This window comes from Orcinus orca, chromosome X (genome assembly GCF_937001465.1).
Source record: "Orcinus orca chromosome X, mOrcOrc1.1, whole genome shotgun sequence".
In the NCBI taxonomy this organism is placed as follows: Eukaryota; Metazoa; Chordata; class Mammalia; order Artiodactyla; family Delphinidae; genus Orcinus; species Orcinus orca.
Window position 1 is genome coordinate 31,536,187 of NC_064580.1, and position 58,239 is coordinate 31,594,425.

General features: G+C 37.7%; 1 protein-coding gene across 1 annotated transcript; it reads right to left on the bottom strand.

Moving 5' to 3' along the window:
* Positions 1 to 5,236: 5,236 nt before the first annotated feature.
* On the bottom strand, positions 5,237 to 34,373 carry TMEM47 (transmembrane protein 47). Its single transcript, XM_004285507.3, has 3 exons — positions 34,148 to 34,373; positions 18,659 to 18,799; positions 5,237 to 8,630 (listed from the first exon to the last, which is right to left on the bottom strand). The coding sequence occupies exons 1-3, from the start codon at positions 34,371 to 34,373 to the stop codon at positions 8,452 to 8,454; spliced, it is 546 nt and encodes a 181-aa protein (XP_004285555.1). The 3' UTR covers positions 5,237 to 8,451.
* Positions 34,374 to 58,239: the final 23,866 nt, after the last annotated feature.

The following is a 58,239-nucleotide window of genomic DNA, read 5'->3' on the forward strand; positions in this document are numbered from 1 at the left end:
AGCCACCATTTTAGCCAAAGGATGATCCAAAAATAACTGGAACTGTTAGGTTGACTTGCTTAAGCAGCCATACAGATCAGGTGTCCAGAAGAGTTGGATGAGTAGACTCTTCTACCAAATACAATTAATGTGTACACTCCAGCATGCTTGATTCTAATTGGTCCTGATTCACCTGAGCCAAAAAAGCACCAGAGCGGAGGCAATAGAAACCTTGGTTGGTAGTATTGTGTGTGTGAGATATTACTCTGAAATGCTCAAGAGAAGCCGTAAGTGCAAAGAAACAGGCAAAATCAGCAGGACCAGCATTCTTGGAGAATGCATGTGAATGGTGCTGTCTGGAGTTGTGCAGCACGACAGCTCTTATGGGCTAAGGTAGATTGCCGGTGCATTTGTGATGTAAGATGGGGGAGAAATTACCATGAGTGGCTTCAGAGATTCCAGGACAGTTTTCATGCCATCTAATAATTATTGATCTTTCCCCCTTAGCATATGACTTTGATCCTGGGAAAAATATACACACAGAAGGGAGTGTTTACACTAAAATATTTTCACTTCGTTATATTTTACTGTGAATGAGAGAACTGGGAGCAATTCTGATGGGGAAATAGGAGTGTTAGGCACGCTGGGGTGGGATAGGAAGTATGTCAAGAAATCTTCATGTACTTCCCAATTCTTTTTTGGAGATTTAGCACAACCTGAATATTAAATCCTCTAACAAAGGGTGCTTTGTCTAACAAAAGGTTCTATTGGCTCCAACTAAAACTAGTTTAATCAAAACAGGAAATTATTGGAAGGACACAGGAGTATTTCAGGGAACACAAGGCAGCTTGACCTTACTAAGAACTGGGACCACCCACTGTTATTCTCTCTGCGTCTTACAGGGTCCCTCTTGACTGCTTCTCTCTGCATATCTATTTCATTCCTTTATTCTCTGCAGTTTTTCTTTGCCTCCCTGCACGTACCCCCAAACTCCATAGTTTATGCATTTTATTACTAGCTACATGCAGAGACCAATTCCAAATCAATAGGCAAGGGAAACAGAGGGGACTAGCTTAAGACAGGAACCATCTCTGCTGTATGTAATCACCTCTGACCAGGGGTGCAGGGTCATGTGGTGCAAATATGGCTGCCTGCCAAGTCCTCTACTGTTCTCAGAAAAATCATTATGGGTGAAGCCTAGACTCCAAAGCTAATCAATTACATCAACCTGTCAGGTTTCTACTCTCATAACTGCACGGTCTTATACCACATAGTTATGACTAAATGATAAAACTTGGAAGATCCAACTGTTAGATCTCCTTGTCCTGTATATATTTTTCTCCAATCTTTATGCTCACTTTAACTTTGTATTACATAGATTGTAAATAATTCTAAAAATGCTCTGGTTCCAAAATAAAAAACATATATGCAAACCATTCTAAATATAAAAATGCACAAAATTTGTACATATTTATACTCGTAAATCAATACGAGCCTAACTTTAGGAAAAGAGCATGTCACATGTGTTTTCCCCGTCCAGAGAGCATAGTAGTCCAACAAGCCTAACTGAAGTCAAACAGTGCTTTTGATTTGAATGGGCATAAGAAGTCTTAATTGTTGCCTCAACTTTTAGAGCATTTGTGATTCAAACATGTCATGCAGTTAGCAGCAGCAGGAGGATGTTGATGTGTTTAGGCTCATACTTGAACTTCCTAAAGTTCAAATACCTGCCCAAATATGTACTAATATTTATTGACTTTCTGATACAAATGGGGAAAAATAATTTTATCCATGCCTGAAAAGAATGCGGGAAAGAAACTCAGAGCATTCCATGTCTTTAAAGTTGTCTGGAAGGATGTGCTAAATATTGAGGTTTGCAAAGAAATATTCCAAGAATGGATTTTCCAGAATTCTGCTTCATTAAGAAGCATTTAAAAATATCAAGGTCTTCAGAAAATATAACTGGAAATTTTATATGAAACATTATGCCTCCATATAGTTTTCTGTATTATATCAAATTTATGCCAAATTTGTTCCAACAGTGAACAGCACCCATAGCTTGGAGTTGAATGAGAAACATACTTTTCATTCCTACTGTATAGCACAGGGAACTATATTCAATATCCTGTGATAAACCATGATGGAAAAGAATATGAAAAAGAATGTATATATGTATAACTGAATCACTTTGCTGTATAGTAGAAATTAACACATTATAAATCAACTATACTTCAGTAAATTTTTTAAAAAATATACTTTACATGATCATTAGTGTTAAATGTTTTATTACAATATCTCATTTTGCTTCTTTCAGACACACCATGGCTCAAATAAATGACACAACCATAATGGCTAGATAATGTTTAAGAAGAATCACCTAAAAGTTAAAAATGGTAAAACTTGTTCTTGATGTCAGGAATTGCCACATTACCACTGAGCAGTGAAATGGCCACAAAGGGGAACTTACTCTCCAAAAATGCTTTGATCCACAAGTTTCCCAGAGAGAGGCTGCCAAGCATGATAGCATTATCTGTATTTTCAGTTAACACACAGTATCAGAGGCCAGCGAAGCAGTGTTTCTCCTCCATTTAACCCTTAATAATTTAATTCCCCATTCATAATCATCTTTTGTTGTTGTTGGATTTTTTTTTAACATCTTTGTTGGACTATAATTGCTTTACAATGTTGTGTTAGTTTCTGCTTTATAACAAAGTGAATCAGCTATATGTATACATATATCCCCATATCCCCTCCCTCTTGCGTCTCCCTCCCTCCCACCCTCCCTATCCCACCCCTCTAGGTGGTCACAGAGCACTGAGCTGATCTCCCTGTGCTATGCGGCTGCTTCCCACTAGCTATCTATTTTACATTTGGTAGTGTATATATGTCGATGCCACTCTCTCACTTCGTCCCAGCTTATCTTTCCTTAATAATCTTAAGAGAAATGTCTTCTGTTCAGTTTTAAAACAATTTCTTTGAACTCTTCCTTGTGAACTACATTTTTATCAAAAAACTAAATAGGTTGTAAGATATTAATTTCTTATTTTACCTTTCTGATGATAAAGTCAAAGCAACCAAGGGGCCATCTTCAGTACCATCATGTATATGCAGTGTTTGAAGTTAAAGTCTATGCCTGTCTCTCTTCTGTGTATAAGAAATGCCTTCCGGTCACACAGAACATCCTCACCCATGCCAAAATTAGTATATAAATTATATACATAGTTTAGATACTATTTTCTTCATTAATCCACGTCACACGCAGAAATTGAAGTATTCAAGGTTTTTGCTGGTTTGATGACATGATTTTCCGGTATTTGTTCCAAGCTTCTTTTATAATCATTATTTCTATGAAGTCATTCAACTTGGAAATAATTGCTTGCCAAAACTGAGTTTTTCTGGTGAACCACTCAACACAGCTTTAGTTTTACAAAGAACACCATTCTTTGTATGCTGTTAATCTTGGCTTACAAACACCACATATTATCCTTCCCACTTGAACAGTTCAGCTCCTGTTCTCTTAGTTATACTTTGGAACCATTAGACTTACGGCTGGAATATAAATGTGTGAGTCACCTAGCTGGTGAGTCTTTGAAAACAGATTTTCCAAGTATGGATATATGGACCGTCTGCTCGTGGCAACATCTAGTAGTTATTAAAAATGTGAGGACTTCCCAGTCTGCAAACCTGCCTTATATCAGAAAAATTGTTGGCATTTTATTTCATAGAGTTTTGTTACTTAGTCTGATTTTAACTTTGACATTAAGTATCTATGACATTGTGTTCCCAATACTTGACACAGAAGTTATTCAAGTTAAATTATTCAAATAAATTAGTGCTTCCTGTGAAAATACTAAGCGCTTAATTCTCATTTTTATTTGCTCCTTTAATCTTATCTCATTTAAGGTTGCACTTCTGAAAAGCTATTAACAGAAGGTCGTAACATGAAAATTTGACCAATAAATTAAAAATCCAGGTATTCAGTGGATTATTCTACAGAATACAAAATAATTTCGCTATCAGTTAATTTTTCTAACCAAAATGACTTAAAGACCACCAAAATGGAACATTGTGTTGACAAAGCATGGGCCTGACTTAATAAAACAAATCACAAACATGGCCACTATGGCAAAGCAAATTAAAATTGTTTTCCTGTTTCCTGTTCACAATGAAATATCTGAAGGCAATGGATTTTCCCTTGTCTAATCCTAGTGAAGTTATCTCTCCATGTCTTCCAAATTCAGAGAAACTGGGTCATGGATAATTACCAGGCAGGACATGACTGTAAAGGTGTTTCGCCTGTGAGAATTCTGTATGAAAATGAAAGTACCTTATACTGAAAATATAATACATCAAATGAATGATGCTGATCCATCGAATTAGAATAAGGTCATTGAAAAGGAAAATTTCTACGATAGAAAATTTGTGAAAATGTTAGAATTCATAACTTAAATGTGCATACTTTTGAACATCTGATATTAAATACCTCATAGATTTATGAATGATTTACAATATTTTTTCAGCAGAAAAATATACTGTGAGCCTGTCAAGATTTGAGCGTTCATGAGAAATGAAAGGCATGACAAAAAATATATATTTTATATTCAAACTGATTTTATCAACACAAGAAAATTTGCTCAATTATATATGGCTCTATTTCTACCTTCCAGAAAATTTTCTGACAATCATACAAGTGAATTTTTTGCTCTAATATATATTTCTTTCCAAGTATACTTAACATTTATCTAATACACAAAGGGTGATGGGAAATTTGGACTTTATGAATTTCTACACATACACATATGCACATTGAAAATTCAGTGTCTAATTAAAAAATAGAAATAATGCAGGAAAGCCTGTTTTAACATACCTTGCAACTACTGAAAACTAAACAAAAACCAAAATAGAGTATCAAACCCTTCACTACTCCTCTTTCTACTTGTGTGATTAGACAATAGGAAAAAGGAGAGCCTACACTATATCTCCTCTCTGTGCCTTTTAAGATAGAAAGTTAAAAAAGACACTTAATATTCTTTCTTTTATTGTTCATATAACTCAGCTGCAGAAGATAGAAAGGATTTGGGAGATAATTTGAAACAAAATATAGTTAAAAAATTTTTTACACAAAATGAACATGTCATATCAAGCTATGTTTTCTAAATAACATATACTTTATAAAAGAGAAAATGAACTGAAGACATGTAATTTAGAAACCTGTTAAAGAGTCCACACAGTAGAGAAGACACAAAGTCAAACCACATCAGTGAAGCCACTTTTATTTTTATTTTTTCCACATAGATAACTTCATGTCAGCTACAAAAATCATGAAATTAAGAACTGATCGTGAAACTGCAAACTCAAAACCACTGGAGTGATAAACAGGTTCCCCCCAGAGGACTGTTAAAAAAACAATAACCAGAATAGCATGAATTCATATTTAAGTATTAAACATGTCATATATTTTAAAATAATAAATATATAACAGCAGTAGAGAAACTAATAGCATAAACAGCATGGAGTATATTTTATTTTTTAAGACAGATGAAATTTCTAGGCACAGTTTTAGGCATTAAAGAGGACACAGAGGCATAGGTTAGTGTGTGCTGCTCTGTACAAAAATACAGTCTGAATAAATTACATTGCTAGCCATACAATTAGACGTCACTTACCAGTCAGTTCATTGCATGTTTAATAATATACAGGTACATGCTAATCCATATATATCATTTATATTTCAAACACATAGGTCTCTCTATTTATGTCTTTAAAATTTACATGTTGAACTTACAAAAAGCTAAATTGTTGTGCAAGAAATCCAAATAACTAGCCCTGCTGAGTACTTTATGCTATATGTATGTATGTATATCTCTCTCTCTCTCTCTAAGATAAACAATGGGATTGTAGTTAATAGTTTGGCTTGTAAGAAAACATTAAACAAACCTAAAGCTGCAAAGACATAATGTTATTGTGAGTGAAAAATTCACTTGTGTTGATTCTGATAGACAAAACAGTATTTTGGATGAACAATGACAACTTTCATGTTATATTGAACTTGTTAGTAATGAAACACTTTCAAATATTAGTGATGGTAGAAATATAGCATAGGGCTCTTCACTGGGAAGGGGAAAAAAGTTATATAAGAAATCTACTTCTCAGTAAACAGCAAATATGTGTGCCTTAGCTTATACTATATTCTGTCACTTTCCAGCTTTTCATATTGACAGAGAATGAAAACTTTGTAAGACTCAAGATATGATATTGTTCTAACAGCACACTGCATCCTCTACTAGGACTAAGAAAAGTGCCTCATTGATGTCAGCACCAAAGTACTGTTTGTCCATTATTCAGGAATAAAGAGATTCTCTCCCAGTAAAGAGTGTTTAGTAGCTGAAATCCCTTTCCAACAAATACCGTTATTTCTCATGCTGCTCTGATAATATGCAATTAACAGCAAGATAGTCTGGCCCAGATTTTACTATTTCTCAAGAAAATTGCTTCAAAAGATTCTATAATAGTAATATCTTTCTGGAAAATTTCCACTCATAGTTTCTTATGATTCTATACAGAATTATATACTTTTATAAAGGTTTCTCTCTAGGATGCATTTAATCATTTTTGTCTGTCATCGCTAAAATAAGAATAAGCCTGGTTTTTCAAATTTACTTTGTGATTCCATAGAAAAGTCACAAGATAAGAGGGTTTTTTTAAGCCTTTGAATAATAAAATAGTTTTGTTTTTTTCCTGTTGTTTTGGCAACAGTTCTTAAGACAAGCTGAAAGCAGAACTCTGCTTTGGGAGGTAAAGCAAATTATTAAATACTATTGATGTGGTCCTGCTCTTAACAGATTTTGCAATATAACAGAACACAGGTACATTTTAAATGATTTCTCCAATGCTTCTTTCTGCAAGAGGGCCAAATAGTGTCTTTGTTAACAAAAATAATTATTTATAATTTTTATATTAGAACTGTATATTTGATATAAAAATATGTTTACAATTAAACTAACCAAATTTGTATATTAAACAGGATTAACACAAGTTTGCAGTGTAAGACTCGTTGCAAGCTTATTCCCTATTATTGATAGTTCCTTCCATTTGACCAGTCAATAAATGATTCCCTTACTATAAATCCATCATAATTGTGTGCACAAATCAGTTAGCCCATTAGTTAACTTCAGAGGACCAGGTGATAACCAGATGAATTCTACTCCTCTATTGACATTTAGACATTTATATAAATCTATCACTATTCCTTTATTTTTTAATGAAGACATTTAAAATACTTGGAAAAAAAGCAGCCTTCTATTTTAATGAATTTTAAACAAAATGATCATCCTAATTGCTACTCTCTTTTGAACTACAGGGCTTACAGAAGAATCATTAATTTTCAGATTAACACCATTTCAGTTTTTCTTCTTATACAATTCTATTAACACTTTCCAGTGAAACAGTAGAGAACATAGAGCAAAAGCTTTAGGGTATATGCACTTTTGTATGGTAAATAAGTGTGAATACCGATCTAAGCCTCTTAAAAATGTGTACAAGGTTACTGTTCAAATCACTTCACTAGAGCAAACATTTATTTTATGTGCAAAAGGCAAATGCATGTGTAGGGCTAGGGAATAACTTATTACCATTTATACTAATGGTTCACCTTCTATAAAAATATTTAAGCTTGTTACATATGCACAACTGTTTGCTGTAATGTTTGGTAAGTGATTTAAAGGGTACTTAGGACAAAAGCAACTCATGCATATTTCTTTCTAGTTGCCCCAAGGAAAGTAGAGACTCAATTTTTCCTCATTCTAGATATGGCTGAGGCAAAATTTCTAACCACATAATGAAAAGCACATGTCTCCAAGTCTTGACTTCCTTCCCAGGGAGATGCTGATTGCCAAAGCATAACCTCCCTTTAAAACAAGTATTCTTGAAGGTGGAATATGTATCATTAACCAGTTACATTCAGAACCCCCATTAGATGCTGAAGGGAAGTTCACTTTTCAAGAGTTCACTCAAGCAAATAACCAACGGCCAATGTAGTCACTGGGTGGGATAAGCAGGCGATAAGGACTCTAACAGAGGAATCCTTGTCAGCACAATGGAGCTTCTAAACGTTGCTTATGCCAGCTGCTCCCCTGCAGGCAATAGAAGATTCAGGCATTTCTCATTCCAACTAGTTTCTCACAATGGTTGCTGTCATATAGACCCTTCACTTGTCAAGAAATGTGACATGAACATATTGGAAGTTTGCAGCATTTGCCTATGTCTAATCAGCTCTCTTAATTTGTGCAGGTCCCTAAAATGGATGTAAAAGCTGGTTATGATGTTGACAGCCAAAAGGCAAAAGATATTAAATCAACTGAGCAAACTGCTTGATGCTCCACAAGTGTTTTAGAAAATAGTGACTTAGAAAAGATGCAGATGTAATCCTTTTGTTGGATGGTTGATTTTTTTTAAAATTTTAGACTATTGGTTCTAGTAGTAGTCTTCGTAGTTCTTAGGGTTCAGGCAATAAAGGATGGCACCCCCAAACGAAAATATAGTTGCACCCCAGGCCAAGCCATAACCCCAATTGAACTCATGGTAAATTTTCAAGCTCACAGTTTCAATGAACTTGATTGGGTAAAGGACCAGGCTGCAAACCTGTAAAACAACTAAAAAAAAAGCAAATCAAAATTAGGAAAATGTTATTTACAGGAAATAAAATGATATACACATATACATATGTATGAGAATTACACTTTAATCAAATAAACAAAAAAGCCAAAAAATTTGAAGCATTGCTTATTCTAGATGGTACACTTTAAAATATTGACAACTTTTTCTGTTTAACACTATTTCACAGTACAGTAAGAATTACTCTATTAATAATTAGCAAATCACTATAATAGTATTTGATGAAATAATTAGTGTAATATAATTTATATGAACATACAAAATAATGGTTCTCACTTTACAAACACATATATAATTATCACTATTATGGCAAGTAGTACTAGTTTAGCTAAACTGTTTCACTATACAACACCTGTAAATAGCTTCCCAAGAATAGTGACCCCAAATAGCAGCTAAAAACCCTTGTTATTTATTTATACTCTTGAGAAATTGGGGACTTTGAATTCATCTGTACTGATGAAACCGGTGTACCTGTGATTCAAGATGTGCTTTTGTTGCTGTCACTTCTCAATATCATCTAACTCAGCCCAATATTCCAAGTCCTACCTTGATGTCCTTACTCTGATCAAAAACTATTTTTATTCTTTTCTTTTCATCCAGTCCATACCTCTCGTCTTTTAAAATGGGTTCAAAAGTCATCTTTGTCAAGAAGCCACACCAACTTACACCCTTATTAGATATAACAGGTATAAATATATTATATATTTATTCCTCACCTACTTTCAAAAAAGAATTAAGTCTATGAAGGCATGGGAGGTAATCGTACTAGAAAACCTAAGTTAATGATGTCTACCACAATAGGGCACAAAACTTAGCTCTTACTTCTTAGTTAAATCTTAGTTCTTAGGCAGGGCTAAAGGGGAAATGTGATGAGTCATACTTAATAAAATAAAAGAAACCAGTTAATCGGGAAGGGGGAGGTGCTTTTTAAAAAAATATCTAAAATGCAGTCGGTATTTATCCAGTGGATATTTATATGGGAGACACTGGATTATATATGAGGTGATGTCTTCCATTCAAAATCATAACTTTCTATTGGATCAACTATTATATAATTTCTTTTTCTTTTTTTTTTGGCCACGCCGCACGGTTTGTGGGATCCCCGACCAGGGATTGAACCCATGCCCCCTGCAGTGGAAGCACAGAGTCCTAACCACTGGACCACCAGGGAATTCCCTTCTATTTTATTTAAATCAATTTAATGAGAATTTATGGGATGCATCTGCCTTATTCTCTACTATATGATGGCTTCCACCCTCAAGAGACAATCTTCACCCTGAAAAATCTGAGATATAGTAATATGTGACAGGGATTGGCAAACTACCAAATCTGGCCTGCTTTTTGTTTTTGAAAAAAAGTTATACTGGAACACAGCCAGGCTCATTCATTTATCTACTGTTCACACTACCATGGCACAGTTGAGTAGCTGCAACAGAAACCATGTGGCTCACAAAGCCAGAAGTATTTACTATCTGGCCTTTTATAAAAAAAAAAAAGTTTACCAACCCCTGATATATAACGTAAATTTTGGGTTAAAATAATTATTATTTAACTCATCTTAAAAATACCATAAATTCCAAAAATGTGAATGATTAAGGTGTAGGAGACAAGAGTAAACTTTGACACAGTAAAAATGATACAGCTTATTACATTTTTTGAAAACAGCAAGAGGATGGATAGTGTGTTTAATTAAACTGGAATTTCCTGCTTTAAAATCTACTCTCATCTATTCTCAGTACCTGTAAAATATCATTAATACCAATATGACTAATGTTCCTAGAAAGTCTACATTAACAGTCATCTATCTCTGGCATAAGACTGATGAACTACAGAAAACTCATGAGGGGGCATGATTCCTCAAAATTATTACTTTCGATAACGCTCAGACTAGGGGTGAAATGACCTTTCTGGAAGCAGATATAAGAATTCCAAACATTTTTGCCATGTAGCTCAACACTGCTCTGGGCCAGCACTAGCCTACCATACTTCCACATTACTACTGACAGTGGATGGATAAGTAGGTCCATATAACAGGAGAATCTCTCAACATTCAAAACAGAAATCACACGTTGTTTATAGTTTAAAAATCTCAGAAAAAGTTTTAAGTCGTTGTTAGAACAATTAACAGCATATTATATAATCCACACTTCTATTTCCAGCCAGTAAGTGCTAAATGTGTATTAATTTAAAAACTGGCTGGCTCTGTGCCTTTGTGATGGAAAGGGTGCTTTCATGTTTTAAATGTCTTAAAACTAACAAGAAGTCAATTACTATCAACCATGAACTACAGAAAAAAAAATCCAAAGTTACTAAGTAAATTAAAAAGAAAAGCATTTTTCTCCTTTGGTTTCTATACTCTGGCCACTAGTCAAATCATGACTGATCTTGCCAGGATATGATTGAAATATGAATGTGAATTAGAAACAGTAAAATTCATTTACTCATTCAACAAATACTTGAATGTTTCTAAAGTGACACAGTTTAAGGCACTGGTAACACGAGTTGCTACCCTCATGGCTAGGCACACCATTATCAGTAAATAAATATAGAATACGGCAGGTATTGCTAAGAGACGTGAAAATACAAGAAAGCAAGAAAACAAGACAGAGGGATGCAGGCTGCTCTTTTAGATGAGAGCTGAAGAAGGCCTCTCTGGGGAGGAGTCATTAAAGCACAGACCTGAATGAAGTGAGGGGTGTAGGTCAATGTAGTGGGAAGTGAGCGATCTTGGGTAGAGGGCACAGGCAGTGCAAAACTGATGCAGGAGCACACTGGGTACAGTGGAACATCAGTAAGGATGCTGTGGATGCAGTACAGCGGTACAGAGAGCAAGGAAGGGAACAGCATGAGATGAGATAGAAAAGACAGCCAGAGGCTCATTCAGGAATGGCCTTGTGAACCATGGTCAGGGGTCTGGATTTCATTCTAAATGTGATGAGCAACTGCAAGAGGAATGTGAACAGAGAAGTAAAAACTGATCTGAATTATATTCTAAAAGGATTATACTGCTTCTTTTGTGAATCAGCCAGTTCCTGGAGTGAGGTGTTCACCTATCCTGCTTTTAATATTCATTTCAATGTGTTTTATTTAGCAAATATTTGGTCTTCATGGTATAATATAATGATATAGTTTCCCTCTAGTGGGAAAAGTAGAAACACGACTCCATTAGGCTCCATTGGCTTCCTTCTCTCTCTTGAGCAGCTTTCTTAGAGATGGAACTTTATTGTGTTGTTTGCCAGATGAAAATAACCCTAAAATGCTTTATGCTTCTGAATTATTTTAATCCCTTTGGAATCACTGAGAAAAATGCATGTAATAGCAAAATTGAGAAAAAAATATAATCTTGCATTTGTAAATAATTTTCTTCATTTAATATAATATATAGATGCAGGTTAAAATGTTTCCTTGCCTTTCACAGATGCTGCAAAGGAAACTAACAAACACACCTAGAGTCCAGAACTCAAGAAAATAACACCATACTATGTTTCTACTTTACCACCAATCGATGAAACATAACAGGCATTGGCTGTGGTATTTTCTATGCTCTATCTCAGAGGCATAAGTAAAGTTGTATAGCGTTTTAGAATTTGAAGGGAACTTGAGGTTCATTTTATTCCCCCTCCCTACTTTTTGGAAAAGAGGCAACAAAACTACCAGCCATGAAATTGTGCAGACAGAAACATGACAAGAACTTAGAGGTTCTTGTGTTATTTCTAGTTTTCTTTAAGGGGATATTTTTCAATGTTTTCAATATTGAAATATTCAAAATATTCAATATTCAAATAGTCAATATTTTCTAACATGGGGATATTTCAATATTTCAACAAACATTTATTGGATGCCCACTGCATTCTAGGTGAAAGAGGTAAGACAGATAGGACACGGCCCTTGTCCTCTGATATTTCATACTCTATCGTGGAGACAGACACACAGATACAAACAAATGTGTTCAACAGTAGTAGTAGAGGCATGTTCACTTATAATCCGTTCATCATGTTTATTGAGCTCTAATGATATTCCAAGTACCACTTCTGCCTGCAGAAAGAAGGGAGGGCTTCAGAGACGAAGCACTATTTGAACTGGTTCTTGAAGGATGGACAGTACTCGGTCAGAAGAGAAACATGAAAATACCTCTAGGAAGAAGCAGCAGTTTCCATAAAGCTTGGAGATATAAAAGGCTGTGCCCATAGAAAACTCACATGGGTAGAATGAAGGGCACAGTCACATGGAGATGTTTGGTTTAGACTATAAAAGACTTATTAGCATGTCATAAAAATACAGACTGGTTTCTATAGGGAGACATTTCAGAGGTTATTTGAATTGTAGATGCTGTTGGTACGCTTTCCATATACTCTCATCCTCATAATTTCAGTATATGTCAGCCTGACTTTCGATTGTCAGCACCTGCACTTCTTTGCCTGACTTTTCCTCTGGCCACAAAAGCTACTTTGCCTGACTCCGAGGCAGGTACAGTGTTCTGGGAAATTACCATTGCTGTTTCCCCATCATCACCAACAGCCCTTACCAATGACTATCAGCATTTGCTTTATAAATACTCCAATTCCCTAGTCCTTCCAGTGAGGTAACTCTGAGGGGTGTGTTCTGCACTGGTTTCCAAAATTTTTCCAGGAAGATTAAGCTCCAGGTGCTTACAGTGACCACTGGTTTGATAATGTACTCTTTATTGGCTGCCTTCTCTTCCCTGTCTCACTTTCTTTCCATATCCCTTCTTTTACCTCCCAGATTAAGTACTTGCACTTGATTCCTTGCTTCAGATTCTGCCTCTGGGGAAACCAAAGGAACAAGTGACAAGACCAGATTTGTATTTCAGAACTACATCTCATGTGTTTGTATGCAAGACAGCCTAAAAGGGAGGAGACTGGAGGAGGACAGGCCCCTAGGAGGTTAGTCAGTGCATGGATTCCTGTGCACAGTGATGACTAAGGTAACATCAGTGGGAAAGGTCAGGGAAAGTAAAGACTATAAAAGAAAAACTGAGTAACTGGATTCCAGGAAAGGGAAAGGAAGGAGTCACATAGACAGTTTAACTCAGACGTTACCACAGAAAAATAAATTAGGGGGAAGTTCAAATTTGGGAACTGAGATGTTGCACTTGAGGAAGAGTTATATCCTCAACTAACTCAGTAATGGTGGTGTATAAAAAGAAACTACAGACTTAGAAGATAATTTAAAGACAGAATTGATAGGACTATCCAGCCAAGTCCCCTAAATATCAAATTTACATAAAGGAAACAATATTTGTAGAATAAAAAACATTTGCCCATGAAAGGTTAACATGAAGCTATCAATTTCTCTCCTTTTTAATTTAATCTATAACTACTTAAAATTAAGCAGTACATATGAAATGAATTTTGATGGTGATACTGTAAACTGTTCTAACCAAAGGGTAGTTTGATATGGATAAAGATCTGTGAATAGAACTCCTTTTTAGTTTGAAATATAAGCTGGACACTGATTTTTCTGTCAAAATCTAGACTTGAAATACCTCCAGCCATCTCCTTGTGCCTGACAGGATGGAGAGGAGGGCTGCAATACACAAGCCTCTAATCAGAGATGGAAAGCAGCTGCAGGACCCCCCTCCCAAAATATCCCCATTCTGCATAAATAATCATTTAGAGGAGGCTTTCTGCAGATATAACAGAAAGGAACATCCTCAATAATACAATTAGTGGGGATTCTGTCATTTAAAATCTGAATTATGAAAGACTCAGATTTTTCTGCAACTTGTCTTAAAGGCCATGGGGGAGAAAAAGGAAACAATCATCCTAAGTCCCAGTGGGGCATAAAAAGATCTGCAAAACCATACAATAAGAGAAAAGGACCCAGAAAAAGGCAACCCCTCTAATTTCACCAAGTCTTTAGTGAGAACTAGATGTCAGGTATCAGAATCTCCTCATGCATTATCTGTCATTGTCAGTTACACAATAAAAAACATGCTATAGTCAACTGTACTGGACATGTGCACAGTTTTCATGATGTACTATGTTTCAGTCATGCTGTACTGATCAGTTTGTGGTCTTTGTGACACCTTGAGTTGCTGCCATCCTTCAGGTGTTGCTCCCAAGAGATGGAGTAACTGGAGTTACAGGATGGACTCCAACTGCAGTACACAGTTGGCAGCTGAATTAAAAATTCAAGGCTGGGGCTTCCCTGGTGGCGCAGTGTTTGGGAGTCCGCCTGCTGATGCAGGGGACACGGGTTGGTGCCCCGGTCCAGGAAGATCCCACATGCCGCGGAGCGGCTGAGCCCGTGAGCCATGGCCACTGGGCCTGAGCGCCCGGAGCCTATGCTCTGCAACGGGAGAGTCCACAACAGTGAGAGTCCCGCGTACCGCAAAAAAAAAAAAAAAAAAAAAAATTCAAGGCTGATTCGGCTTTTATTTTTCTATGTGTTATATGTACCCAAGTACAGATAACTCCTGAAACCTCACTTGGGCTCTCAAATTAGAGAGCTGCCCTGAATTGAAACCCTGGCTCTGCAACTTACTAGCTGGACAACACCAGACAATTACTTAACCTTTCTGAGGCTGCTTCTTCACTGATAATATGAGGAAAATAAATACCTAATCTTAAGACTGTTATAGCAGAGATAGCAGTGTGCTACAGGTCTAGCAGTATGACACATGGTAGGTGCTCAGTTAATTATTATTATCATCAACAGTATCATTATAGATAACATCTTATTCTGAAGTCTAAATTTGTAGGACCGAAGGTAGAAGAGTTGTGGAACATAGGACAATGTTTTAGATGGGTTGCAGCGATGGCTGCCTCTTAGATCTTCTAGCAATTATTCAAGCAGGTAGCAAACCCACCCTAAATCAAGGACCTCAGAGAAAAAGAGAAGACAAGAAAACCTCTAAAATTTGTCTAGCTGTGTTTATAAGACTTAATCATCAGCTTTTAGTAAAAACCCTTTAAGAGTATATTATCTAACACCAAGATAGTGAAGTTGCATACTATAGGCACCCAACATACATTTGTTAAATAAATGAATGAAAATATGGATATATGAAAAATAATCTTTACAACTGTTACTTTTTTGAGCTGTTTTGGTCTTAGATTTGTGGTCACAGGGAATTTGCTGCTTCATAAATTGCCAACAGAGAAATGGTTTAAGAAAAAACAAATTACAGTTAGCTAGCTGTTTTCATGCCTGTTTTTCCCTATCAGATTATAAACCACATTCCTCAGTCTTCTTTCCGTCATTCACTCAGCTATTTACTGAGTGCCCCAGAGTACCAGGCACTGCATATGGTACTGAATTAATGATGTAGTTCTGCGTAGAAATGTTTCCAAGTGGTAGTGCTATGTCTGTTTTGATTTTATGTACTGCAAGTTTCAGCAGAAGCAAAAAAAAAAAGAATATTTCTTAGTTGAGATAAGTATCATTCCCTATGTGTGTGAATACCAAGATAAAGCCTAATATTATTTGGAGAAGAAAATATTGTGAGAAAAGTGGAGAAATACAGACCATTTTCAAGCAGACCAGGATGAGTAAAAAGGGAAAATAGTCCCAAATACACATTTACAAAGAATCACTAAACTGGTGAGACAAGCCAACCACTCGAATAAGTATGTTTCCTAAGAAGCAAGCAAGATAAACAACCATGATTTTTAGCTAGCATTGTTTCAAGTAGGCAGATTTTCCAACTTTGTTAATCTTACATCCAAATCATAAATGGATTATTATGTTTAATAAATATCTTTTCCAGAAGTCAGCTACAGGCAACTCTTTAATGGCTTTTGCAGATGGGAGAGAGAAATTTTTTCATGACATGTTTCAAATAACCAGTAAGTTTTACCTTGCTTATATGCAAAGTGAATGCTAAACTAATGGTTATTTCAAGAAAAGCTTCCATAAGCAGTCTCAAAAGAGAATGAGTAAAATTAAATCTCAGCACATGTACAGTTTTAAAATGTAGCAGTATAATGCTCATTTTCGGTCTCGGCAGGTAGAATAATACTGTATGAATGTTGCTTTAGGGATTCGTCTCGTTATTTTATAATTTACTAATATTTGTGGCAGCGAGAGTTAAATCAAAATCTTTTTTTGACCAAATCCATTACCTTTAACTTATACTCATTTACAATATGTTTTCTGTTACAACCAGTGCTTATTTTCACATTTTCACAAATTTTGCTATACTTGGGAAAAACTATAGAACTTTTTAAGAAAAAACTGGAACTTCCAGTTATTTCTGTAAGAATGTTTATAATAGGTGCTTTAAACAACAGATTTCTTTATAGATTCTGCATATGCCATTATAGAGTAAGTTAAAGGCTAAATGGGATAGTAACTAGGTAGCACAATAATACTGGATATTTATAAGAGAATGTCTAGACTGTCTCTATATCTTCATAAATCAGAAATATGAGTATTCTAAAAATTATTCAAAACATAATTCCAGTTTTAAAGAACTGTATATCATTTCAGAACAATTTATCAAGAAATTCTATTATAATTGACTCTAATCACTATGTTAATAAATCCTAGCTGCAAAGATAAACTTATACTATAATTAAAATATCTAAGTTATTTCATTGTAAAAATAGGAAAAGAGCCGTGGCAAATCCATGAACTGAGAAATAAACTGCAGAATGATGGAATCTTTAGGAGAATCTTCATGTTATACTAAATTATTCACAATAGAGACCTTTATTACATGAGATCAACAATATAATGATATTGTGGCCACCGCCTAAGACTTCAAAATATTTTTTGTAATAGTGTTTTCTACTCTATTAGAAAGTATCTGTCATGCTATTTAGCCAGTTTTATAGGTGTCTCAATATAATGTCCAGTCCATAATAGGTACCCAGTAAAGAGTGAATGAATGAATGAGGGATCCAGTAGTGAATGAACCACCCGTTTAGGATTCAGTAGCCTCCTAGCCCCAGGTCCACCAGTAACTACTATGTGATCTTGAGCACATCACTTAAGAGATTTTAATTAGATCTATTTCTACATTCTTTCAGCCCTGTGGACCGTTGTTTTTATGACCCTTGCATTCTGACCAGTCTTCATGGGTATAAGAAGATGAACACAAACAGCAGGGGGCAGCAGAACACTTCTGATTTTATAATTTTAGACCAAATGACCCTTCAAATCCTGAGAAATTTCATCTATTCCCATCTTTAAACAGCTTTAAAAAATCCATCTAACAGGCTAGATGGTTCTCTCAGTGTCTTCATTGTTGACAGTCACAGGGGCTTATTTTGCAGTCTTCAAATCAGATATGACTGACAGGATAAATTGAAGGCACCAACAAGAATATTTCAGTTTCAGTCATTTATAAGAATATTTAAGGAGATCCTTATAAATGAAACTTAAACTCATATCAAATAATGTACTGGGCTTTTAGTCTTATAAGCCCCTTTTCTAAATAGCTCCCTGACTTTTAGTAAAAGTTCCATTTTACCTGGGTTGATATTTTAATCCAAGCTGTGCTTCATAGAAAGATGGGTTGCTAAATTAATGAATATGCCATTGAACTCAAACGATTGAGTTGTCTGACGGGTCACGTTAAACATTATGATTTTTCAGTATAACCATGTTTATTTCAAAACAGATTTATACCTTTAAGAGTACACATATTGGAATTTTTTTTCAGTTTTATGTGAGAAAAAAACAATTTTGCCTTAAGATCACCAAGGGGGCAGTAAAAGGAGGAAAAAAATACTGGATGTGAAGAAAGACTGTTGGTAAACACATCTGCTGCAATTCCTAAGGCAACAGCCCTTGTCAAGAGCCATTATTTATTCGTGTTTTAGTTCGAAGTTTAGAAATTGCCACTGTGCTCTGTGAAATGCTTAACACATTGAAAACTGATACTATGATAAACCTGTAGCCAATTTACCTTAAAATATAACAAATGCCTCTTGATCTGTAGGTAATACAGCAGCCACATTACTGTTTCTGCATGAGAAGGGAGGATGGTAGAAAGGTTCATGAAACTTTAATGTTTGAAAGTAATGAATATATTTACCTGCTGCAAAAAGCATGACAGCAACAGGTCTGTAGAAGCGCCTTCGAGATCCCACGCAGATGGAAATCAAACCCACCAGGAATGCAATGAGAATGATGGCAGCACCGCCCAAGAGTAAAGCCAGAGTAGCAATCTGCCAATCTGGAAAGAAAAAAGAAAGGCATTGCTTTTTTCAAGCAGTACACTATGCTCAGCCGCAGTCACCTTGCTGCAGCTAAATAGACGTGATTTTACTGCATACCAAGCATCCTTTGGGATTTGAGATGTTTTGCAACAAAAATTACTACAAATGTCCTTATTCAGAAAAGTCTCCTACACTAAGCTAAACACAGTTGGGTTTTTTTAAAAATCTTTTTTATCCATGTACCCAAATCTCACTTATCCTTCCAGACCCACCTTGAAATCTTCGCTAAGCACAGTTTTTAGACCACAGGTTTGCCATGCTTTTCTTCCAAGGACTCTATTAAGCATTCATGCTAAATTGGTGCCCCCTGCACAACCTATTGTCATTATTATTATTATTTAATTTTCTATTGAACTGTAAAGTTCACAAATCATAAGTATAGAAAGTAGAGGACTTGATGAATTTCATGTATATTTACACACCCACGTAACCACCACCCAGATTAAGATAGAGAACATTTCTATCACCCAGAAAGTTCCCTCATGCCCCTCCCGAGTCAATTATCACCCTTCTACCCAGGCTACGAACCAACATTATTTACGTATTAGATTTGCCTTTTCTTAAACTTTATATAAATGGTATCAATTCTTTGATGTCTGGCTTTTAAGTCTGTATTTATTTTCTGTCTGGCTTTTATGTCTCTGATATTCAACCACGTTGATGCATGTGGCTGTAGTACATACTCTTTTTTTTATTGCTGTGCTTTCTTAGAAAGCCTTCCTTTGCACACACACACGAAAAACCCAACTTTTTAATTGCCTTTCTCTCCCTCCCCCGCCCCCAAGTAAAACAACTCCCCCAGCAAATTAGCATCAGGAAGATTTGTTGTTTGTTTTTTCCTCTTCTCTTTCCTTTCATTCTAATCTTACTGTTGTATTTACCACCATAGGGATGGTTTCTGAAAGTAAGTATTCCCAGGGTGCCAGAATGGACTCTAAGTGGCTCCTTGGCTCCTTTCTTCATTCACACGCGTTAACAGTAAGCATATACTAACCACTTACTATGTGCAGGCTTCTGTACAGATACTTTGAGTCTCCCATGCCCTGAATGAAACCGAAACCTCACTGAAATGTATTTGTTATTTCTTATAAAATAAAGATTTAGAAAGAATATGACACAAAACTGGCCCATTTTCCATTTTATAAGAGTAGAATGTTCTCTAAGAAGTAAAGTGAATATATAAAAGCACTATCCAGCTTAGGAAGCATCACAGAAAATGACACTGTGGAGAACATTCTTTCGTGGGTTTTGTTTCAAAGTCCCAGGCTGCCTCTTCTGGTCCTCACTTTAATGTATGTGCAAGAAATAAAAATAGACTTTAACCCATGGTTAAATTGCAATGCAGTCTATCCAAAGTCAAGAACTCATGATATTTTGATGCTGCACTCTGAAATTATCCCTCCAGACAGCTCCCAAAGTGCATTCTTTACCACTGCAGGATAAGGGACAAGTAGAGGAACCTACAATGCCCTAAGATTTCCTTCTTTTATTCACACTTGTATAACCCTGCCTCAAGCATCCTCTTCCACATCCTCTCCTCCTAATAAATTCTGGAAATACAGCTGGCACTGAACTAGAAATCGCACAGCATTCAATAAACAAACAAACAAGGGAGAAAACAGAACAAGTCCATACTCCTTAAAATATAAAGATGAATCACAAGAAAGTGGAGAGCATTTTTTTATGCCATCTATTTGTAACAAAGCAATATAACTTCAAACAAAAGTATATCTGGCTTTCAACTAGAGTTTAAAAGGATAGCCATACTGTGGGGTTTTTTTGTTGTTGTTCCATAAAAGCATGTAGCTTTGAATTAAAAAAACAAAAGAACAATCCTTACATTTGGAAGTCTCTAAATTTTTTGAAAAAGTTTATGCATAGCACAATTTTATTGCACTTTAACATAATAAAAATCCTTCTGAAAAGTTATAAGTTGAAATTTCTGAATAATAAATCAAATTTTCATTATATCTAAATGTTTGAGGTACAAAAAAAATAATAATAAAATCAATCCATCCAGACATCGATCAAATTCCTGGAGGCTTTAAGAGCCAATGCTGAACATTTTCTTGTTGGAGTATTACTTTCATAAAATGAGTATTGCTTTTAGCAACTTACTCCAATTTATTTTAAATGAATAAGAATTTTGAAAGTATCAATTTTGTTTAAATCAAGATACAACTTATTCACTCACTTTAAAAATATCTTAAAAATAAAAGCACAAGATTGCTTTTTTCCAATCAGCTCTTTCACATAGCCCAAAAGGCATAAAATGCCATACATTTGACTATTTCTACTTTTCAATCCAAAATAAAACAGGAATTTTGATCAATTTTCTCTACTTTAAATATCCTCAAAGAATAGCTAAAATATATGTATTTATTTGCATTTTGTAAAGAACAAGACTAAGAAAAAAATTGGCAAACTTTCCCTCTAAAGGGCCAGATATTAAATATTTTCGGCTTTGTGAGTCATGGTCTCTGTTGCAACTACTCAAGTCTGCCGTGTTGTGTGAAAACAGCCCTAGGCAGTATGTAAATAAAAGGAGCATGGTTGTGTCCCAATAAAACTTTATCTACAAAAACAAGTGGTGGTCTGTCAGGCAATAGTTTGCTGACCCCTGGTCTATACCTCATCTATATCTATATCTATATCTATATCTATCTATCTATCTGTCTATCATCTATCTATTGATTGATTGATAGAATGTGTTTTTTTTAAATTTATTTATTTATTTTTGGCTGCATTGGGTCTTCGTTGCTGTGAGCAGGGGGGCTACTCTTCGTTGCAGTGCGCAGGCTTCTCATTGCAGTGGCTTCTCTTGCAGAGCATGGGCTCTAGGCACATGGGCTTCAGTAGTTGTGGCACATGGGCTCAGTAGTTGTGGCTCGTGGGCTCTAGAGCACAGGCTCAGTAGTTGTGGCACACAGGCTTAGTTGCTCCTCGGCATGTGGGATCTTCCCAGACCAGGGATCAAACCCGTGTCCCCTGCACTGGCAGGGGGATTCTTAACTACTGCGCCCCGCAAGGAAGTCCTCATGTACCATTTTAAAATGTTGAATTTTCTTTTAGGTAAAGGCCTCTCAGACAATAATAATTTCATAATGAAGTCAATTTGATTAATGAGTAATACAGGAGTGGAAAGTGATGCATATCCAGCATAACAATAGAAAACTGCAAAAAAAAAATCCTAATTTCACATGTTGAATTTCCTTAAAATAGTAATACTTTATTTCATACCGAAAGCCAATAAAATGCAATAGAAGCTACAGGAGAATAACAAGTATTAAAAGGGACTAGAACCTAATTAGGAGGGGAACCTCTTGTAGCAAAGGAAATAGTTCTAAAAAGTAGATGAATACAACCAGTTCTGATTTTCTTCTATATGTCCTGTATTTAATTTTAAGTATTGAGGCTGTGGCTAATGAGAAAGTCACTTTAGACATAAAGTCAAAAAGGAGCACCAGTCACCAGCATCTCCACAGTTATGATATTGCTACCCTTCCCTTTGGTCCACAACCATAGCTATGCCTGCTCAAACAGAAAAGCCATTTTATTTTCCAAGAGACTAGAATTGGGCCACATATGTCTGCCACTGTCCTGGCCAGAAGCTGGGGCTTAGACTGAAGTATTGAGGCTATATCTCTGGTGGACGGTGCCAAGTTTCGGGATTGCTGTCATTATACCCATTTGGAATGATTCACTTGGGCAGGTTGCCCAGGACCAAAGCTTTAACTCGCTGACCAGTTGAACATCAATCAGTAAGCTGAAAAAGCAGTTTGAAATGGCTACCATAGTCAAGGAGGCTCAGGGTAGTTTTCAAGGTTCAGCACTAGGCACATTGGAGCTGAGAACAGTGCACGTGGCATTGTGTCTCTTTCAGTAAACAGCAACAGAATCCACTGTCCAAATATTAGGACCTGCCTCACAGATGAGTTAAAGCCAGGGACTATGCAGATAGGTCTGATACCATTTTCCTCTTTCTTACTGAACAAGACTAGGAGATGGGGAATAAAACAAGTCAAAAATACTTTTATAGATACCTACTAATGGCCATTAAAATAATAGGCTGGGATTCATGTTTACAAAGACATGTATTTACTTATCTACCAAATGTAGATTTAACAAGAATATATACATATAAAATATTTTGCTATATACTACAGGACTCGGGCAATTTTACATTAATACTATAATAAATGACTGGAAAACTATACATGAATCGTTTTTTCCAATAGAAGGTTTGCATGCCACAAATACTTGCTATCCCATATTCAGTGTTTGCAAAACAAAATGTCATAAAATTCTCAATTTTCAGCTCCATTTCTTCAAAAAAAACATCATTTTAAGTTCTCATAATTTGTTAATTTCTATATCAATCTTAGTCCCCCAATTTTATAGCCCTCACAGTATTTAATCAGATGAAGTGTTAAGAGTCCTTAGAGATTTATTACTCGGCATTAGTTTTATACATTTCTATAAATGATATACTGATACTGTAGTGGAGCAGTGAACGTAAACCAGCTCTGCAGAACATCAGTGGCCATGGTTCTGTTTTACACACTGCAGTGCTCTGCACAAGTAAAATTGCTCATTGTTCAAAGTTGGGCCACCTGATTTGAAATCTGAGTTTGGTTTCTAAGACCTGAGAGAACAAGTGATAATAGGTTTGGAGGAAATAATGTACAACCTTGGTCCATAAACTGGTTAGGTCTCAAGTGGGCTGGGAGGGATGTTTTGGATCCGGAAATGAAACCTGAAATGAGGCTGGCATAGTATCTGTCAGGTTCCACTTAAGAGTATTTTGGCAAAACTGACACAGTGACACACCGGATGCATTGGAACTGTACCTACAAAAGCCAAGGCTAAAGATAAGTATGTGCTTCCCTATGACAGCTTTCTCTAACAGAAAAAAGATAAAAGAAAAAAGGAAAAAAATAATTAAAATAAATAAATATATATAGATAAAAGACAAACACACAATGTTATACTTTCCCCCGCAGCTACAGAACAAAAATTGGGCAGTCCATATGTCAAAACATCAAGTCCAACATTAATGTGCAACTCAGGAACTAAATTCAAATCCTCTTTCTAAGTATTTTTATTAGCGGGTGCCACAGTTTCCAATGTCTATAAATGCTTTAGTATTCTGCAGAATTGTGCTGACTTACTTTACAATCTAATACATGAGACTGGCCTGAAATTGCTACTGCATTATGAAAATTCTATGGGCCACATTATAACTGCCAAATTGGAGAATTCACATTCCCTTGGGGAATTCACGGTCAAAATTTACTTCCGATTTTCAGGAAAAGCAAAATCTAAATGATGATACATTTTCCACACTTTTGAGCCAAGGTCAGTGTACCACACCAGTGCCTAAAGCTTTCCTCCACCCGTCTCATTTCAAAACCTTTAACTCATCAGACACTGGCTAATTTATTTACCTCTGCAGGTATTGTTTATACGCTGAGATTAGTTCTACTGTATGTAAATCCTTGAGCACACAATTGTCACTTCTTCTAGGAAATTAGATATAATTAAAAAGCAATGAAGAAATACATTTTTAACCTTATAAATTCAAGTCCCACAGCAGGAGTGGGTGGTACTTCCCCGAGTGTATTCTAATATTTTAATGCACAATTCTCACTATTCCTATAATTCTCATCAGAAAGTAAAATATTGATTTTCATAACTTTTATAATCACACTGAAATGTGCCAGAAAGGCACTTATATTTTTACCTTTGGATTCTCCAAAAGAATATTCACCAAAATGATATCCATAACTGCAATCAAAATCATTCACTACTCAACCTAGAAGAGTAATCTTTTCTGTCATCTTGACGCTATCTCACAAGCCATCCACAAGTTCTCCTTAAAGTTACTCTGCATGTGGCAGATGAAGTGGAAAATCGGAACCGTTTGTGAGTGAGTTTAAACTTAGTTTTCTTGGCTAAGTTGCATCCTGACCTAAATCCGTCAGCATTGCGTTAATTTTCCACTGTTCCATGGGATACAGACACAAGCAAAGGCAGCCAAAAGAAGAATCCGGATTCTAATTTCAATAATTAAAATGACCATCTCCTTTTTCAAACAACTAATATCAAAACTAACATTCACATGCAAACAAATATTTATGGCAAACAACTACGTCTTTCATAAAATGACAAACAGTATAGACACTGTGTACACCGAGCTGCACACAGTCAAGTGGAATGTCAGAGAAGCACCTACTATAAAACCCATGTTAAGTTGGCAACAATATGATTTAAGTCTCACTCTTTAGGCCCATTTATGGATAAAAAAATGTGTCAGAAATACAGCGCCAACCTGATTTTAAGCACATAAATTACCCCAGGTAACCATCCAAATACATAATGCAACAATTTTAATGACCAAAGTGCAGGTCAATTTTACCAAAATTTTGGAAAATTCTGGGGGTCCAAGAGTGCCAAACAGGTTATTAATTTTCAATCCATGACAATTTCATTCAAGACTTCTGAGTTGTTTTGTGTTGATGTTTGAAGAACACACATACTTTTTTCTTTACAAATAAAGGGGCACTTTAGCTGCTTCACAGAATTCTATCACAGAAAATTTGGGGAAATGTAATTTATCATCTAAACACCATAACATAGTGTTTTTTTCCCCAAATAAAACCATTGTATACACTGCTTAGCCAAAGCCCTGCTATTAAAGTATGTTTCAGTATTTAGACAAAAAAGAAAGACACCATCACTGCTAATGGCTGCTGTTTCTTACCAAGTATTATATTAAAGATTTCGTTAGCATTTGATGGTAACTAGTATTATCTAATGGGTACTGGTATTTCTCAATAGTAATTCCTAATCATAGTACATATATAAACTTGTGATGTGTTTGTTACATCAAACATTGTTCTTCTCTACTCTTTGGAAAAAACCTAAGAAGGTTACAATTTGGAAAACTTGGTTATTTGGAAAAACGAGAAGAAAACCCATGCCAAGACTAGGAGTGGGTGACCTGCCTCTAAGCAACTAAAAAGCTTTTGTGATGGGTTTAGCGTAGCTAATAATAAAGAGCAGATGGAAGGCAGCCAGCCAGTCACCCACGATCAGTATTAAAACACCCCCCAGTAAATATGGAGGGATAAATTTGGCAAGCTAGTGCCCCCACCAGTTCCCTGTTAGCAAGCTTCTTTAGATGAGAGCCCTTCTTCTACCCCCCTGCAGAAGGTGAATTTATATTTATTTCCTCCTTTATAGTACTTCGTACATTTGTATTATTTCATTAATTTGTTTAAAAGAAACTTTCATTCATCACCTTGCTCTCACCACCAGAATGACTAGCTGATTTTGTACCAGGACAATGCTTACTCCCTGCTAGGAAATCAATGAATATGTTTCAATGAAGTTAACTACTTGGATACATACGAGAAGATAGAAAAAGGCCTCCTGGGACATTTCTATCTCTCTTTAAGTCACCTACTAGTGCTAGGAAAAGACTCCAGGTTGCCTTCACAAAGCACTATGCATTATGATGAACATTTGGTTTCAGGACCATAAAACATGACAGAAATAAAACTCCTTCTGATGGAAATTTGAGTCCTTTTGTGGATGTGCCTTTTCATGCATAGAGAATATGTGACTCGGAGTCCCAACTTCTATTTTTTTAACATCTTTTTGCCTAATACGCATATATTTTGAAAAGATGATCAATATTTGTGACCTTATCTTGAAACATGGCTCATTAAAACTATCATTTTAAATCTCACAACAGTTAATAAGCTGGTAGAGATAAAAATGATCTAGATATTTTTTTCCTGGTTTTCTGGAAACCATGGATGCTTCATTTTTGTAGGGGTTATTGTTTGTTTAGTTTTGTTTTGTTTTATTAATAGGAGTCTTTGGTGCCAAAGGCAAGACTACAATAGAACAGAAAATTGATGGTCTACTTATGTCTCAAAATCCCAAACAAATATAGGAGCAAAAAAGGGTAAGGAAGGTGTCCTTGTCTAATTTTCAAGGGAGATGATCCAATACTTTAAAAAGACTGGTAAGATTTAACTGTCCATGCCTTTGACATGTGAGGATGAAATTCTGCTTAAGGAAAAATCTGTCTCATAAATAAGTGTATCTTAAAAAAAAATAATAAAGCCAGAACGCAATAATAAGTGTTTTTTGTTTTTGTTTTAATCTTTATTTATTTTTTGGCTGTGTCGGGAATCCACTGCTGCGTGTGGGCTTTCTCTAGTTGCAGCGAGCGGGGGCTACTCTTCATTGCAGTGCGCGCGCTTCTCACTGTGGTGGCTTCTCTTGTTGTGAAGCATGGGCTCTAGGCGCGCAGGCTTCAGTAGTTGCAGCACACGGGCTCAGTAGTTGTGGCATGTGGGCTCTAGGGCGCATGGGCTTCAGTAGTTGTGGTGCGCAGGCTCAGTAATTGTGGCGCATGGGCTTAGTTGCTCCGCAGCATGTGGGATCTTCCCGGACCAGGGAGCGAACCTGTGTCCCCTGCATAGGCAGGCTGATTCTTAACCACTGTGTCACCAGGGAAGTCCCCCAGAATGCAGTAATAAGTTGATAGGAAAAATCAGTCTCTTGATAAATAAATGTATCTTTAAAAAAAAAATAAAGTCAGAATGCAGTAATAAGTTGATCCAGTGAAATTTATATGCATATAATCAAGTTAAGAAACTTACATGGCTGGCTTCCACAGACTTTTGGAAGTGTTTTTCAACTTAAAATCAAGCAGTTGTTTTAAAGAACCCTATCATAGAGAAACTTAAAGAAAAAGAAGTTTTCATTGATTTTTAAGGACTAGCCACGGTAACAATGTAAAATTTGATGATAAAAAACATCTAAAACTTAATGGACTTGTCAACATAAATGAGTCTATTTGAAGACTCTTTAAATTCTATGGGAAATCAAATCTTGGATGATAAATAATCTTCTAAAAAGTAGACAGCTGTTTCACATGCAGTCCTTAACTTCTTCATCGAAAATTCCATACATGATAGTATTCAACAATCCTTCAAATACCAAGAGATAGTTATCTGCAATATTACTGGAAATTCTGAAAACCCACCCTGCAAAAATACTATGGCTAAGTACAATCTCTCTATTGAGTCTTTAATATTCTGTCTTGCCTTATTTTTCTTGTCCATGCAATAAATTTAATCGGGCAGGATTATTTTTTAAAATCTTTTCTACTCCAAATGTGCTGTGATTCTGTGACTCAACATATGGGCAATTATCAAGAGAAGAATCATGTTATTAAAGTAATGAAAAAACAAGCAAACAAAAAACATCCCTGCAATTCTCATACCTTTCTAGCACTACAAAACTTGGCTCCTGTATGGAATTGTTACATTTTAGTGTTCATGTACAAACCATCTTGTCAGACTCATACAAAACCTTCTAAGAAAGGCTAAAATTTTATCATGAAGTAGCAAATTAAGAGTTCAGATTCTTAATCAGTTTGATCCTTGATCATTTGAGACTATAATCCAAAAATGACCTAAGGTTGAATATATAGAGAGAAAAACGTTCTCTATTTTGTAGACAGGTTAAGTTTTTGAGGTCATTTGATTCCAAATCTAGAGTAATCCCATACAAGCGACTAATCATTAAAGCCATGTGTTGGTTGAGGGCAGTTTTTGCCCCAGCCAAATGTTATTTATACAATTGATTCAAAGTTCTTAAAGAAAGAAGCTATGTAGTTGTCTTGGTTCTTCAGAGGCAATAAAGAAAGAATGCAGATTTCCGGCTAGACTCCAGTGTCAGACTATACTTGCACATGTGGCCCAAGAGCATTTCCTATCCTACATGCTCTTCTACAATGTGACCTTGCCACTGCTCCATCAAGAAGTAGAGCCCAATTCTCCTCCCCTGGAATCTGGACTATACATATGGCTCCTCTGTGATTTCCCAGGCTGCTTTAGACAGAGACTGGTTCTCTTTGAACCCTTGCTCTCAGCAAAACTACTCATCCTGTAAGAAAAGAAGTCCAACTATGCTGAGACCATCATGCTAGAAAGGCCAGTCCCAGCTGAGTCCAGCCTCCCAGCTATTCCCAACAATAAGTCAAACCCCATGAAACCATTTGGAAGAAGATCCTGCAGTTCCAGATGTTCTAGTTTCCAGCCATTCAAATCACCCTCAGCTCCAGCTCCACACATCCTGGAGCAGAGACAAGCCATCCTCATTATGCCCTATCTGAATTCCTGACCCACAAAAGTCATGAGCATAAAAAAATAACTGTCATTTGACACCACTAACTTTGGGGTTGGTTTGTTTTCCAGCATTAATAACTGGAACACTCTTGGAGAAAACCTGTCCCTACCACTGATTGAGAAGTTGGTAAACTTACAGAAATACCTGGTCTCCTCAATAATATATGGAGATAACATTAGCTAAACTGCACGTTTATTCAACACTGGGAATAATAGAGATGTCTGGCCTGGAGTAGTACTGAATAAAAGGTAGCTATTAGACAATAAATTTGTGATCATGATTTACCAAGAGCACTGTTAAATGCTGGGAAGTACATATCAAAATTTAAATTTGAGACTAACAACACACTTCATCATTCAATGCAAAAAAAGTTTACCACTTAAGGAGGAAAAAGTCCTCAATTATTGAAAAAAATTATCACTTTGGGTTTGCTTCTCTGAATATATAAGGAAGAAATGCAACCCTAATAAGCAGGTATGTTTGCATATTTAATCTTCATGACAAATCATCTGATGACAGTAAGCTGTATGAGGTCATATGATTGGTAAGTGGTCAAGTTCAGGGCAGTTTGAATCCAAAGCCTCATATATTCTTCACAACACTACTCTGCCCTCCTAGAGGATTATGTTATAATTTATCAGAGTTCATAAAGAAGTTTACTGTGATATTTAGGTAATATAATCCAGGGACTTATTTTGGAGCACCTAAAATCCTTTTCACTAATATATCCAGTAGTACTTTGCGGTCTCACTAAGTGGGCTTAGTATTAAACAGAAACCTGAAAGTGATTCTTCAAATTTATTCCTGACAGCGGGCAAAATCTATTGCTTGAGATATGCTTTTGTTTGTTTTGGTTTTGTTTTGAAAGGTTTTATGAAAGGCCAGGCTTCTCACATATTCATCAAATCCCTTAGCTGACAAAGATTGATCTAAATGGCTCCCTGGAGATTACAATCATTCTACAAATGTGAACAAAAGAGGAATTATATCTGCCCACAGATTAAAATGTCCTTTGTAAAAATCAATCTGGGGAACTTCAGAGTCTTAGGAGACCTTAAAAGGAAATCATCATCAAGATCTTTAAATGTTATACTGGGTTTTCTCTGGATTATTAATCAAGAAAGTTTTGGTGCTAAGTGCTGCTCTTTGAATAATTTTCCACCAGTCTACGCTGTATAGGTTAAAAAAAATTCCATTTGTTCTACTTCTGTTCTTTCTTAGGAAACCAGAATAGAGTATAACTGTTGTGACCTCCAGGCTTGCTGAGTTATTTGTAAACATGCATCAATATCAACTCATTTCAAGCAACAAGCTGAACTTTCCGTGGAGTAAATCACATTGCAAAGTTTTCCAATGAAATTACGTTTCCCAATTAAGATATGGATTCAAAATATGCACAGATGATACACATCTGAACTCAGAATCACTGTATCTCAGATTTTCTAAGATTTGCAGGTGTTTAGGCAGTTCCGTTTATCTTAAACTACCACCCAAGACAGGTTTTCTTATAATGCCTTTTAAAGTGGATTTTTATATCACAGTTTTTAAAAAATGAGCTACATACAAAGCACTCTTAAAAGAACCCCTTGTCAACTGAAAATAATAATATTCACCTGTTATTAGCCTACAGCACACTGCCATTTCAAAACTGCCAGTGACTCGTTACAAATGCAGCTATTTTTAGGACAGTGCACTAATGTTAATATTCCTTGAAAAAGGAACCAACTATTTAATCAAGTATTTTGTGGATGGAAAGCTGGATAAATGCCACTTGTTATATCCCAAAATTACTCTCAGTAAATTGTGTTCATTTGGCCATCTGCACACCCTTACATTTTGCTTAGTCAGTAAATAACACAGACGTCAAAAAAGCAATCTGATTTATATGAAATAGCTACGTATTTATAAATTTTAAAGAAGAAGTATAAAATTACCCTAGAGGTTATACAGTACATTTGAAGTCAAGTTTAGGGTGTCAGCTTTCTATATACACTTGAGTAATCCTATTTGTACTAAGGATTCTCTTATAATTGCTATGGCTGTGAAACCCTGTAATTATATTCTAGGAAAAAAGTTATCAAAACTAAATGCGACTAAGCAAAAGTCTAAAACATTACTATCATTTAAAAATAATATTTAAGATGTATTAAAAGGCTGCCAAAATCATCCTTAGAAATTCTGTGGCCAGCAGCCATGTGAGTACTTCCTATTCTAAACTTCCTAACAAGCATACTTAATTAATTTATTTTTTTCCTGTTTCCACCGCGAATGACAGTCTATTAGCCATTTTCTCCTTTGTCTTTTTGGGAAATTTACAGCTTAAGGATGAATGCCTGGATAGTCCCCCATACACTGAATTGGGACACCGGAGAAAAGCATTACAGTTGACTGACACCCGGATTACTGGTTCGTACTAGAAGTGCTGACGCAACCTACAATACACCAGGACACAAAAGGAATGGTTCTGCTGCTTTTGCTTAAAACCATAAAACAGGTTATAAGCGGCAAACGATGCACATTTGGTACCAAAATTAAAATGCGGCTTTAAAAATAATGGCTGAGGGGAAAGTTTCCCTAGGAACTGGGCCTAAGTAGGACATATTGTCATCGGTAGAAACATTCCTGAAATTTCCCTTCTGTATTTACAAGCTTGCCTCTTCACGGCAGTTTCAATTCTAATTAAGACAAAGGTTTTTAATTAAGCCCTGAAGATGCTGGTAAAGGGCCTTCAGTAAAACTGTCCTTGGTGGTTCCTCCTGAGGTAATTCATTTCGAGACAAAGAAGTGGATCTCTTAAAATCTTCAGAGAAGACATTTCCCTCCCTGCTTTCTGCTATTCAACACAGCAAACAGACTGAGAAAAGCTGCCTGCCCTTTGGAACGGGCAAGGAAAACATTGTTCGTTTCACTTCAAGCTTCCCCCTTGTTTCAGAATACTGGTGCACAGAAGCTTCAAGTGCACCAAACACTGTAAGAAAATAGACTTTGTAAAGTGGGGAGATGAGCGATTTTCCAGATTTTGTTTCCTTTCCTCCTGCATCCTCCCCGTCCACCACCACCTTGGGGAGGAAGAATGAACTGCTACTACATAAAGAAAGTCAATAACTTGTTCCAGATAGCCTCCAACAAAACCATTTCCACCAGCCCAATTTGCTTCTGAAGCGTACTTTTTCTAGGAGGAAAACTATTTTATTTTCAGGAACGCAACAAGAAATAAATGCTGCAGTATGAGTTTCAGCAAGAAGGTAGAATAACGGGTTTAGAAGAAAAAATCAGAAGCTGTACCAGCCTCCGATTTTTACCTTGCAGAGTCCTATTACAACTATATTTGCATTAAGCTTGTGCTTAGAGAGGAAAAAAGCAAAGATAAATGGGTATGGAGGCAATGAAGGAAAGATTAGCAAACACTGCAGACGCGCCACAAACTCGAGCTGGCTTCTCCCCATTCCCCACATTCCTGGCCGAGAGAAAAGGATACGGGCCTGAAAAGAAAATGGGAGTTGAAGCTTGTTTCTCCTACCTATCTGAAAAGTCTTTATGCAATCAGGGGGCTATTATTTCAGGAGACAGAGAGAAAGGGGCAAAAGATTCACGTTGCTAAGGAGACGTGCTGGAGCTGGCATTCCTACATAAATTTCCATTTCTATTGGAGAGGGGAAAGAAAGCATATTTTCTCCAAAGTTTATTTGGATCCCCTGGTTACTGAAGAAAGGCATTTTACCAATTTATTTTATCTTTAGTTGTAAACAACCAACCCTGAAAGAATTAAAAGACCTAAATGTTGACCTCCCGCTGCCAACCAGTCCCCTCCACAGTAAATTAAGCAACAAAGACGAAATCCTTCAATAGAAATTTTGAGGTAATATCAAAGAAAAAGCCTTTTGTAAACAGACAAATTTATGGAAGAAACTAAACCAAGTGCACTAATTTCTTTTATAACAAGAAACCAAAGACAAAAGCAAATCTGATTTTTGTGGCTCTTTGTCCTATTTCAACTTGCCTGGAACTTGACACGTTTCCAGTAAGGCTTTATAAATAGTCCCAGAGAAGACAGGGAACTGTCACGAAGGAATTTAATGAGTTTCTCAGGGGTGCGCGTGTAAGTGTATAAAATCACAGCCTGGTCTTCTGCCTTTTATTCCCCTTTCTCTGCACTGACACCAGCAGCTCAAGAATCAAGATTAGCGAGGAATAGGGGTTTGCAGCAAGAAATCGGAAGTTGTCAGATTTCTGCTAAGGGCGTAACATTGGGAGGGCAGGGGAAGGCAACCGGGGCTCAAGGAGAGAGTAAAGTGTTTGTAAAGGCCCTCCGTGACTACCTAATTCTCCGTCGTCCACCCCATCCCTTTGCTGTTTCCAGGGCTGGCTGAATAAGCCACAACTTTCCAGGCATCTGTGAGTACCTCATGCAGAAGAGCAAGAAAGATCTGGAGGACTGAAGAGGCATCTGGAGTGGGAAAGAAAGAAGAGCAACTCTCAACCAAGGACGGCGTCACCAAAAAAGGCAAGGAAATTAAAGCCTGTCCCTCTCCCAACTCTTCACATCGCTCAAAAATTTAAGGAACTAAAATCCAAACCGAAACTCACGGGAAAACCCAGGTAAAGTGGAGTAGAACAGACAGAAACGGGGGCACTCAGAGGTAAACTCAGGCACATTCCTCCTTGAGAGAGAAGTGGGGAAGGCAGACAGAACCCACAGCATCCTGATGGGAGTTGGGGCGCTTTTGCTTGTGTCTTTTTTAACGCGGGTGTGGAAGGCGTTGCATTTTCAACACAGCCACATGGTTCTCGCCTTAAATGATAACAATTACCCAAAATAGCATACGTGTTACTCCAGAGCCCGAGGAATGGCCACGGGAGGAGAGGGCGTGGGACATTGTACTGGGTTTGGCGACCGGGATTGGGGAGAGGTGAGGGGTGGAGATCAGGGAGTTGGCTGGAGCCCGAGGATCCGCGAAGGGCCAGGATGGAGGGGGCGGACTAGGGTGGGGGGACACACAAGGAGAGGCGGGTAGAGGCGGTAGCTGTCCAGGCAGCGGGGCGCGGGGAGGTCCGGGGCGGGAGGCAGGGGTCGCGGCGCGCCGGGCCCTCACCGCTGCTGAGTGTGGACTCGCAGTGCCAGATGTCCAAGCTGGCGGGTTTCCGGCAGGACTCCCACAGGGACAGGTAGTACTGGTGGTCGGCCGTGACCCAGGCCGGGCTCAGCACGGCCCCCAGGTCCAGACACAGTGCCAGGAAGATGCACACCAGCCCGACCAGCTTCAGCGGGGTCAGCACCGACACGCGCACCTCCTCCATGCCGCTGCCCGCCGAAGCCATGTCCCGGGCGCCGCAGCCGGCCCGCCCCGCCGGAGACTAGGATGCCAGGCGGGTCCGGAGAGCCGGGAGCCCGACCTCCCACGGAGGGAAGCAGCCGAGCCGCCGCGCGCGTGGACTCGCTCCCTCGGGGATCCGCGCGCTTTCCGCCGCGCCACGAAGGTGGATCTGAGGGGCGGCCGGCCGGGGACCGGGTCGTAGGTAGCCGCAGCGACGCCGTTCCCGCCGTGGACCTTCGCCGCCGGCCCCGCGCAGCGCTCTGCCCGCGCCCGCTCCGCCCCGGCGCTGCCCCGCTCGCTCGCTCCGCCCCGGCCCCTCCCCGGCTGCGGGAGGCGGTGCCGAGCGGGGAGGGGCAGCGGTCAGCACCCGGGCCGACGTCAGGCTCCGGCTCCTGGCTCCAGGCTCCCGGCGCGAGAGGCTTGCGGCCGCCCCACCCCTGCCCGCTGCGCGCGGAATGGGTCCGCTCTCTCTCTGCCCACCGTGCGCTGTGCGCGCGCATTGAGTCCTCTACCCTAGTGTGCTGCGCCCACATAGCCCCATGCGAGCCCTCCGCCCCAGAACCGCTGCGCGGGGCAATTCCTCGAAGCTGCCTGGCCCCCGGCCCCGCCCCTGGCCGCGCTCGCTCCGGGGTCGCCTGGCTTCCCGCCCCCACCCCCTCCCGTCACGTGGATTTCCTTTTCTTAGCGAGCTGGGGTGGGTCCTTTTCTAGAAGGCGTCAGCTGTAGATTCCTAGGTTTCTTGGGCTGTGGCCATTGGAGCAAAGAGAGGTTCTCTCTCAGCGATGTAACACACCCCCTCCCGCCCCGCCAATTTCTCATCCCGGGGGGATTTGGAAGAAGGTGGAGAAAAGTGACAATAGGCATTTTGTTCTCTTTTCAAACTCAGGATGGACGCAGTCTTGGACGCGATCTCTCCCCCCCCCCCCCCGCCCCCTCCCGCCAGTTTTCCCTATTTCCTAACTTTCCCCGCCGGCCTACTGCGGCTTCTATTCTCTGGGCTCGCCTCCTTTCGCGCCCCCTAGGAAGGGCGGCGTGAAACGAAAGAACGCAGGAGCTAAAATGGGAATGAGAGCTCCCACCAAATGTGATGTAAACCGTACTTGCTTCCCCGCTGCTGTGTTCTTTGTACGTTATTTAAAACCTTTATTCATTCGGCTTTACATTATGCCAAGTGGGATATGAATCCCTCCATTGCATTAACCTTTTCCTGTGCCCCGAAGACCTAGCCCAGGGCCTGGCATAGGAAAAGTGGCATATCTTTAAGTAATGAATCTACGCATATTTACTGTGTGCTTGGGGCTAAGGATTCAGCCCAGTTCGACCTTGTCTCTGTTTTTAAGGAGACGCTCTAATTTTTTCCCCCTGTACATGAGGAATAAACTCCCATTGAAACTGAATTTGCAATTTGTAACTGACTATAGTTCAGCTTGTGATTGGTAGGTTATCTGTCTCCTGTATCTCTGACTACTTGCCCTTTTTCCTATAAAAGAAACAACTTATTGATAGTTCATTGGGGGTAGGGGTGTTCCCAGATCTTTCACTGTCTGAAAAAGTTGGGAAGAAACCCAAAAATAGTGGTTAAGATCTGAAGAATGGAAGAAATGCCTTCTCTCTTTTAATGAAACACCATCCTCAACGCTGCGGGAGTTCATACTTTTTGCGGATAACAGTTTCTTTTCTTCTAATCACCTTTGCATAGGGCTGACTACATTTTGACCGAAGCAACATTTTGAATGCAAGAAACAGTTGAGTTAGTGTCAAATGACGAGAATAAGAACCAACTCAATGTGAAATAAAAACCCATTGTTTTCTTACATTTGTTCCCCTACCTCTCCATCGTGATATTTACCGCACTTAACAAAGAATGCTAGAGCACTCTGAGCTCCGGAACCTCTAACTTCCAACAGGATTCTTGGCCTCCCAACCTTCCAAGGAGAAAGAAGCTTACATGCTTATCCTTGAAAACAGTTCCTAATGGAACACTGCAAAGTTATAAACCAGGACGATTAATAGGGAGGACCAGGCTTGGAATATCTTTCTTTTACCTGGGTATATGTTCGTGGATTTATAAGGTACATTTGAAAATAATTTTTAAGAATATTTCTTGACTATGCCCTCAAAGTTATCTTTTTGTTCTCCAAGTTCTATCACTTGCCCTTTAATAAGTTCCAGTCCCAGTCTGCCAGTATTTTCTTTATCTTCGTTCCATCTAGTTTGGGCTTCCTTCCTCCTCTGGCCCCACCCTCCCCTTGCTTCGTTTTTCCGGCTTGTACTAAACTGCTTACTTGAACAACTCCATCCTTCATTGTACCACCTATAAAATTGTCTCTGTACTGTCTCAAAAATTAGAAAAATAAGGCATTTTTAACAACAAAAAAGCCAAATTCTCCTAAAATACTCCATTCCTCTTTTAATATGTCTAGAATTTGCACAGCATAATACAGATCACCAATCCTTAATCCTCATTTTAAAAATACAAAAAGCTCTCAAGACAGAAGGGTTTTTTTTTTTTTCCTTTTCATAAGTTTGTAGCAAACTCATTTGGTAAAAACAAACAAATAAAAAAACAAAAAACAATTACAAACTGATGTGAGGCTATGTATGGTTTTGGTTTATCCCACTTAGTGTGAATAAATATGGAGCCACAAACCCTGTTGGGTGTTGTCTAATTTACAACATATGAACCATAGCATCATTCAACAATCTGAAAAAGTTCCTCAATACAGCTGGCCCCAGAGGTTTCATATAAGGGATAGTGGACCTGCATTTACTCTAAAAAGGGAAACGGTGGAGCAGAGATTCATAGTTAACATTGAATGAAAACCTACCAAAAAACAAAAAAGGTATCTGTCTGGAAGTAGGATGGGAGGTGACAGCTAAGGGGTGTGTGTGTGTGTGTGCGTGTGCGTGTGTGTGTGTGTGTGTGTGTGTGTGTGTGTGTGTGTGTAGGAGGGGAGTAGAAACAAGAATTGAAAAAGACCCATATCTGAGGGACTTCCCTGGTGGTCCAGTGGTTAAGACTCCGCACCTGAATGCAAGGGGCCCAGGTTGGTTCCCTGGTCAGGGAACTAGATTCCGCATGCCTCAACGAAGATCCCACACACGGCAATGAAGATCCTGCATGCCACAACTAAGACCAGCACAGCCAAATAAATTTTTAAAAAAAGACCCATAACTGAGAAATGATATGGGCCTACATTGAACTGTGAAGAAAGAGTCCCTTGCTTAGGCGAATTTACTAGAGATCTCTTGGAAGTGATGACTTTTTGGCCCTTCATTATGGTGCCACACAAAGGCCAGACCCCCCCTCTTTCACCTGAACCTAGCCTGGGCACCATATCACCATGATCACCCCTCTCCCTAGACCTCAGGGAGGCAAAGGCTAAGGGCCCAAATTCTATCCCATGGTATAGGAGCTCCATGAGAATTGGAGTCATAGAACTCTGACGTGGAACTCTGCCTGAGTTGTATAGCCAGGGAAAGGCAGGAAGGAGTCATTCCCAGACTCTGAAGTAAAGGAAGAGATCCGCCTCAGGCTTGCATCAGTCAGGCCAGAAAAACAGGGCAGCAATGTGAGAGGTGAAGTCAGATGGAAGAGATTGAGAAGTTCATTCAGAAAAGTAGGGAAGTGTCATGGTGGGAGGTAGAGGATATGGAAGAGATGGGGGGGTGAGGAGGGAGCACGTTCCAGACTTTGAATGTGTCTTGAGAGAATAAAGAGGAGTAAATGTCACATTGTCTGCTCACAGCCTGTCAGCAAGGGCACCATCTCTACATTTGCTTAGCAGTTGAAAGGTACAACTACTAAGGTTCAGTCCTTTGGGATCACTCAGAAGGGATGTAATCAGTTAGGAAGGGAGAAATGATGTACTGTTTTCAGGAATGATCCCAGAAAATCTCATACGCTCTTCAAGTCACCAAACTTGTCACTGTCACAGCCGCCTCTGGTCAATGTCAATCCTGTGCCCCTTCTTTAGGTAGGCAGTGGGGAGGTGTCACCCAGTTTTTCTGAATCCAGGTCACCATGCATATAAAGTAAGCTTTATCCATCAGGGACAGGGCAGTTTGGCTCTGCAATTTTAAGTCATGCTTCTCTTTCCAGCTGCTGGAAAGGTCTTCCTAGAGCAGGCACTAGTTTGCTATAGAGAGGAAGAAATAGAATGGAGGAGAAAATTATGAAGCAACCGTTAAAAGATTAGAAATATCCACCAGCTGTTTGTCCAGTGTAACAGATAATAATGTTGTCAAAATACTTTAGAAATTAGAAACAAAGACTACTTCAGTGGTTTACTCTCTTTACTATAATTCCATTCTCGAGGTCCATGCTAGAAGGATTCTGATGTGAGTGAAACCACGATATAATAAGTCCTGCCTGCTATTTATGATAATTAATAAGGTCCAAGAGAGTTCCAGGTTATGGTGTGTTCTGTATTGCATTATTGAGATTTCTTCTGTTGTCACAAAATTGTTGGCTTAGAGTTATCACAAATAATTGTGACTAATAATTACAACTTCTGCTCTTTTAAGAAAAGAATATTGATGACGATGAAGAATTCCACATCCAAATAACTATATTCAATCATTTTCTAATGTCTTTTATGATTTAAAAATGTATAATATTGAATCTGTTAGATTTAAGTCAATAAGAGCACATCCATCGTTTCACATTATGTGTGAGTTTTGACTTCAAGTTACTTCTTATTTCATAATAGCGCCTATAACCATAATAATTTACTTGCCCACAGAGAAAGGAAATAAATCATGAAAGGGAAAACACAAGAGGCCACTGGAGTTGAAGGATGATTAGTTTTAAAGTAAATATGTTTATTGTAATGAAAGAAGTGTGTCAGATGCCCGGGAACTAGAAATACAGGGAAAATCAGAATATTCCCAGTGGGATTAATTCTAAATGCCTCTTCCATCTCTTTTTCAAGCTTCTATTTTCTTAACAAAATCAATTATGGCACAAGTTTTATTCCACATTTATATTTTATTTGTATTCACTTAGAGCTTTGTGGAGAAATGACCAAGTAAGTATAAGCACTTCTTGTACTTCATGACTGCATTTTTTTTTTTTTTTTTTTTTTTTTGTGGTATGTGGGCCTCTCACTGTTGTGGTCTCTCCCGTTGCGGAGCACAGGCTCCGGACACGCAGGCTCAGCGGCCATGGCTCACGGGCCCAGTTGCTCCGCGGCATGTGGGATCTTCCTGGACCGGGGCACGAACTCGTGTCCCCCGCATCGGCAGGCGGACTCTCAACCACTGCGCCACCAGGGAAGCCCCATGGCTGCATTTTTAAAAAACATTTTATTGGAGTGTATGCCTGCATTTTTAAACTTCTGGTTTCTTTGTTTCTACAACTATAAATTGAAACTTTCAGTTACCCTGAAGCAAATGCATGCCTACCCACATATTCTCATCCTAGTGGCATTTCAGTTATCCTTGGCCATCATCATCAGGATACATCATTTCTACATCTCTCCTGGTGTGCCCCACGCTTGAGGACTAAATCGAAATTGGAACAATGGAAGCCTCAAAAATAAAGGGGTAGGATGACCAGGTCTAGATTTTGCTTGGTGAAGCTCGAAGGGGACTAGTGTTGAATCATGACTTGGGTTTGACTTAAACACAAGTCAAGGGAAGTTAGAGTAGAGATGGATCATCATCATTAGGAATCATCATGGGAAGTTGTTCACATTTTCCATTGCTCTCTTTGGAACCCATTAGCTAAGCTTTCTCTGTGACTTTAGATTTCAGTCTAAAGCCATCTTTGTGCACTTCTTGCTGGGTTTTCAGAGCCCTTTTACTCTTGGACATTTAAATGAAGACACCTGTGACTTGATGGAAAAATTCTAAGTGCCTGCTTAGAACCTCCCCTCCCAAATTAGACTGCAACAGTGTCAGTTTATCATCTCAAAAAAAGTTTCATCCATGATGGTTGGCACTGTTTTATCCTCTCCCATGTGTTTATTTTTTGTAACATAGATGGTCTTAAAATTGTTGTAACTGGAAGCCCTTACAAGCGCTCTCCTGATAGGGACTCTGTAGTGTAAGAAAGTTCTCTTTCATTAGAAAGTGTGGATCCCTTCTCTGTTTTGTGGCCTGAAGTACTCACACTCACGATGGAAAAAAAATTAACCCGAATTCATACATCTCAAGTATAGCAATGGCTCAAAGTTAATTGAAGGAAAGGCTGAAATTAAAAAAGGATTAAGTAGAAAGGAGGGTACCTGGAGCAACTTATATTCACACTTCCAAGTAGAAGAAAGCAGCTAAGCGATTTCTCTCTGGAATTTCCAAAAGGTGGTCTTAAATGTCAGCAATGCTGGGGGATTGAGGCTAGTGGAAAAAAGATCCTCTTAGGAATTGTATTCCAGTGTAACTCTCAGCTCTAGATTTCACCTTTTAAAATGTGTCGGTAAAGTTAGTGAGTACTGCATGATTCATCAGTAGTTTGTCAAAATTCAAAATGTCAGTTCATTCAGGTCCAAACAGATATTGGTAGAAATATCAGAACAATATGAAGATCAGAGCTTTTTAACATTCCCTGAATCATTTTTTTCAACTTTACCTGTTTCACATTTTCCCCTCTTTCCTTTCAGGCTTTCTGGTCTTTGGTAAACAAGAATGGGGATTGTTTTGATTCAGCCAGACCAATGTTAAGATAATCACTCTGGAACCTACTGAGTGTATGGATTTGGGCTTGCCATTAACGTCAGATCCCTTCTTTATAAAATAGGGTGATACCTATGTCATCGAGTTGTTGTGAGGATTGATGAGGTAATCTATATAATGTGTAATGTCTGGCATATGGTAAGCACTAATCATAATTATTATATTAGCATAAGCCAGATGTCAGCTAAGGCCTTCTTGTCCCTAGGAGATTTAGGGAAACTTTGTTTAACTCTATAATTTCATGATCCTTCAGAATCCAAAATCCTTTCCCAAATCCTTGCTGCTTCTGTTCTTCTCTGTATCTGGTTCTGCATCTAGTCAAATGCTCAATTCTACCCCTAACCAACCTAGGTGCAAATGTCAGCCCTCAGCAAATTTCCAGGAAAAACACATCAAGTAGCACCGTATAGTTTTGAATTTATGAAACTTTTCTGATGACTTATGGAGTCATGAGGAAAGGGTGCTACACTGTAAAGAGGAAAGCCTTCCACGTCTTGCTTGTCTCATCAGAGCCCGCATCTGTTCTCTCTTCTCTCACTGTCAGTCCCAACCCTTCCTTCTCTATCCATCTGCTCATTCCTATGGCTCTAAATCCTTGCCCCTCGAACTGTGGTCCACAGATGCCAGCAGTACTGGAGTCACCTGAGAATTTACTAGAAATGCAGATTCCTGACCTCTCTCTGGACTAACTGAATCAGAATCTATAGTTTAGTGGGATCCATAGTGATCAGTGTACAAATTAAAGTTTGGGAAGTGCCTGATCTACATCATCTTCTCAGGTCTCTCAGGGCTCAACCTCTACTGCAGGTAGCTGCATGAAAGCAGCTGCTAAGAGAATTTTTAAAAATCACCATTTTCTTCCTTACTCTTCAATGCATTATGTGGTGACCAGGAGAATGGAGTTTCTTTCATGTCCACTTCTCAGCAGGCTCTAATTGTCACTGATTTTGATCCCACTGGCAATGATTACTCCATAAGGGTCATCAGGGTTTTCTTGATTCAATAGTTCTAAACCACCTTTTTTTGTTGTTTTTTCACCTGCTTCTGAGAGCTGTCATTCTCAGTGTAGTCCCAAGAGTCTGAAGATGTGTTAACTGACTGATGAAGACAAATGATGATGCTTCTTCAAGTGCACATTAAAAAGCAACTTTTAAGACTGAGGAACACTAAGAGTGACCCCTGGCTTTTTCTGAATTCATTTTGAGACATTTATTGCAACTTCACAGCACATAAATAAACTACTAAGGATCAAGAAGTGAAAGGCAAAAGTTCAATTAGCCTAGTCATCTGAAAGAGCATCGTAGAACAAAGTACAGCAGGACACTGATAAAGACCATCAAATACAGAGAGTCACAGGCCTGGAAATGATATGTGTAGGTAAAGATAGAGGATGAAGCTGCATTGTTGTGCTTTCAAACTCAGGCCACTTTGACATTTGATCTCCAGACTCTTTTTAAATTCCTTATCTTTAGCCAACCCAGTTATTAGATTTGGGAAACTCACATATACTATTCTTAATTGATGAACTGACAAACAAAAAATGGTGTGCCAGTGAACAGTGTTGAGAGCATAAGCTGCCTGTGGAGGCGAGAGTAAGCTAAAGATGTCATTTGGGAAAGTTTATCCAGGGGACATGATGTGTGGAGTGAATGGATACAGGATTTTTCAGTATGATGAAGAGAAAACTAAAGTGAAAGACAAATGAAATTTACTTTAAAAATTATAAAAGCTCAATTATATATGAATAGTTGGCAGGTCAGGGGAAAAAATAGAAGATAAATAAAAGTTATTGATTATTAGAATTGACAATTGAGACTGAAGGACAGGCTAGTAACCCTTGTAGGGACCAATTTTTCATAGCTGGCATAGAATTGGGGTGATTGACGCCACCATTCTATGTTTTGACACCATCACCCTACAGTGAACTAAGTGAAGCTGTGATTTCTGATAACCCTTTATTATTTCTTGACAAGATATCACCAATTTTGATAAAGCAAGACAGATAAAGCAGATTCTTAAACACATTCAGAGAAGTACATTTTTCTAATATATTCTATTCAATATCTTTTGCAATTTTTCTCAACATGTTTTGAACCTTTTTACCAATTCACTGTCACTTTCATATCAATTTCTGGACATTTCTTTGGTCATACATTTTAATACTTTGTGTGTGTCCAGGAGGGAGAGCACATATTTTGTGTGTGTTTTTTGTGCTTTGGGTTTTTAAATCTTTTTTAACATATTTTTTCATTGACTGAATTAGTGTGTGCTGCTGTTTCTCAGGCCTTTCCTGGAGTACATTTCTCTCTTAGAAACAGGCTTCTTTTTAGGAGAAAACCCAAATCTGGTTTTCATTCTTTGCGCAAGTGTCTGAGTACAGGATCAAATAATGTAAGAAAAAGTAAATACATTAATGTTGTTCTTTGGAGTCAGCAAAACTAAAATAGAAATTATTTTAAAGGGTGTGATTTTAAATATTGATAGACTTGCTGCAAAATCCCTTCAGTTATGCCATGCTTCTTAATTCTACTTTCATTTATCATATTCTTTTAAACTCATGGTGTTTTCCCGATGTTTTTTGGTGTTTACTCCCTTTCCCTAAGTCCAGTGAGAAAAACGGAGAGAGTGGTTAAAACAGTCAAAAGGCATTTCTAAAGTATGTGTACATGATTTACCTTTTCCCATTTTAAAAATCTTATCTCTTTTTGTTTCTTTTTCTGCTGTTGTCATATTTAGTCTCTCACATGATCCACATTCTGGCTTATTATTTTTTTTAATAAGCAAGCAGTAAATCAAATTGAAACACACACACACACACACAGAGCACCACACAGCATGCACAGCCCATACTCAATTATTTGTATGACATCAAATACTGGTGAATATCCTTGTCTCTCCCCAGGAAATATGTAGAACCTTCTTTCCCTGATGTACAGTCAAATTTCACTTGGGTGTGAGCAATTTCCCCAAACTGAAAACTGTGTATTTTGGGATAATATTCCTACTGCTGTTTTACTGAATATGGGGCTGGTTTTGCCATTACCAAGCCAGATCCATTCCAATCAACATGTCATCAAACCAAAATTTAGTACACAAGGTCTGACCAACTAAGTGTTCTAAAGGAACAACAAGGCAAAATATTAAAAATCAAGAGTGCCCTGCAAAATCCAGACATAGGATTGCTGAATCTGTAGTGCAAAATGTTCACTCTGTCTTTGATCCCTGCTCTCAGCCAGACTTCTTCACTATTGAAGTGGCTTTTTCACCGCTCCATTTTCCCTTCACTCTTTCAAATGGTTTTCCAACTATGTCCAAGTTTCTCATCACATCTGCTAATGCTGCAATGTTTGGTCTTGTAATGGGTTTCTTGCCTTCCCATTATCCCTTCTGGGTAGTATCAGAACAAATGTTAAGATAGTAAATTGTGTACATAAACGAGGATAGTGTTGGTGGTAATCATTAATGGTGCTTTAAATGGAAAGAGATCAGAAATAGAGAAATTTCTCTAGATTTAGTTAGAGTTGACTATACTTTCAATAATATATTTGACAACGACTCCATAAGAAGAAAAAAGTTTGGAAAAGCATTATATAGAAAAACATGCAAGGCCTGTTTGGAAACAACCAAGGTATGTGATACTAAAGAGTGAAGAGTTAAAAATGATTCCCCAATTTAAGTCTGTTTGAAAAAAATATGATTCAAAAGGCAACTTACAGAAAGTAGAGTAGTGGTTGCCAGGGGCTGGGAGGAAGGGCGGCATGGGGAGTTACTGTTTAATGGATTTAGAGTTTCAGTTTTACAAGAGTTCTGGAGATTGATAGTGGTGATGGTAGCACATCATTATGAATGAATTTAATTCCACTGAACCATACACTTATAAATGGTTAAAATGGTAAATTTTATGTTATGTGTATTGTACCACTATAAAAACATTGGAAGGAATAAAAGGCAACAATTTTTTTCTTTCCTCCAACGTCCCTTTAAACATTTTTAGTGCAGAGTAATCTTCCTCCACTCTTTGTTGAAAACTCTTATAGAGCTCATAGGTGTCTGTTCACTTTCATGTAATAGCAAGTCCCACGTCAGTTTAGGTGGCAAATATAATTTTGATTCAGCAATTAGAATGTCCAGCTGTGGGACTTCCCTGGTGATCCAGTGGTTAAGACTCCCAGTGCACGGGGCATGGGTTTGGTCCCCGGTTGGGGAACTAAGATCCCGCATGCAGCACAGTGCAGCCTAAAAAAAAGAATGTCCAGCTGCAATATATTAATCAAAGCTCCAAACTTCATTTAGCATTAATTCTTTGTAGATTGGACGTATAAAGCCACTCTTTTTATAAAGGGGTGCTGCTTCTATTCTAGGTCTCTTTTTATGCTGCTGATCAGGCTGAGGGGTTCAAGAGATGGAATTGATCCTACTCTTTTCTTTGTAAATTCAGTAATTGGAAGAGGGAATCTCTGTCACCTTCACTCTGGCATGTCAATATCTTTTCTATTTGGTATCTCATCTAAATTTGAGGGAAGGAGAGTTCCATTATAAGACCCTGTTATGATGTGCTGTCAAGTTTGGCTAGAAGGTTGGGAAAAAGAGAAAATACTCTGGGCATCACTCAGATGACTGGTCAAGGACTGTCAGAGACTTAAAAGTTGTGACACATGAATATTAATAACCTAGTGTGTGAGAAATGTAAGTAGCTCCAAATCAGATTTCATTGCACATCATTTTATTAATATTATTATTAATTATAATTTTTGAGCACCTATCAACTTCTAGCATTTTCTAGGTGCTTTACCCATGCTTTTTAAATGTCTTAAATGAATACAGCCACACAAAGAGGAAGGTGCCAGTGCTGCTTTTCAGGTGAGGTAATTGAGTTGCGTAAAGTTTGAGTTACTTACCTAAGGCCATGCAGTTAAGTAGTAAAGCTGAAATTTTTCTCTTCTGTCATCTGAAATTGATAGAACATCAAGATCGCTACATTATTCCTAACTAATGTTTTTTTACAAGGAGGCCTAAAGCTATGTTATACTGAAGGAACAAGAGTTGACAAGCACTGCTAATTGCCTTTTGTTCTATTCCTGCTAGTAGACTTCCACTCAGGACTGACACCCCCTCCCCCGCCACCCCCGCCCCATCCTTTTTCTTCCTCTGGCATTGCTAGTCGCCTTTTTCTCCACCTTGAAATTTAGTCTTTCAGACTAAGCAATATTTATAAAAATCACACACCAAGGTCACTTTGTGCAAAGCATGATCTGAATACTAATACAGACCAAAAATTTGTAAGACTACTGTGTTAACCAGGGATGAGTGATGTCATCTTAAGTGAAAGATATTATATAGGGACACAGTATGTCCTAGTTCAGATATCTTTTGTACTGTCATACTTTATATGTCTTTTTTGTTTTGTTTTGGTTTTGTTTTGTTTTGTTTTGTTTTGTTTTGTTTTGCGGTACGCGGGCCTCTAACTGTTGTGGCCTCTCCCGCCGCAGAGCACAGGCTCTGGACGCGCAGGCTCAGCTGCCGTGGCTCACGGGCCCAGCCACTCTGCGGCATGTGGGATCTTCCCGGACCGGGGCACGAACCCGGGTTCTCTGCATCGGCAGGCGGACTCTCAACCACTGTGCCACCAGGGAAGCCCTTTTTTTTTTTTTTGGTCACACCCTGCACAGCTTGTGGGATCTTGTTCTCTGACCAGGGATCAAACCCTGGCCCTCGGCTGTGAAAGCACTGAGTCCTAACCACGGGAACGCCAGGGAATTTCCTGTATGTCATTTTAACGTATCATGATCTCATGTAAGAAACCTATTTCTATACAACCAACTAACTAACCAAATTAACTAACACTCTCCACTGTCTGGGTAAAGCAGGCCAACTGATGCTCAGGGCATACTCAAGACTCAGGGCTACTAGGCTAATCTATTGTAGCCCCACTCACTGTGGAGATGAGTGTTTACTAGGAATTATTTGTTTGTTATGATACCTGTTTATGGTGCTTGCCCATGTTTTAGTAATTGTCAAATTAACTGTGGGAGAAGCAATGGTGAAAAGTTCGAAATAATTACACAAAAATCTAGCTGCAGTCCAGCTCTGGAATAAGTCCTAAGTGTCTAAGTTCTCTTTGTACTTAAAATAAAAGCAAAAACAGAACCCAGATAAGCATTTATTTATGAAAGATGTTAGGAGACTTCTAATAAGGAGTCATTCAAAGGAAATGTCTTGGACCTATATCACTAGATTCATAAATAGGTGCTCCTTTATGAGGAGGTACCATTCTACTTGGAAGAACAAGGGCTGAGAATGTGAGTGCAACATTAAAAATACATACACATGTGTACACACATACATACACACAGAATGATAAAGTTAGAACCATAGACCAGGATACTCCTTTGTCCCACAAAGGATCCAAACCACCAAAGGCCTCACCTCAGCAGTGGACAAGGAACCATCAGACCTCAGACAACCAAAGTCTAGCTGTGACTCCATATGACAACACCATGGTATTAGAACCAGACTCTCTAGCCTTCTGTGTGCATAGATTCTGGAAGAAGAATTGACCAAGTAAATTTCTTTTCCTTGGTTAATGCAAGCTAAAGCCCTCAAAAAGGAAAAATTGGACATACTACTAGTATGAACATGTGAGGTTTTAAGCAATCAATTTGAAAAATAAAAGAGATATGACCTTGTTTACATCCCAACCTATTGAAAAAGGTCATCAACATTAAACCCCATTTTAGGAAAAATTGTTAGATTGAATATAAAATGATCTAGTTATCTTTTCAAAACAAGAAATACATTTATTTAATATCCACTTATTTCCAAATGTAAAAAGCTACAGATTTAGAGAAATTCTGATTTGTACAAAAAAGAATTATAATTTCCGCATTCAATTTAAAGTTATTTTCTTGCTTTTGTTTCATCCAATAATTTCACTTAGAGGTACATATCCTAGAAAAATTCTTTACAGCTTTAGTATTAACTTTATTGTTTTGATATTGCAGTTGGACCAATATTTGCGCTCACTTCCATCCAGGCTAGTTGTTTTTTGCATCACAAAAATGATGTGAATATACAGTTAAAAGAGCTAAGCTAAAGCCGGTATATATACCCCTTTCTCCCTCATGAAAGAGCAGGGCAGGTTCTGGCCCTGGGCTGGAGCATTACTTGTTCATGGGCCATGCAAGGAATGCAGATAAAGGATTAATATATGAACCTGCATCCTGGGGAGAAGCCAGGTAGACCACATAAACAGATTTTCAACCCTAAAAGTGCCAGACCAAGAAGTAAAATCCAGGGATGTGGCAGCCAGTGGAACTGAGGGAATAAGATGGTATTTAGGAGGTTCACAAAGGAAAGAGGAGAAGTGCAAGGCATCCAAGGCCTCTCACTGTTTAGGAGGGAGCTTTCACAGGCTCTCCCATGGACTGAAGGCCGTGGGTTATTTCTCAGCTAAAATCCTATTTTTCAGTTTCCACTGGGTTTGTGTATACTGTTTTAACTTTGTGAAGACACTACTGAGCGTGGGTGAGGCGGTGATGGGTATTGGAGCACAGTGTAGTTAGGTCCCTAGAAGGGGTTATGTCCAAATGACCATAAATATTGTTAATGATTTCCTCTACTCTAGAGAAGCAAGTCTATATCTGACCGAGTCTACCTCTGAGCAAACCGCCAACCTAAAGCTGTTTTTCTTCACAATCACATTTTTTTATTATGAAATACAGCATATTTACAAAAGGGAGGTATATCAATTTAACCAATAAGAAATTAATGAGTGCTTGTTAACCATATTAGAATAGAATATTAGCAGCTCAGAGCCCCATGTATGTGCCTCACTGATCTCCCCATCCTTTCTTCAACCTAGATGTGCACATGGTCTAAAAATTTCTATTATTTATTCTCTTGCTTTTACTTTATACTTTTACCACATAAGCAATTTAGTATTTAGCTTTATCACATTTAGTGCTATATGAATAAAATCCTATAGCATGTCTTTTTCTGTGACTTTTTTGAACTTCATAAACACCAATGCATGCAGCTACTATACTTTCATTTTTTTCTCTTGCATAATGTTCCACTGCATATTTATACAATGAATGAATATTTGTTTGTTCTTCTGTGGAAGACCATTTGGACTCATTCATATGCCTTTAAGAACAGTGCTGCTCAAAATATTCTGGAAGCATTGCTTAAGGCCTATGTGCAAGTGTTACATGCTATGGAGTGGAATTGTGGGTCAACAAGTATGCACTTGTTTACCGTTATTGGATTTATACTTCCACCAGCAGTGCATTAATGTCTGCATTAAAAACCGGACATGATCACCAGTTGACCTGCAACCTGGACCCGGTTAATGAAAGGCTCCTCACCCACCCCCCTGTCCTTGGAATTACACCCACCATTCCCACACTAGGAGCTGTTCCAAGGACGCAGCCTTGAGAGAGTAATATGTTGTTGAGACCATCTGGATGGTATATGTGACTAAACCCTGTTAAGACTTCTATATTGACTTTTAAGATTCTGGTGGTTGGGTGCAGAGATCTGCTCATCTTGCATCCACCCAAGACAAGCCACCTAACAATATGGAGTGGTCAACCCCTTTGGTCTCCCCTTGGCCCTTCGTGTACAGGGGCCAGTTTGCAAACTGAAAATGAAATATATTTTCTGTTGCTCCATCTCTTCATGAACATTTGAAATTTCTGAAGAGTTCTAGGAAAAACATCTCAAAACTGTTCAGCTGTGGGAAGAAGGAGGGAAGCACTGATTGATACTTTTTTTTTTTTTACCCTGTTGTCCAAGATGGGACATTGGGTGTTACCTACTCTGTATTTTTAGGTTTTGCATGCATAAGTGCAAGTGGGCTCATGCAGGTAACCCTGGCCAGCATGGGTTCCAGGAAGGGAGAGGTAGAGGATGCAGCCCCAGGAGAGGGAGCTCCTGAAAGTACCTGTTAAACAAGTCGTTAAAGGCAGCATGGAAGTGGTTGCTGCAGCAGGAGATAAAATAAGAGTTAACACACAAGAAGTTTTATAATTTTTGTCAGTTTTCATTTTTGTAGATGTCCTTTATCAAGTTAATAGTTCCTTTTCTAGTTTTGTCAGCTTTTTCAAGTAAAATATACATAAAGTAAATTCACCAATTTTAAGTGTGCAATTTAATGATTTTTTAAATTACTTTTTTATTGAAGTAACATTGGTTTATAACATTACATGTTTCATGTGTACAACATTATATTTCTACTTCTGCACATACTACAGTATGCTCACCACCAAAAATTTAGTTTCCATCCTTCACCATACAGTTGACCCCCTTTATCCATTTCACACTCTCGCTCTTCCCCTCTATCTACTACTCTATTCTCTGTATCTATGTGTTTGCTTTGTTCATTTATTTTATTTTTTTGGTTTATTTGTTTTTATATTTCACATATGAGTGAAATCATACACTATTTGTCTTTCTCAATCTGACATTTCACATAGCATAATACCCTCAAGGTCCATCCATGTTGTTGCAAATGGCAAGATTTCATCTTTTTTTATCCTTGAGAAGTATTCCATTGTGTATATATACTACATCTTCTTTATCCATTCATCTGTTGATGGGCAGTTAGGTTGTTTCCATACCTTGGCAATTGTAAATAATGCTGCAATGAACATAGGCATGCATATATCTCCAACTATCCCACTTCTGAATATTTATCCGAAGAACATGAAAACACTAATTTTATTTTTGACTAATGCATATAGTTGTGTAACCTCCACCACTATCATGATATAAAACACTTCCATCACCCCAGTATGTCCCTTCATGTTCCTTTGCAGTCAATCCCTCCTCACCCCAACCCCACCCCAACCCCTGTCACCTAGACCTTGGCAACTGCTGATCTGCCTTCCATAGTTAATGATAGAGGTTAATAATGATTTCCTATTATTTCTAGTTCACTAAAAATTCTTATTAGGAAAGGATGTTGAATTCTATCAAATGTGTTTTATTGATCTATTAATATGATCATGTGTTTTTTCTCTCCTATAGTCTCTTAATGTAGTAAATTTTACTAGTATTTTTTGTAATATTAAAATAATTCCTGGATAATACCAATTTGGTAATGATGGTTTTTTTTCAACAAGACTATATTCAGGTTGTTGTTAGTTTGTTCATGAGTAGTGCATCTGTATTCACAATTTGTTCCTGTAACTTTTCATAGTATACTCTTTGGAAGGAAGTTATTATACACAGTTCACAATTAAGGAGTGGAGACTTACGCTCTCTCTCCTTAAGGGAGGAGGATTTACATAAATTATTTGGAATTCTTCCGCACAAGAGACTTGTTTCTTCTCCCTTTACTTTTTTTTTGGCCACACCACAAGGCTTGCAGGATATTAGTTCCCCGACCAGGGACTGAACCCGGGCCCATGGCAATGAAAGTGCTGAGTCCTAACCACTGGACCACCAGGGAATTCCCTAATTATTTGTTCATTTAATTAATTATTTATTTATTTATATCACTATGGACTCATGGATACTTATTTTATATTTTGGGTTACAACTCAATGCTATGTTATTTATTTTGTTACTCAAATGTTGCCTCCTATGTTCCTTTGACATACCCAAACCATTGAAATATTTTGTTTTGTTTTGTTTTGTTTTTTTAAACGCTTTCTTTCTGGCACTAAAAGATGCTCCAGGCTTATTGTGTACATTTTCAGCCCCAGTCCTAGAATCAGCCATTTCTCCAAGGATACCAGTTCTGTAACTTTTTAATACACTATTTTAAAAATTGCTATAAAGGTTATTATGTCATCACCAAATGAGTTGGAGGAAATATTCCTTCTTTTTCTCTACTGGAAAATTTGATTTATTGTTGGAATTCTTTGTTATTTCACATTTTCTGGAACTTCCCTGCACAGCCATCTGATTCTAGTGTGTTTTATGGTAGGATAACTTAAACTATTGATTTTGTACTTTAATGGCTTTCTATTTGTCTAATTGAACGAGTTTAGGTAGGTTGCATATTTCTAAAAATTTTTTCCCATTTCATCTAATATTTTAAATTTATTAACAAAATTATTCAGAACATGATTTTATCTTTTTAATCACTGTAGTATCTGTAGTTGTGTCATCTCTTTCACTCCTAATATTGTCCATTTTGCCTTCTCTATTTTGTTTTATTTGTTAATATGATCAGAGATTTGTGCAAGTTATTAGTCTTTTCAAATAATTGTTTTGTGGGGCTTTGGTGGCCTCTTCTGTTCCTATTTTATTTATCTATGATATTTATTATTTATTCCCCGTTATTTTGGGGAGGTTTATTATGTTGTTCTTTTTTTATTCTTAGGTTGGATGCCTGGTTAATTATTTTTAAATGATTCTTCTTTTTGAATATACATACTGAAGACTATAAAGTTCCTCTAAGTACCACTTTGGCTATATTCTACAGTTTTGATATGTGTGATTTTGGTTATTTAGGTTGAAATATTTTATAATTTTTTTTCTGACTCAAAGGTTATATAAAAAAGTGCTTTTAAATCTCCAAATTCCTTCATTCTTTATTCATCCTACCAGTATTTGTCACAAAAATACCAGCAACTGCTCTAGTCATTAGTCATATAGCAATAAATAAAGCAGAATAAATGCTATGCACTCTAGGAATTTACATTCTAGTGAAGGGAGACAGATAAAAAAATAAGTAATGTTTTAGATGGCATGAAATGATTTAGAGAAAAATAAAGTAGGGAAGAGGGAAAAAGAATGAGTTATGGATAGGGTGTTGGAGGCCTCAGTAAAAAAGGAATATTTGTAAAATAACCTAAAGGAGATGAAGGAGTGAGTGTTCAGATATCTGCAGGAAGGATCCTGACAGAAGAAACAACCAGTGTACAGTTCAGAGGTTGAATCAGGCTTACTGTATTAATGGAACAGCCAGTGTACCTGGAGCACACTGAGGGAGAGGGGAGGTTATGGGATTGGAGAAACAAAGCCAGCTTGGAAGGGTAGGTGTGTAGGCCTTGTGGACTACTGTAATGACTATGGATTTCAGCTTTCACTTGTAGCATGATGTGAAGCCATTGGAGAAATTTGAACAGAGGTATGACTCATCCAGGTTAGGTTTTCCCAGGATCGTTGGGGTAGAGTTGAGAATAGATTGGATAGGAACAAAAGGGAAGCAAGAAGACAAAAAAAATGTATTGCCATTCACTTCGTAGATTAGAATGTGGCCAATTTTCATAATGTTCCTCAAGTTCTTGCAGAAAACATGTATTTTTCAGTCATTGTATACAATGTTACATATACATTCTTTAGATCAAACTTATTTATTGTGATATGCAAATCTTCTGTACTCTTGCTAAGTTGTTATCTCTTTAATCCATTAGTTACTACAGATGTGTCAAAGTCTCTCAATGTGATAGAGGTTTTGTAATTTTCCATTTAATTCTGTCAATTTGTGCTTTATATAGTTTGAGGCTATATTATGAAGCCCATGTGAGTTAAAAATCATTATTATTGGGACTTCCCTGGCAGTCCAGTGGTTAACACTTCATCTTCCAATACAGGTGGTGCAGGTCGGATCCGTGGTTGGGGAGCTAAGATCCCACGTGCCTCGTGGCCAAAAAACTAAAACAAAACAGAAGCAATATTGTAACAAATTCAATCAAGACTTTAAAAATGGTCCACATCAAAAAAAAAATCATTATTATCTTCTGGCAAATTGAAACTCTTGATCACTATGTAGGCCTCTCTCTATCTTCAATAATGCATTGGTCTTAAAATCTACTTGGTTTGCTTTCAAATACATTGAGACCACCTTTGTTTTGATTAGTGTGTGCCTGGTGTATCTTTCCATCATTTGACTTTCAATCTTTCTGAATTTTGATAATTTAGGTAGGTCTCATGTAAACAATATATGGCTTGATTTTTCTTTATTTTGTTTACAGTCTGGAAAATCATTATCTTTCAAATCTAGAGTTTAGTCCATTTACATTGTTATAGGATTATGGATATATTAGAATTAATTTCTGCTATCTCCAGGCATTCATTTTGTACTGTTTATCCCTTTCATTGTCATTGCTAGTTTTTCTTCTTTTTTATTATATTTTCCATTAAGTTATTTTAGATATTATACTCTATTTCTTTTGGTATTTATTCTAGCTATTTATACATGCATACTTTATTTAGTCTCTTTCACATTTTCCAAATCTTTGTCTCTCTGAGCTGCTTTCAAGAGAGTTCTTATGGATCCATCTTTCATTTATTCTTCTCTCTTCAGCTGTCTAATTTGCTGTTTAACCCACCATCAAAATTTTCATTTTAATTATTTTGGTTTTAGTTTCTACAAATTCTTTTGATTCTATTTTAGATCTGCATTCTTATTCTTTATTGTTCGTTATTTCTTGTTTAAATATTTAAACCTCTATTTCATGTTTTGAAATATATAACCATAGTTATTTTATGTTCTGGTTCTGAGGATTGCAACATTGGATTTCTTTGCACATTGGGTTCTTCCTCTTAGTGTGGTAACTGGTTTCTGTGGCCTTTGTATTTTTTTTCTGTGATCTCATGTCCCTTAGATTGTTATCTGTGGGAATTATTTGAGGGCTGCGTTGCAATTGTTTCCCCCAGAAGGGTTTGTTTGATTCTGCCAGTCATCTAGGGGTCCAGAGCACTTATCTTAAATGCTTCTCTTGAAGTTTCTGCTTATGTAAATTTGGGCTACAGACATACGTGAGAACTGCTTTTGTTTAAATATTCTCAGGGCAGATTGTATTCCCCTTCCATACAAGGTGAATGTCAAGACAGGCAATTTCACTTGCTGTCCCCATGGTGTGCCAGGTTTATTTCTCATTACCATTACATGGAAGGTCTATCCTTTCTGGATCCTAGCTTTAACCTGAGAGTTGTATTAGACTCCAGCCTTGGGCAAGCCTTAGGCTCTGCTTCTGTCCCTGTGACTTTCAAAGCAGCAGAGAATGCTCTGTTCAAGGTCACCAATGCTCTGTTCAAGGTCACCAAGCGGATGCCCTGAGGATAAAGCCTACCTTTATTTCTCTTACATCTTGGGATTTCTATTTTCATTTTATTTTTTGTTATTCGCCTGTTCTTTATTTCTTGCCAGATCAGTGGTAACATTAAAAAAAGATGTTTATATTCTATGCAAATTTTTCTTATTTTCCTTAGAAGGGGTGTTCAAGGTCTCAAGTCTGCCATACTGCTTCAAATAAAAGCCACTTCACACATGCTCTCCTTCCTTACATGTAAATATATTATTTTTCTCTTTTATGTATTTCATATGTAAATATGAAATATATTGTTTCATTTTGACTCTCTCCCAAACGATTATATACTGTGAAGAAAGAGGTAACTGTGATAATAAGCTAAACCTGATAATTTGATAATTGTTGGTAAAAATTGGAGATAAACAATAATTTAGTATGTCACAGGAAAATATCCAATTATATTATCACCTACGTCTACTAGAAATCAGCAAAATGTAAACCATAGTTTTTAGTATAAAGTGTGGACAACCATTTTCCAAATTGGTAGTCTGAAAACTAGAGGTAAAAACCACTCAAGTTAATCTCTATTTCAATGTTATATTTCTTCTCACTATCTCCAAAAATACTAGGAAATTGACAAGTGATGTGACAGAGAGATGGATAAAACACTATCCTGAGCTTCTTTCTGATTTCTCCCTAGTCATTAATTTCCATTTTGACAACTATGGAATATATACTTAAAAGCTTTTGGAATTTGATTATCAAAAATCAGAATCTTAAAATACTGACTATAAGCTCCTTGACAAGAGAAGCTTATTTTCTATTAAGAGTTTGGATTAAAGGAAAAGTGAGATATTATCTCTATATTCAAGGAAATCACCGTGTGCTAGTTTAGCCTAACCAACAAAAACATGTTATATTGGTATAATGAACAGAGATTTATAAAAAGCATTAAGATATCACATAGGAAAGCTCTCTGATCTAATATCAGAGGGATGAGATGTTGAACCATGATGCACAATGTAGAACAATTGGAGAATTGAGTAGGGAAGAAACAGTTGGTGCTCACCAGTTATCCCATCTATAATTTACAATCTGCTTTGCAGTTAAGTTAGGCTATATGACAGGTTCTGGTCAATGGACAATGCATGAAAGTAGCATAAGTCACTTCTTAGCTAAGGCAGTTAAGAGTGGGGGTACCTCTTTCATCCTGCTTTGCCTGCTGACATGACCTGTGTGTTCCAGATGGTATGGCAACAGTATGGAGAAGAACTGACCAGTCTTCATTAGACTTCACAAAAGTGAGAAAAGATGTTGATTGTGTTTAATTATGAGATGTCTGGCTATAGCTGCAGGTAATGTTAATTACCTAGATTAATACAGTAAGGTCTTAGTTTGGGATCCACCCAAAACAGACCCCAACACTGGCATTTGAGAATGAGTGGTTTATTTGGGAGGTGACACCAGGACACACCAGTGAGGAAGTAAGATGGCGAAGAGGTGATGGTGAATAAAACATTTGTTTTCAAGCAGTTGTTATGGGTAACTTGAGCTTCATCCTGCTGGGGAATTCTGAAGGACAGTATAGACTATACACTTCAGAGTTATTCCTAAGTGATTACTAAGGGATGATGGGAGTGTGAGTTTTTATGCACCAGCTTCTGTTAGCCATTGATTATAGGTTTCTCCTGGGAGGTGTTGATTCCCCAGCACTTTTTGCCTGATATACAAGTGAGAAAATGGGCCTTGATGGCCAGAGAAAGCTCTCAAAGAAATGCAGGTGTGCACAGCGTGGTTTCACTTGTATGAAGGCACAAGACAACATGATATATCATAGGAAGTATAATGTGAGAGGCTGCATGGCATGAGATAGCACTGAAGAGATAATATGGCATCCAATCATGGAGGCTCTTCTTTGCCATATGAGGACCTTTTGTCTTTTGGTCTTGTCAGTGGCAGAAAGCTGTGGATGGATTGTAAGTGTAGGAGTGATGTGGTCAGATTTGTACTCTAGATTGGTCACTCTAGAAGGTATTTGGAGAATGGAATTGAAGTGGACCAATTCAGTGATTGTTACAGTTCTCCAGTGATGAGATCACAGGGCTCGAAACTATGACAATGATAATAGAGACAATACTGATAAAAGCTAACATTATTTAGCAGTCAGTATGTGCCAAATACATAATTTTAACATAATGAGTCATTTAATACAACAACCATATCAATAGAAATTATTATTATATGTATTTTTAGGAAACTGTAGTGGAGAAAGTTTGAGTACTTTATTGAAGATCAGAGTTAAGAGGTGGATGAGCTTGGATGTAAACCCAGGATATGTTGTTCCAGAGTCTACACTCTTAACAAGCTCAACACTGGCTATTGGTAAAAAAGAATAGATTTGTTTACGTTATTTGGTGAAATGAGCAAATCATGGTGATTTTTTCTAAGGAAAAGGAAAATGTAAAGGATGACTCCAACATTTCTACCACGGATAAAAGGTTAGATGCACATTTATAAGCAATATTTTTAAAATAAGAGAAAATTCTTCATTGCATAAAATGTTGCTAAGAGGCATTTATTTTAACAACAGCAAAAAGGCTTCTGAAGTTTATTTTATCCGTATGGTTGTAATAAAAGAAATGAGCCCTGAATTGCACTAATTTCTTCCAAGAAACTGGTACACTAATTTGGGGCCAAAGAGCTAAAGTATGAAATAGCTCAATGACAGGGAGTATAGTACTTTGTTTACTGGCAATTTGGCAGGTAGTGTCTTCTGACCTGGGGAAATGGTCCTGTAGGCAGGAGGGGCTTATTTTTGTCATGATGTGAAAAGCAAACCTAACATGGATAAGATTAGTAGCCTTACTTGTAGTGGCCACTTCATATAGATTTGAACTTTTAAATATTTTTTCTTAAAGACAAAGATGTGCCACACTTCAAATATTCTTTCTCTAAAGATGGCTGAAATTGTATGGAAATGAGCTTGAATATTAATTTTGGTGGTACTGACAGCCAAATAATCACCATGAGTGTTGTGGTTCTACTGTATAGACTGAAGGTGATTGTCATTCAGTCTTCATTTGAAAGTACATTTCCTCAGATCAGTGCTCTAAAAATATATTTCATAGGCTAGGTGAGTGCTGTAGGAGAAACTTATTAAATGTTGGTAGGAACTACAGTTGACCCTTGAACAACATGAGTTTGAAC

Excerpts from the sequence above, each read along its gene's own strand:
- TMEM47 (XM_004285507.3), bottom strand. The coding sequence starts at position 34,373 with ATGGCTTCGGCGGGCAGCGGCATGGAGGAGGTGCGCGTGTCGGTGCTG. Across the intron at positions 18,800-34,147 it reads CGAGTCCACACTCAGCAGCG|ATTGGCAGATTGCTACTCTG; the intron begins GTGAGGGCCCGG and ends TTTTCTTTCCAG. Across the intron at positions 8,631-18,658 it reads TGTCATGCTTTTTGCAGCAG|TTGTTTTACAGGTTTGCAGC; the intron begins GTAAATATATTC and ends CTTTTTTTTTAG.